The following is a 72,089-nucleotide window of genomic DNA, read 5'->3' as shown; positions in this document are numbered from 1 at the left end:
CACTACACAGAACATCTCTTGTTTCTCTCATCCCAACCACAGTGAGGTCTATATAGTGACCTTCCTTTTGGGATGAGAAGGCTGCTGAGTAATTTACCTGAGACCACACAGAGCACCTGGAATCAGAACCTCTACTCTGGGGCTGGAGAGATGGTTCTATGGCTAAGAACACTTCTCTGCTCTTCCAAGAGGACCTAGGTTCAGTTTTCAGCACCCACATGGAAGCTCACAACCATCTATAACTTCAGTTCCAGGGGATCCTAGTGCCCTCCTCTGGCTGCTTGGGGAACTGCACACACATGGTGCACAAACATACATGCAGGTAAGATACATTCACACTTAAAATAAAAGTGATAAGTCCTTTTAAAAAAGAACTTCTACCTTTCAATTTCTGGGACTGAAGATGTGTCCTCTGCCCACCAGTCCACTGTCTCCATAAGCAGTAAGACAGCAGAGGGAAGGAAGGTACCTCTGTGGGACATGCTTTCTTCAGCACACACACCTTTGCATTTCAGCCTGAGGGCTGAACCACAGCTTACCAGGAAACCTGTGTCTTCCCAAGGAAATAAATCTGGGAGTTTTCTCATTCCACTCAGTGCTCTCTCTCTCTCTGCAGACTCCATCATGGGAACCCTGGTGGGCAAGGGACCAAATGGGGGAGTTCCAGCAGTTAGTCCACATTGTGCCTCCAGTGGCAGGTATCCTTGTGTTTCCATGTTGAAGTAAAGTTCACCACAGCCACAACCTCACTCAGAGTGGAACCGGCCTCAGATTCAAGACTCCACCTGGCATGCTGGATGAAGGACTGAACAAATGCTTGGGGGACATCTTTGTGGCCTGTGAGTCCTGGTATGAGTGTCTCCATAGCTTGCCTTACTGCAAGTTGACAGTAATTACATTGGAATGAACTGAAGGGTGGCACTCAAGGATCCATCTCTGCAGAAGCCCATGGCTTTGATGCACTTCTGGCTTTTGTCCCCAGTGACAAAGTGGAGTGGCCTGGCTGTTCACTGTGAAGTTGGGGCAGGGACCAACAAGAGCAGACAACTTTGAAGCTGAAGTTTTCCCAAGTGTAGAACTGGGCTCTTCCTGAGATAGCCAGGAAGGACCAGCCAAAGCTCTGCTGTGTACGAGCAGGGGCCATAGAGATGTTGTGGAGAGTGTTGTCTTTGTCTAAGTTGTTCTATTACCAATAAAGACACAGGAGTCATACAGTGGGGTGAAAACCTACCAGATCAAAGAAATGGTGGAAGAGTGACCAGCTGACCTCCTCTCCACCCTTCCCAGATGGAAGAGACCACGCAATCTCTAAGTCCCTCCCTACTCCTTCCTCCTATCTGTGTCTTGGGTCCTCCATATACTCTATGACTAATTCTTGTCAACTAGTCCCTGGCTCCAACCCCTGATTCAAGGTTAACTTTATTAACACAGTCTTGGGATGTCACAGTGCAATCAAATTTCCTGCAACATTTCCCTCTTTTGTCTAAATAAAAAGGAAAGGTTTTACCTCTCACACAGTATAGTTATATACAATAAGAACAATTATCAAATAAGAATTATATTCACAGTGTCCAGTCCATTCATATTTAGCAAGTTTAGAGAAAATACTCTATTATCTATCCTATCTTGGAGAGTCCAAAGTTTTATACCTAAACCACTTGCTAACATAACTTGTATTAACAACCTCAAAATATCTTTTTAGACCTTAAAACATTTTATTAGACAAACAACTTAAATTTTTATGTCTCTCAACCTTATAAACTTTCCATCTCTTTTGTAAGTTTCTTTTCTGAATTTGGTAACAAAGAAAACAGTATTAACTATCTAGTCCTCAACCCCCATCAGAGACCCAAGAAGGATAAAAATATTACCTGAGCAAACAGGAAGTGCAGAGAAAGCAACTTCCAAAACTATAGAAATGACAGAAACAGCTGGCTGTCTGGACAGTCACCCAGGGTTGCTCTGCAATGTTGGGGCATCCATCTTTGACCTATAGACCTAGAATATCTGACAAACTTTTCTGTGAAACAAGAATTTTAAAGGAAAGTCTTACTTTGTCTTAGCAAAATTTGGCAATCACCTTCTTTTGTGTCCTGCTTGTCCAATTTGAACAGCGTACTGTCAGCAGTTGAGGCAAGGGAAGTTTCTTGCCCAGTGGCTAACTTCACCACAGTGGAAGAAAACTCCATATGGAGGTTCTTTGATGCCCATGATCTTCTCTGAAGTAGATTGGTGCTGCCAAGAGCAGACATATCTCACTGTCATGAAAAGCCTTATGTTACTATAACATCTTAAATGCCAAATTCTGTATATCTCTGAAGTGTTTGAAGATGACCTATCTATTGAAAATACATCTGTTTAACATTGACTACAAGTTTGATTGTTAAAGATGACTACTAACCTACATTTCTTAATTATCTCAAACAGTTTGTAATAATAGCCTTTAAGGACTACATTGCATTTTAAAATGAGCTGTGTCAGTATAATACTTTAAACAAGAGTAGAAACATATATAGTATATTAAAACAAAAACACACTCGGGAGGCAGAGCCAGGCGGATCTCTGTGAGTTCGAGGCCAGCCTGGACTACCAAGTGAGTCCCAGGAAAAGGCGCAAAGCTACTCAGAGAAACCCTGTCTCGAAAAACCAAAAAAAAAAAAAAAAAAAAAAACAACCTTAAATTTGTATCAATATACAAAAATCCATACCAAGAAAGAGATCCCTGAATCTAACCTACTTTGTTTAGTCTTTTTACCTGACCATGACCAGTAACAACTTGCAACCAACCCCCCTAAATGGTTACAAACATTTATAACCCACTGAACAACCAAAAACAATTCATTCCACCTCTTGGGAATGTGAGTGTTGTGTTCTCTAGACTGCTTCCTGTTGTCTGGGGTTAGTGACATCTTTAGGGAACCTTGAGAAAATTGGGATAATGGTCAAGTCCTGGGAGAACTAGCTGTTGTTCAAACTCAGTGTGATTGGCAAGTGCAAGGCTTATCTGAAGTCCTGGATTGAGAAGTCTGCGAGGCTGGACTATCTCACCTAGCAGCTTTGAATTTGTTCCAGGTACAGAATTTTGAGGAAAGTGCAACAGAGGCATTCTGAGAGGCTGGATCACTTGGGCTACTTATCTTCATTGGTGTCTGGTCCCCCGCTTTTTATTTTCTGAAAACACACAAACTTTTAAAGGTAAGATTATATATATATATGTGTGTGTGTGTGTGTGTGTGTGTGTGTGTGTGTGTGTGTGTGTGTGTGTGTGTGTTTACACATATATGCTTACATATATGTGTGTGTGTATGTACATTAACACAGGTATGGAATGTGTGGTGTGCACAAGTTTGCTAAAGATTTTTGTTTTATGTTTGAGCATGTAAAAGCCATCTGGCAACTTCATAAGTCCATTTGGACTGCATAACCAAACTGTAATATAAATCTCCATCCATGCCATAAGAAAGACTGTCATGTAATAAGAAATCATGATGACTCTAGCCAACAAGATTTATCATGTCTCATCCAGTCTCAGAGCTGTTCCTATGTAGAGGGATCAGCACAAACATCACCTGTCCTGGGTCTTTCCTGGCTTCCTCCCTCATATCTGCAGCCAAGAGCCTCAGGAGGTCTCCCCCAATCAAATCTGATCTTTATTAATTTTGAAGAAATCCATAGCTTTTTGTTTCCTGTGGAAACAAAAGCAAAACCTTTTCCCCAATGTAGCATATTTTCAGACTTCCATTCTGAAGTTAAGACATTCCCAAAATGTACAGGCTGGGTTCAGTTCAGCCTCTCTTTCCACAATGCAGCTGCTGCTTTTTTGCTCATTAGCATTTAAAATGTTTAAAGTTAACAAAGTACTTTATATGATCCATATCTAAATTATTCTATTATTAATAAGAACTCAGGAGTCAGATATTGGGGTTGAACCTGAAAAATCCATGGAGCGACAGAGAAATGATTAGCTGACCCCTGTTCTCCACGCTTCCCAGCTTGAAAAAGCCACACATCTCTCTTTGCCCTTCCCTATTCCTCTCTGTCTCAATATCCTCCTAGTCTGCCAAAAAACTCTGTGGTTCATTCTGGCCAGCTGAGCATGGACTCTGCCCTGTGAATTGAGGTAAAAAAACATTATTGGTTGTCTGAGTGGCGTGTGAACAAATCTCCCACAGCACACAGTGACAGCAGAGCCAGTGCCCTCAGGAACTCTAGGGGACAATCTGTTCCTTTTCCAGCTTTGATGGCTACTGACATTCCAGGGATTGAGGCCACATTGCTCCACACATCTTCATCTTCATACTGCCTCTGTGTGTGTGTGTGTGTGTGTGTGTGTGTGTGTGTGTGTGTGTGTGTGCATATGTGTGTATGTGTGTGAGTGTGTGTATGTGTAAATGTGTGTGTATTTGTATGTATGTTTTCTGTACATATATGTGCACACACATATGTGTGTGTTTGCTCACACATGCACACATGTGATCTCTCTCTACTCTCATAAAGACACTTGAGATTGCATCAGCATAATCCAGGACACCTCCTTGACCCCATATCTTTGAGTCACATCTACAAAGACTCTTTTTAAAATAAATGTTGAGCATTAGCAGGCTCCAGGGACTAGGGTGTGAGCCTTCAGGAGGTCACCATCCAGTCATACAAGGTACTTACTAGAGAGACATGTAGAAGAACCTTGAGCATCTGCTTCGGGGCAAGCCTGTCTCCATGGAGGAAAAGCTGGCACCTGTTTGCACTGGTATGCCTCTTGGCTGATCCCACAACTCTCAGGATGCTTCCAGGGGGTTTGGGGTCTGTGGAAGTCCAGCATACATGTGCTCACCCGTCATCTCAAAGCTCATCACTGTGACACTGTGTGAAGTGCAGTCCCTTGTTACAGAAACCCTCCACCTGGAGGGCAGCATGCATGTGGAGAGTTCAGTCAGGAGCGTGAGTGCAGGCTGCCTACTCCAAAGTATCTTGGAGCTGGGTCTTGGTGGGAGAAGAGGATTCTGGGAAGAAGGGACTGGCCAATGGAAGGCAGGGCCCTGGAGTTGACTCTGGAAAGCCCACAAGTCTTGCACAGGCACAGTGAAAGCTGGCTGGAGGAGAGGCGGAGCTGTAGCAGTGGTCAGAATGTGCCCTGGAAAGGCTCTCCTGTTGGGAAGCTCAGCTCCTGAGCCTTGGAGCCTTGATGTGAATGAGTTCCCTGCTTCTTCAACAGCTGTATTTTCTGCCTTAAGTATGTCTTCCTCAGGGAGGCGGTTTCCCTCTGTTGTCTGAGCCAGTGGCACCCCACATCACATTTGCCAACACTCATCCCGTGTGCACACATGTGAGTGGCAGCCTGGCTCGCAGCATAAGCAGAGACTTTGGATTAAGACCCCGTACTTGCCAAACAGGTGATGTGCTGGGCTGCGCCCTTGCCTGCCTCCACAGCCCTTCACTCCAGTCGGTCCTATCTGCAGCATGTCTGGCCCTGACACTCTTTCTGCCCCTTTGTCTAGGATCCCTGAGCCGTGGGAGGAGGAGGTGTGATGCAGATGTCCCATTCAGGGATGAGCATTCTGCACTCTCCGGTTCTCTATCCCTTGCTCAGTTGTGGAACTGCCAAGAGAAGCTTCTCTGGGGAGGGTTGAGAGAGACATTAATCTATGGATGTATCAACTGTTAAAATTAGATTTTGTGGGACGGAACTCTTTGGTTTGTGAGAAAGGAAACAAGTCAAGGAAGTTAAATGAAAACTGTTTATAGTCACAGCTTTTGAACATCCACGCAGTATCCAGCTCCCCTGACTTTATCCACCGTGATTTTGTCCACAAAGCTCTCATGGAGGAGCCCTTCCCACATGGAAGACAGACGCCCATGTCCCTGTATTTTGAAGCCTCAAAGGGCCTTAGGGGAAATTCATCAGCCTATGCAGCTGTGAGGGGCGAGGCTCTCCGAGCTTATGTTCACACTTGGTCTGAAACCCTGCCTTCACCATTAGTGCCTGACACGTTTACTCTCTCTCTTCCCGTTTCTCATGCCTGGGCTTTCTGTGATGTGCAAGGAGACTGGGTGCTAAGTTCTCCATAACATTCGTCATAGAAGACAGTCACCTGCTCTCTTCACCTCTCAGTTATCAGATCCTAGCAGTAGAGAGAGTCAAAAGGCTGGTGCTTAACAAGTTATGTGATGAATGAGTGAATGAACGAATGAATGAATGAATGAATGAGTAGTAAGTATGTATATATACTTACTGGGGGGGATGGGGCATCCTGGTTTTCACAGATGAGGAAGGCTAAGCCAACCCACTTGAGAGCCATTACATTATTAATGATGGCTTGAAACTGGCAGCGTCAATAGCCCTTGGGTTAGCTCACAGCACTCTATGCCTTCTGAATTGCCCAGACGTGAACAACTCAGAAGTCAGAACTGATGATGATTGTTTTGTTTCCTGGGCTAGGGATGTGGGTCTCTCTGTGTGTGCACCTGCTAAAACCCTCTCTCGACTCTTGTTTCAAATGCCCCGAAGTCCTCCAGCTGCCTCCCTGGACGCCGAAAGACAAATACTACCTAGAGCTTCCTGACAGTTTTGGGAAAGAACTTGGAATCCCATCAACACCTCTGCGCATTGGCTCAGACATGCTCTGCACAGCAGGCATTTTCAGAAGGGTAGTCGCATGCGGAGCATCATGCTGAGAACTCAGAAGCCCTGGTCCAGACTGGAAGAGGTCCACTGCCCTTCAAGGAAGAGAAGATGACTAACGGCCCTGTGGTAGAAGATGTTGATCATGGGGGGTTGTGACATGGTGTCTGCAAACCCGTATAATGGATGTCTGTCCCTGCCTGGGGGACAGGGAAAGATGTGTCCAGATAAGACCCTTAGAAGAACAAATAGATGTTATCTGGAAGCTGCAGATGTGGGAAGGCATTGTGGCCAAAGGGATCAGCATGGCTGAGGAGTAAAGGTTCGAGGATGCCTTTGGGGAGCCACGAGCATTAGGCAAGAGGTGAGGAAGGAAACTGAGCACAAACCAGGCAGGGGTGGCACCTGGGACTTTTCGGTGTCCTAAGAGGGTTGAGGTCTCTATTTTGTGGCTTCCAACTTGTCCTTGAGGTGTTTTAAGTAACGGAATGTTAAGGTCAGAGTTATGGCATAGGAAGAGGGCCCTGCCTGTGCTGTCAAGTGTCAGAGGCACAGGGTACCATGTTCCCAGGACATGAGTCCTCTGTCACCTCTCAGCCCCCTCCCCACTTTCATTTTCCAGTCTTGCATTTCTTCTTAGCAACTCACATTGGTTCTCAACCTCTGCAGTGACCTTTTGTGTTCTCCATACTCCAGGCTCCCCGTTTTCAAGTCAGCGACAGGCAAGGGGAGGGGAGACCCCTAGAAGTCATGTCCGCCTGAGCTCTGAGGACTGTGATCTGGAGGAGTAGAGGATGAGATAACTAAACTGAGGGCCAGGGGCCTTCGTGTGCATGGCGGAATGCTTATCAATCCACTTGAGTCTCTCTTCAATGAACCACCAATGTGGTGCAGAAGGGCTCCTCGGGAGGACTGGCCTGGCTCCATGCATGCAGAAGCCTGCTTCTGGAGGAGACAATTCCTCAAACCAGCACTAGTGAAACAGAATTCCCAAACACAGAAAGAAGAATCACAAATAGGGTGGATTTGGTTTTGTGCTGAACCTACAGTTGAAAGTCTCTCACAGTGGAGAGAGAGACCACTGAGCCTGAGGAGAAATGGCTGGAAAAGAAGAAACTGCAGGGAAGGGCTGGCAGAAATGGAGATTGTATGAGGAACTCAGATGTATTGCCCTGTCACCAACACAAAGACAGCATGCAGCATTCTGGCTGTGAGTAGCTACAGGGACGCACCAGGCAGATGACCCCCGCTGTGCACTCAACAGGACTAGGGACAACATGGGGGGCATGTTCTTGCTAAGATGACATCAGCAGATGACTAGGTGTTCCCCCCATATTCTATTAAACTATACATTAATGTGTGCAGAGCCCCTAAGCTTCAAGGGTCCGAATGGAAGACACCTTCATTTTCTAGATGTTCTATAGCTGACGGTAAACATTATGGGCTATGGGCTGGAGGGCATGTCAAGTTTATTGTGCATCTCCACTTGGAAAAGCCCTAGCTGGAAAGATTTGTCCCCCAACTCAACAACTGTACCAAACATGACCTATCTAGTGGGCTCTGGGAAATTTATACCTGACCCACCCACTTCCTTCCGGCCCTCCAAGCTCACTGAGGCTCCCCCTGGGAGCAAGGAGCCTCACTCAATCTCCGGTGACCAGTCTTGCAGCTCCTCAGAACACAGGGAGGCCAGGATGGTATGTATCCAAGTTCCTCTGGCTGGGTGAGCAATGGCTGTAGATGCCAGAGGGGTGGATGGAACGTGGTCATCCAGAACTGGGCAGATGGTCCTTCTGAACAGGCAATCTGTCCCTCTGAGAGATGCTGCAGAGGCAAGGTACATAAACAAAGAAGAGGTTTCCATCCAAAGCCTAGCCGGGCAACTAGCTGTTTGCTTATGGGCATGTGACTACTCAGACCTGGGCCTGTTTAATGTCTACATAGTAAGGGGTAATGGTGCTGTCTTTGTGTGCTGTGGTGAAAGGTTCTTGAATCCACATGCCAGGACTGTTAAAGTCTTTGAGATCCAGAAGCTGCTCAGTAGTTACCAGTACCGCCTGCTTGTTCGCACATTCCTATCCCTTACGTATCCTTCCCTGAACAAGACTCTTTGCACAAACGCAACCTCCTCTGTATCCTACAGCCCTTTGAGGGTGGGAGGCTCCTTCTTTGTGGGTATTCTCAACTGTCCCAGAGATGACTACTAATCTGTATCTCATACGCAGGTGTTGGGCTCCCCAGGACTTACAAGAGGGCCTCTAATTGGCACATCCTCTCCTCCAGGGCATTTCTGGACAACAGGGTCTCTTCCTACATCCCTGGTCTTCACCAGCCCTGAAAAGTGGAGTCATACACTGGAGCAATTTCCACGCTGTGGCCCAGTTCACCCCTCAGCAGCCCAGTTCATCCCTCAGCTTCATCTTGTCATTCATCTGGTGCTGTTCCCCAGCCCAGTCCATGCTTACACTCCTCCACGCTGTGTTCCCGTTGCTCTGCTCCCTAAATACACACACACACACACACACACACACACACACACACACACACACACACACACACACCCCTCCATCTCAAAGGCTCTGCTGACCTCCGGGATACTCAGCAAACACAATCACTGCAAATCTTTGGAGCCCCACGGCCATGTTCTTTTTGTCCTCTGTCCCTGTAGAACAAAGCTTTTGAAAGACACTGGGGGAAACGTTCATCCCCTCTAGCCAGATGAAATATTCCTTTCCCCTTGCAGTCTCTCATGTAGGGCTGCCGTGACAAAATAACAGGTCCCTGCATTTCCCCACGCTGCTGGAGGCTGGAGGTCCAAGGTCAAAACGTTGGCAGCAGCTCCTAGGGCCAGTCTCCTTGGCTTGCAGCTGGCCACTGTGTGTGTCACTGTGACCTCACATGCTTTGGGTTTCATAAACAGGAGTCCCTGGCATCTGCATTAACTGTCCAAACTTCTTCTTGTTAATAGGATACCAGGGAGAGTGGATTAGGATCCTCCCAATATGGCCTCGTCTTAGCTTAAACACATCTTTATCTCAGCACTCAGGAGGCAGAGGCAGGAGGGTCTCTGTGAGCTCAAGGCCAGACTGGCCTACAGATCGAGTTCTAGGACAGCCAGGGCTAGACAGAGAAACCTCATCTCAAAAAACACAAACAACAAAACTCTAAATACAGTCACTTAAAATGTGGGGAGTCCAGGATACAATTAAGTGCGCAACCTCACCTGTTATGGGTTTTTTGATCCTTAGTGTTGTGTCCGGGGTCACACAATAATGGGGGGCAGACCACCAAAGTCTATTAAACCAGAAGCCGACTTTATTCCAGAAAAAATTAAAAGAAGAAAAAAAAATCACCGAGGAGCACAAAAGTTTATCAGCTAGCTGAGACCACAGTCAGAGTTCAGGATTCTGAGGCTGTGGTGAAGGGGGTGGGTTTCAAGCCCCTTTTTATAGCAAAAGTAAGCATCAGGCCTGAGGTGTATGCTAGGAGTCATGTAGAAACATCTATTAAAAGTTAACTTTGGGCCGGGCGGTGGTGGCGCACGCCTTTAATCCCAGCACTCCGGAGGCAGAGCCAGGCGGATCTCTGTGAGTTCGAGGCCAGCCTGGACTACCAAGTGAGTTCCAGGAAAGGCGCAAAGCTACGCAGAGAAACCCTGTCTCAAAAAACCAAAAAAACAAAACAAAACAAAAAAAAAAGTTAACAGAGGAGCAGACAGCCATTGTTAGAAGTTAACTTTTAGAGCCGATCACTGTCGGCTTTTATTTTTTTTAGGTTTACAAGTTTGTATTTCTATATTCCTAGACCCTTCATTAGAACCTTAATCTCAAGTTCATTGTGCCTTAGACCCCCCTCACCTTCTGTCAGACTGCCCTCCCAGAGCACACACAGCTTACTCTCTTGTCCCTGTAAGTGGTGATATTTGGGGACAGAATTTAGGAAGTATTTGGTGCTAGATGAGGTCCCAAGGACGGGGTCCTGTTCCCACAGGTGCTGTTATTGGAAAAGATACAGAGAAATATTCCTTCTCCATGAGCAGAGGTGAAAGGCCATGTGAGGACAGGGCGAAGCTGAGTGTGAGTCCCACAGAGAGCCCTTCCCAAGGCCTGTCTTGACCAGCACCTTTCAGGCTTCCAGGTCTCTGAGAAAGCAGCTTCTGCTGTTTGATCCATCCCGCCTGTGGTGTGTTGCTTTGGTGACCTGAAATGCCGAAGACCAAGATCCATGCTCTTCTTCTGCTGGTCAAGTACTGAGATACACATCATATGTCCTGTAAGTGCACCATTGTTTTTAGATATTCAGTTACACAAGCATCACTACGATCAACATTACAACATTTCACATTCAGAAAAAAAGCCTCTTGCCCATTAGCAGTCACAGCTTTTCCTATCAAAGCCCATGCAGCCTTACACAAACCACCACACTATTCCATATCTTTGTGTGTTTGCCCCTTTTTTGCATATTTCACATCAGCAGACGTTGTCTGGTATGCCAGGTAGTCTCTGGGGCCTGGAAATGCATTCAATCAGCATTCCTGGAATCCCCCTACTGTGCATGGCTACAGGACTCTGCGTAGGGAGAGCTATCTAGAGGTATCTTGGTGACATTAAATAGGCACCCTTCCCTTGGTGCTGAGAACCACAGGGTATGGGCCTTTCGATGTTGACTCCAGGCTCAGGGTTCAGATCCTCTCTACCCACAGGCCTTTCAATGTTGACTCTGGGCTCCGGGTTTAGATCCTCTCTACCCACACAAGGTCACCAGGCTGGAACTTGTGAGCAGGCTCAGACGTGGGCAAGGGTGCAGCCTCTTGAACCATCTGAAAAACAGTCATCTGGGTCTGTGGCAGGGCCTGTTAAGGCCTTGAGGAGGGAATGGTTTGTCATTTTTGCTTTATGAACCTTCTGAAATGGGTGCACCAGGCCCTTAGGAGGGCAAAGGGTAGGAGGTTGGCCCAATTTTCACCAGTCTCAAGGATGTATTTTAAGTTCTTTTTAGTTACCCTTTTTACCTGCCTTAAGCTTTGTGGCCTCCTGTAGATACAACGCAGTTTCCCACAAACATTTAGGACCTTTGTTAGACTTAGGAAAATTTGGGCCATAAAGGCCAGGCCACTGTCAGATCCCAGGAAGAGGGCCACACCAAATCCTGGGATTAACTCTTGGAAGACTCTTTTGGTGACTATTGAGGCTGTCTCCATTCAGGTGGAATAGGTTTCCACACATCCAGAGAAGGCATCTATGAACACTAACAAATAATTATATCCAAGGACCATGGGTTTGATCTCCGCAAAGTCCACTTTCCTGTCTTCTGGGGATGATTCCTCAGGCACAGATTCCTTTTGGAGCTGTTTTTCCCCCTCCGTTGAGTTTCACTGGCGCATTAGGACACAGTATCCCCGACAAGATTGTCTAGTTGCGGGATGGAATATCTGAGCCTAAACAACTCAGCAGTCTCAGTTGCCCCCAGATGGGTGGCCTGGTGGAGTTTCATGGCTCTTTTAATAGCTGCAGAAGTGGAGGTGTCCTGTATGGCAAGAACCACAACCCATTTGCCTCCTGTTTGGTGTTTTCCCTGTTCTGTCCATTTGGTTTCTTCCTGTGTCTAGGTTGGGTGCTGGAGTAATTCAGGTTCAGGCAGGGTATCTGGAGAGGACCCACTGGTTCTGGGGCTGCCTGTGAGCAGCCAAGCCTTGCCCTGTTCTCTTGGGCCTCTGGGGACTCCCTTCTGGTGCCCTTTGCAGTGGACAATGGCTGCCTTTCTTGGCAGTCATGTGGCCTCCAGAGGTGTCAGGGTTTCTCCTTTGTTTTTCATTTCTGTTGCAGCTGAGGTGAGGAGTCCCCTCCCTCTATAGAGGGCCAATGGACATGGACTGTGGCAGATGCATACAGACTGTGTACACAGCGATGGCTTTGCCCTCCCCTCCCCCCACGAAGTGCTTGAGTAAACGTCAGAAGCTCAGCCCTTTGTGCTGAAGTCCGTCAGCTGAGGGACTGGCCCCACACCGTCCTGCCCAAGGTGACAACGGTGGCCCCAGCATACCCGATTCAATCTTGAACAAAATTGCTTCCATTAGTGCACAGGAACTCTTCCATGTCTCATAGCAGTACATCTTTAGGTCAGGTCTGGTCAGATTGGACCATTAATTCCAGCTAATCATGGAGAGGCTTTGTTGGGTTATTGTCTGGCAGCGGGCTGGCTGGGTTGATGGCTGAAGTTTTACAAAATCTGATATGGGACTGGTCTAGGAGAAATGCTTGATAATGTGTTCCTCGGGCATCTCTGGGATCTCTCTCAGGAGGGCTTCTCCAGAGATGCTCCTGCATCCACCTCCCACGGGCTAGGATTCCAGGCGTGTGCCACTACATTCAGCTAATGTGTATGTTTGTGACAGAGAAGTGGGTTTCACCTCTTATTTCCTGGTCGGGGGGGCAGACAAGCAATAAGGAAAAGAACGCAGATCTTCCCACTTGGGAATCGACCCAGTGTTTGGTGGATCCTTCCTATCGGAACAGAATTAATTGTGTCTGATTGCTTTAGTCCACTTCCATCATTATTCTAACAAAATACCTGACACTGAGTAATTTATGAAGTGCAAAGATTTATCTCTCAGTTCCAGAGGCTGGAAGGCCAAGATCAAGCCATCTGTACCTTTGGTGTCCAGAGAGGGCTCAGTTTCCACTTCAAAGCAGTATCTCAAATGCTGTCCCTCCAGAGGGACCAATGCCATGTCCTCTCCTAGATAGGAGGGTGAATTCATCCCCTCAAGTCCATTAAAGAGGTGCTAACCCCCTCCCTGAGAGCGGAGCCCTCATGCCCTAATGGATTTCTAAAAGGCTAACCCTTTCCATGCTGTTGAATTGGGGATGATGTTTTGACCTAAATCTTGGCAGGAATGCAAACATCGGAACCACATGGCTTGCTTTTTCTCGACGTCTGTAGCGCTGGCGTTATCTGCTTGCTTGTTTGTTCATTAATGTATCAGTTCATCTCCCTCCCCAGGACAGAAGCTCATGGAAGCAGAGTCTTATCTCCTCTGTCACTTGCTCCCAGTACTGAGGACAGAGCCTCCCTTGTAAGAGGCAAGCGAAGTACATGTTGAAAGAAGGGGTGTGTGGTGCATCTGGTACCCGCAGCATCCTTGTTCAGCTGGGAAAGCACAGGATACTGCAAAACCAAAGCCCAGAGTTCCATGTCAGTTCTGCCTCCATCCTTGACTGTGGGACCACAGACTGAGACACACGTTGGTGTGAGCATCGATTATTTTTCCATGTGAACAAGTGGGATGTCAATTTAGATTTCCTCTTCATTCACTTCTATCTTGGATGACATCGGATGAAGCTGAAGACTCCCTGTACTGGAATTTCAGAGTCTGCCACACCCTCCAAATGACCCCACCTCCTCAAGCAGCAGTCTCGACCCCTGTAAGGTGACTCTCTTTTTGAGAACAGCACTTTGGGTGGGCGGCTCGTGCCAAGATGGCAGTAAGCTTGGGAGGAGCTGGGGAAATAGTGATGCCAGCCCCTTAGAGACATGAGGGCCTCACATGCTACCATCCTCCCCTGATGGTTTGAGTCTTGAAGATCATGAAACCTCATGTTTCTATAAATATGACATGGGGAGGCAGTCCCATGTGCTGGGTGACAGGGGTCACTTCTTCAAATATATATTTAACTCTGCAATTGTATTTCCTGTGCCACTTAAGTTATTTGCTATGATATCACCAGGAGGCAGCGTCTGTTCTGAAAATGGAGAAGGGTTTTCAGGACCATGGGGGATCACCTTCAAGAGGAACTGTCGATAAAGGTCCTAGTTTTCCTCATTCCAACTGGGAGTCCTGCCTGTCCCCACATTCTTGGTGGCTTCTTGGGTTTGACTGGAGGTCAGGAGAACCTGTTAGCTGTCTACAGAGAACTTCACAGTTTGCAGTTTGTATTTTCGCCGACTCTCCCTGTGTAAACGTTTAAAATTTGTATTTATTATTATTGTGTGTGAGCATATACATGCAAGTGCAGGCATGTGTGTGCTATGGTGTACTTGGGGGGCGGTGTCAAAGGATGCCTTTCAGAACTCAGCATTCTCCTTCTAAGGAAAAGAGAGCAGGGAGAGAGGAGGGAAGGAAGAGAGAGATGAAGAAAAGGGGGAGAGAAGGGAGGAAGGGAGAGAGGGAGGGAGGGAGAGAGGGAGGGAGGGAGAGAGGGAGGGAGGGAAGGGAGAGAAAGAGTGAGGAAAGGCAGAAAGGGGGTAGGGTGGGAAGGAGGTAGGAGAAGGTGGAGAGGGAGGGGAGGTGGAGAGGGAGGGGAGGTGGAGAGGGAGGGGAGGGGAGAGAGGGTGGAGAGGGGAGGGTGGAGAGGAAGGGAGGGAAGAAAGAAAAGAAGCAAAGGTCCAAGAGTTGTTTCTGTCTTTCAAAGTGTCTCCTGGGAACCTACCTTGGCCACACCCACTAATTAAAACCATACTCTTCTTCGGTGGGGAATAGCGTCACTCCTGTGTTGGCGTCGATTCCCTCCGCCGACACACACACACACACACACACACACACACATATATATATATATATATATATATATATATATATATATATATATATATATATATGAAAATGAGGGAAGGGAGAAGAGGAGGGAGGAAGGGAAGAAGAGAGGGATAAGGAGGGTAAAGAAAGGAGTGTGTATTGCCCTGCACCGCCGATCACAGGATGACCTCTGTGGTTCCCCTGTCAGTTCTAAATTCAATGATTTCAATATCCGTGTCCCTGCCAGAATGCCTTTCATCCACTAGAGCAGCATAGTGGCGTAGACACTGCTGTCTGTTTGCTTCTTAAAACAGCCTCTTTCACAATAAAGCCACCCCCAGGCACACACAGGAAGGCAGGCAGGCCATTTGTTACTGCGCATAAGACAGAAGCAGCTGGGACTGCTTTCTTGGAACAAAACAAGAAGAACGCGTGGCGTGGGTTTTAAAGGGATGTCTTCCTTCAGCCGTTGTTGGCTCTGCTGTGCAGAAACAAAACAGAACAAATCCAGGGGAACACCTTGGATTCAAGGGTCTGTGAATTAAAAGGTAGGATGTGTTAAAAAAAAAAACAAAGCACTTTCTAAGGAAGAGAACTCAGAATCTGAGTGACCCTGCTTCCTTTTGGCCAATTGTTTCTCAGACCTCAGTTTCTCTTCTAGAACGGAAGCCGGCTGGGGTACAGGGGAGCCTGCGAGCCTCATCGCCGCCATCTACTGCTGTGTTGGCATTCCTGATCTTCAGCCCTAGCCTTCACTCATACTGCCCTCCTCTCTGCAGACACCCCACCCCCGGGCTATGGGAATGCACCTCATGGGGAAGTCTGTATCCAATCCCAGAAGGAGGGGACAGCCTTCAGCCAAGAGCAAACCGACAGGCATGTCAGTCCTGTCTTTATCTCAAGGTGGGCCCAGCTCTGGTTTTGAGCTCCCTGTAGGATGAGTACCCGGAGAGGCACGACCCTTGCTTAGCTCCACCCCTGCCCTGTGTTCTTTCCCTCCATGCCTTGACCCCTCAGTACAGTATGTGTCCAGAGTCTCCATCTCTGCTCCAGACTTCAGACACCACTGCTTTCAGCTGCTCCCTGGGCTAAGTTCTTGATGTTCAGGACTTCCCACGGGCCTAGGGCCTTCCTTTCTGACTTAACCAACTCTCTTGGGAAATTCAGAGGAATTCCTAATCCTGTTTCATAAATCGGTGGCAGTGGGGTGGGCTGCTTCCTCATGGTCTCACTATTGGTGAGCTGTGGGACCAGAACCTAAAGATTTCAGTTCTAAGACGGAAGTTCTTTCACTGAGATCCAAGGTACAGTTACGTCTGCCCCGCCCAAGTCGGAGGATGCACAGTTCCTCTCTCTCCCTTGACATCTTTGAAGATGCACAGATACGCAAGAAGCATCACACCCCTTCTTTGGGTCTCTTGGAGAGGCATTTCGGTACCCTGCTTCCTAAGCAAGAGTCCACTAAACTCCTGCCAAACGAACTGGAGTAAATGCTGAGTGTCACAAGCTGTAAACGCGGCTCCTCCGAGACTCTTGTCCCTCACTGGGATGTGAACGGGAACTGCTGTAGGTGTTACTGCCAGCAGATGGGCTGTGTCAGGGCCTGGTCTCAGCAGGAGCTCACTGCTCCTGGGATCCCACGGACTTGTACCCACACTCCTGCCAGTGGCCCTGCACCATGCTCTGTGAGTGAGCCCAGAAAGTCATTGGTTCTCCAAGGTGAAATTTGGTGGAATTGTACTTTCATTGTCAATGGAGCCCTATGAGCAGGGGAAAATCAGAAACAAGAGCACCTGGCACTGGGGTTTCCAGCTTCCAGACTATAAACTAAACAAATGTCTGTTGTGAGTTATCCACCTTTGGACAGGGAACTAAGACACCTGGAATGGGATTCATGAAGGTATAACTTCTCAGTGGCTGCTTTCAGAACACTTTTGGCCAGCACTCCACCAGAAAATGCCCACTGTCACAGTCAATGAGAGACTGCCCTCCTTGGATGACAGATCAGTTGGACAATCCCTCCACATGCTAGATATGAAGCCCTAACCTGAGTCCCCTTAATACATCTTGCAAGCCAGCATGGAGTGGACTTATGTAAATAGACACATGACAGGTCCATCAACCCTATGGTCAATAGATTCCCCAGGCATCTATCACATGGCCCGTATTACACTTGAGGCTGGGGGCGAGAGGCACACAAGTATGAGAAACTGGACACTAATGATAAAGTGGGGGCTAGGAATGAGTTCTGGATGCCCTAAGAACCCAGAGGAAATAAAATTCACTCGGGCTGGGATGGAGAAGGTGCTTTGGTGACCCGAGTAGTCACTGGTGTTGTGCATGGTGAGATGTGGAAATCTGGAGGTCCTCAGGGTCAGCCTGGGGAGTCGGGAGGCTGTATTGAGACGTATATAAAGAGATCAAAGGGACCTGGATGAGCTTTGTGTCACCGGCTTCATGAGGGCCACCAATGGACCAGATTGTGTTTGATGGATTTAGATTAAATTCCACAGTTCTTTGTGAAATGACCTCAGTCCTGGGCTGGGAAGATGGCTCTGCCAGAAAAAGCATTTGCCATGCAAGTGTGAGTATCTGAGTTCATACCCCAGCAGCCCTGTAACTAGCTACTGTGGTGGCGAGCCCTTGTAACAGAGTGCTGGGGAGCCAGAGACAGGATCCCCGGGGCAACCTTACTGGTTGGTCAGCGGAGCCTACCTGGTGAATGCGAGGCCCGTGAGAGACCCTGTCTCCAAAGAGGTGGATGGTGTTCCTGATGATAACACCTAAGATTCTTCTCCAGCTCTCACACACATGGGCATACATGTACGTGTGCACACACACAAACATGTGCACATGTGCAGGCATACACAGGTATCAAAAACTGCCCTTAGTCTTCTTTTCTTAGCCTTCCCAGCTCTGCTCAGACCTCCCTCCTCTGCAAAGACTTCATCAAGTACCGGAGGACTCCTTACCCCTGTCTGGGACCCTTGCTGTACCCACTTGTTCCTCAGTGACAGCAGAGGCCTGAGAAGAGTGAGCTTCACAGGCTCTAACTCCCTCTCTAGAGCCCTGGCCCTGTCTTGGCTCATCCTTCGCTCATGCCAGTGTCCAGTGCCACACCCAGCACACAACAGAATGTTACATTAAGTCAAATCGCGGGGTTTCTGCTGAAGTGGGGCAGGGAGCAGTGGAAATTTCTAGAGCCCTCACCTGAAGCCTCAGAAGAAAACCAGCCAGGCCACAGCTCTTTCCCTCAGATGCACAAATGAAATCAGGCCTGGAGGAAGGAGCCTTGGCACCACGTCCACCTCTCCAAACTGTCTGCCTTCAAGGGCTTTCCGCTGTGAAGGAGGCTGGCCCCTAAGTGGAGGTGACAGGAGGCTGGCTCAGGCTACCCATGGATGCAATCTTGGCCCGATTTCTATGGCAGGCAGAATTTGAAGTCTGAATCTGGGCACGGGGGCAGCCCTGGGACAATCCGGAGCATTGAGGCTTAGCTTCCTGCACTTCAGTCTGGCTCTCTCTGTCTGGCACCGAGTTTCCCCTCCCATCCCCCCACCCACCTCACCCACCACCCGGGCTCAGAGTGCCCATCTGTCACCATCAAGCTGCCTGGTTCCAGGGTAGCCAGTGTAGCTGTCCTTAAGTCTTCACATCGGACTTAATCCCTCTCCTAACATTAACCGACGTGCCACTCAGCAAGCCCTCCTGAAGCATCCTTAAGTCAAACTCTAAGCTTGAGCCAGGCATCCTGCAAGAGTGAGGGCCTCACTACACCCACAGAACACAAAGTCTCCATCCATCCCAGGGTCCAACATGTGGTAGATGTTCAGGGAAGCTTGTTGAATAGATGTTGGGTGCAGGAATAGAACACAACAGCCTCCATCCTGGAACAGACTGGGATCTGGCAGACAGTGGACAGGGCCTGCTGGTGACTTTGGTCCCTGTGTGCCTCAGTTGGCTCACATCTGCCTCACAGGGCTGCTGAAAGGATTAGTAAGATGACAACTGAAAGTTGCAGCACAGGCCAGGCCTGCAGCAGGCCCTCGAGAGACCGAACACGTGAGTGAGGGATCACAGAAAGAGCAGCTATGCTGTAGGACATTATGTGTGCAGGAAGTGGTCTTCACTAGGTGGAGCTGAGGAGCCAAGCCAGCCCTCCAGCCCAGGCAAAGGCAGAGGCAGAAGAGTGTAGGGCAGTGGGAGGGAGACAGTGGCTGAGTCTGGCTGCAGCCAGCAGCAGAAAGGAGACATAGTGTTAAGTGGACGAGACCCCGGCCACATAGGGATGAACAGCAAGTGTGAAATTGTCGAAGGAGATCTGCCTTGGAAGGGGATGATGCCAGAACAGGAAGCTGGTGCAGCCAGAGAGCCACAGACAGAGCCCAATGCCAGCCCTGACTTCTTCACCCTGCCTCCAGGCCCTTGGCAGAAACATCCTCGTGAGGACAGACCAGGGTTGCAGCATTAAAACCCTGCATGGCTTTTCCATCCAAGCCTTGGTGCATGTTACCATATCTAAGGTTGACTGGTTGTAGAGGGTTCAGCAGCCACCTCACCTCCTTCTCCCATTCTGTGAATGAAGAACCTAGAGGCCCAGAGCAGTGACTTGCTTGAATGTAAACACTAGAGGACTTGGGTCCCCTAGGCTCTGATTTCACTTTAACTTGCCAGCAGCACCTGAAGCAAAAGATGTGAACACCCTACCCATGATTCCAACACCCATTGTCCTATCTTTGAAAGGAGAGGGGGTTAATAAAATTCCATTGTGCATATGGACCATAGAGTTGCTGACAATAAACTGCATGGCCTGTCTAGAAGTTTGCTCCAGCCTGCTGACTAAGTCAGGCTGAACCAAGTTCATTCTCACCTCTTTGAAGATCATTTCCTTGTCTGCCATGACACCCACAGGGCTCCCACCCCAGCCAACTTTGTTTCTTGTCTTTTAGATTTATTTTTTTATTCATGTGAATATATGTGTCCCTATGTGACTTTATGTCTGCCATATGCATGCAGATGCCCATGGAGGCCAGAGGGCATTAGATCCCCTTGCACTGGAGTTCCAGGCAGTTGTGAGCCACTCGATTTGAGTGCTGGGAACTGAACCTGGGTCCTCTGCAGGAGCAGTGAGCACATTTAACCTCTGAGCCATCTCCAGCCCTCATTGTCAACTTTCTGTCTGTAACTTTTTTTTTCCAGGTCCAGCTTCCCCTCAGCCTGATGAGAACAGTTGGTCTCGGTTCACATAGATCCATGTAACCTGGAGAAGGGGGTCTGCCAGGGCCAGGGCCTATTGGAAAGGCCAAAGTGATGTGATTTCTTGTCCAGTACCATAATTTCAAGAACTGACTTTACGGGGTGGGGTGAGAGGGGAGTTACCTGTCCAAGGTGCTGATCCCTGAGGCCGCCTGTCATTCAAAGCAGCATGGTGCAAGCCTTTCCTTCATTCATCTCTCTTCTGTTCATTTGTGCATTAAACAAGTGTTTCTGGACACAGCACTGCAGTGGCTGCCAGAACCTGCCTCACTTCCACAAGGTCACAGGACTGGTACGGTATATTAATTCTGACAATCATTTCCACCACCCCTGAGCTTCAGCTTTGTCACGGGTAAAGTAAACACTCCAGGTGCTGCATGTTGCATTAAAACAGATCGTGTGTATAAAGGGCCCTCAGTATCCCATAGGCAGAGGCTGTGGTGTGGGCTCCCAGCCTGGTGTGTACAAGATACCTTGCTCATGTGCATTTTTTATTATCACCCCTCGCAAGCTCCAAGGAAGATCGAGGTTCGGGGGGGGGGGGACTTAATTATTTCCTTCTGATAAATATCACAGGCCATAAAAGCTGACAGCAACAACTGGCATGTCTGGCATTTGAAGACATTGAATCTCCTTGTGGAAGCATGGCTTGATGCTCTGTGAATCAGGAAGTTAGGAGCCTGGCCCCTGCTGCAGGTAGGGAGGCGGGAGCTGTGACAGCAGCCATGATGTGGTGATGGATAAGGTATTGTCACAGCCCATCCGCTGCTGTGCTCAGTTATCGGAACACTTGGTTAAAAATATCAAACAGTTTTCCCCATCCTGAATTCATCAAAGGCAGGGTGGGGGGCAGGGGCAGGGGATAAACAGAGAGGATGTTCAAAACAATGGCAAATATGTTCTTGACGTGATCCAGTGGGCTTCCTGGGTTTCACGGTACTGTCTTTCTTTCACCTAATCTACTGAGGGTATTGGGTAAGAGCCATGGGTAAACCAGATGGCTGCGGGTGGACCACTCAACACACTAGGGCCACAGTCGTCACCCAGAACTAAGAGTCTCTGTCTGACCTTTTCATGAGGGTTCAGTTATGTGAGGAGTTTATGTTTTTATGTTGGGAGAACCTCACAGCTGGAGACTCTTCACCTCTGCTGAGTGTTAGACCCAAGTGGGAATTATTAAAAACTACCAGACCCAGGCAGCACCTCTGGGTACTTCTCTTCACTTGCTCTGGGCATCCTGTTTGTTAAAGGTGATGAAGTCTGAAGCCAGAGAAAAGAACTCTGATGTGGGGCCAGTGAGGTAACCCAGTGGGTAAACACACTGGGCATCGAGCCTGGCAACCCGAGTTCAAGTCTGACCATCCACATAGTGGAAGGAGAGAGCCAGCAAGTTGTCCTCTGACCCCCACACATGTGCTGTCACACACACACACACACACACACACACACACACACACACACAAGTATACAAAATAAAATAAATTAAAATTAAAAAGAACCCTGATGTTGAATTTGCCTACAATTGAAAATTTTGAAGTTGGAGGAGGTATGACAATTAACCTTCAATGTCGATTTGACTAGATTTAGAATTGCCATGGAAACACCTCTGAGTGTGTCTGAGAGTGTTTCCAGAAACATTTTACTGGGAAGGAAGACTTAAACTGAGTATGGGTGGCACCATTCAATGGGCTGGGGTCCCAGACTAAATTAAGAGGAGAAAGTGAGCTGAACACCATTATTCACCTCTCTCTGATTCCTGACTATGGATGCCATGTGACCAGCTGCCTCACACTCCTGCATCGATGCCTTCCCCACCATGATGGACTGTACCCCTCAAATTGTAACTCAAAATAAACCCTTTTCTAACCCTTAAATTATTTTTGTCTGTTTTTTTTTTTTTTTACAGAAATGTGAAAAATACCTAAATCAGGGGCATTACAGTCTTATTGATGCCTTAGAAGGATGACTGTGAGGGGGAAATGTAGAGAATCAGTGGGCTGAGCCAAAGGAGGAAGACCAGCTTCCGGGGACACTGACAGGTGTCTTCCACTGGACATGGGGTCCACAGGGCACCAGTGACAGCCTTCTTGTTGAAAATGTGACATCTTAGGACACACCCAGAGATAAACCTGACTGACAGTGTACACTTGAACCCCTTCCCAGATGACATAAGTACATTCATATCTTGGAGGCCTGAATCAGAGAACCAGATACTGCAAGGATCTAGTACAGAGATGGTGAGGACCGATCTCAAACAGGAGAGTGAGAATTCGGAGTAGAAGATAGTTATGGTGGAACTGACTGCAGAGCGAGAAACGGGAGCTTGGAAACGTTCTAGGGAGACTTACTTGGTGTGTAGCATCCATACAAGCATCCTTGCTCTGGTATAGTTATCAAAGGGAGGGTCTTAATATGAGTTTTCACATTTGGAAACAGGCTGGAGGGAGTTAAGTACCTGCTTCTGGTCCCACACATAGGATGCAGAAGAATGCAGCCTGATTGCCAATCTTCTGGTTTTGAGCCTTGGGCTCCTTCTGAAATCTTCATAGTATAGTTGTGTTGGTCACAGTGATGTCTGTTGTGATTATCCGTGTGCTGCTTAGGTGTCTCTTTAAGTCACCTTCCCTGGTAGAGCTTCTGTCACAGCCATGGGCCATTTAAGGCTCAGACCCTGAAGATAATATGTACGTGTTTAACACAGAATAGCTCCGGTCATTAAAATGTACAGAGCTTTTCCCACACCCACTAATTCTCTCTCCTCATCATTTGTCACCCACCAGACCTGCTCACAGGTCTTAGAAAACATTTCACTTATTATATTTGCCCACTCATTGTAAAGGATTAAGACTCAGGTACCAACAGGTGGAAGAGGCACTCAGAGAGAGGCTGAGGCTAGGGAGGGAGCAGAGAGCACCATGCCTTCTTGGGATGCATACCCCTTCTGCAATACAGGTGTTCTCCAAGCCCTGTAGCCCAGGAGGCTGCATCATGTAACCATGACTACTGTTAGCTCCACCTCCGGCCCCCAATCCTTTTGGGGGAAGACTCTGGAGACACCTAATATCTGCTCTTTCTGGCAATATCCTCATATAGAAGGCCACCAAGAGTTACTTCAGTAAAACAAAAGATGTCTGTATCACCCACGAGGACTCAAGAGACCTGGCATAAAACCATATATTAGAAGCAGACTCACCTAGTCTTCCTACAGGAAAGTAAGACTTGGGCCAAGGAGGCGGCTCAAGGGGTAAAGGCACTTGCTGTTACGACTGGCCCCAGGGACCCACATGGTGGAAGGAGAGAACTGACTCCTTCAAGCTGTATTCTGACTTCCACCATTGCACATGCATTTACACACACACACACACACACACACACACACACACACACACACACTCACATAAGCAAGAAAGTTACAGGACTTCCAAACACCTTGTACTTTCAGGGATGAAGAGGCCACAGTACTCATGTGACAGTTAATCTTCCTTGCCAACCTGACTAAACTTGGGTCACCCAGGGAGCACACCTTTGGTATGTTTGTGAGGACATTTCCAGAGAGGTTTAACTAGGAGGGAAGACCCGCCCTGAATGTGGGGTGGGTGTCCAGCCTGAGTAATAGGGGGAGAAGAAACAGAAAATGTGAAGACCAGCACCCCGACTCCTCTGCTTTCTAACTGTGAGCACAATGTGATCAGACGTGTCAACCTACCATCACCAAGCCTTCCCTGCCATGAGGGGCTGTACTCTTAAAACTGTAGCACAATAAATAAATAAATCTGCCCTTAGGTGAATATTAGTTACTTTCCTATTGCTGTGAATGGACGCCATGACCATAGCAATTTAGAGGGGAAGGAGTGTTTGGACTTGCAGTGAAGTCTGGAGCCCATGATGGCATGCGGCTGAAGAAGCTGAGAGCTCACATCTGGAACGTGAAGCGAGAGAGAGAGAGAGAGAGAGAGAGAGAGAGAGAGAGAGAGAGAGAGAGAGAGAGAGAGAGAGAGAACTCATAACACGGTGGGTTTTTAAGCCCTTACAGTCCACCTCCTGTGGCACACTCTTCCTCCTCACCTCTTAGACCTTCCAGACAGCACCATCAACTGAGACCAAGTGTTCAAATGCCCGACTGTATGGGAACAGCTCATTCTAAGACCAACGTTGCCTCTTGTCAGGTGTTTGGTTATGGCAATGAGAACACTAGCTAATACAGTATATTTCCTATTATGAATAACATCACAGATAATGAACCATATCATCCCTGTTTAGATGAAAGAAACATTACTCATGACAAGACCTGCAATGTTAGAAGGATGCTAATAATGATAGAATTGCATGAAAATATTTTTTAAGAATGAAGCAGGAGTCAAGGGCAGACAAAGGTGGCCATGTGACGATGAAGGAAGGTCCTAACCCTGCCTCTGACACCTGCCGCTCTCTAACTTGGGAGAAGCTTGCTTGTCTCTGGATTTCCACCTCCTCTTTGTGAAATGAAGGCATCTCAGCTCTAAATCACTGGGTTTCTATTAGACATTGGTTGTAAATGGCTTTTTTTCTTTTTTTTTTTTAACACATATTAACCAAGAACATTATATAAAGAACAATTCGTGGGAGGTGAAATATGTACAGTAAATAAATGTCTAGGAAGTGAGCCAAAATACAAGAGTGGGCGCTCTCTGAGAGCCTCATTCATTATGAGATGGTGGAGAAAGATGTGGAGAACGCTCTGGGCTCCAGTGGGCAAATGCAAGGTGGGTGGGGGGAGGGGGAGTGTGCTCACCCGTGCATTGATTGGTGCTGAATATTCCTCGTACAGTGAGGAAACAGAGGAATAAGGTTTCACCTTTTGCCTTCAAGGAGTTCCCAGTCTGTGGCAGGAGGCAGAGCTATGGACACTTGAATGATGTTACAGAAATATGATCAAATACGAGAGGGGAAAGGAGGAGATTGGTCTTTTATGAAGACATGGAAAGAAGCTGCATAAAATGTTGAATTTGGGATGGCATTTCGGGGCTAATTGCCTGAAGAACGGGGGGCAGGATTCTGAGTAGAGAACAACATGGGACGAGGCAGGCAGATAGAAAAGGGAGGCCCAGGAAGAAGTGTGGTGAGGGATTGAGGCATACCTGAACGTGAAGGTCAGGAAGGAATGGGGAGGAGAAGATGGGGGACAGAGGGAATCTTCTATGCCATAGCAGGAGTGGAGTGGCTCTATTAACAGCATGTTTACCAGACCCGTGCCTTTAAAAAGATCACGCTAGACAAAGGACAGGAATACAATGACATCAGGATTAAAAGAAAAAAGCAAACCTGTCTGAGAAAGTGCAGCGGGGTGCGCATGTGCGTGGGGAAGGGGGTGTTCACGGTGGAAATGAAGATAGTCCAAGCAATGTCCCTGGTACTGAAGCAAGAATAGAGGCAATGAACCGCTCAGAACCACAGACAGCTCCCATGTCGCAAGTCCTGTTACCCTACACTGCTAACAACTGTTTTTAAAATGGATTTCATTTGTGGAATGCCATGAGATTTGCATAAATTGTGTCTTATGACATCTCTATATGTCACCACTGGAATGGCATTGAACGTATCTTAGCCCCGCTTCCAGGCTCACCAGGACCTGGGGTCTTAATGGTGGGAACAGGGGCCATCAGAAAGTGAAGACTGAACATCTTGGTGGCTTGGGTTCTTCATGAGTGGGTCTTCTCCAGGAAGTTGAGGAAACATTCCATCCTGCCCCTTCTTTCCTTATCTTAGGCACACTTCCTCTTATTTCCATAAAGTTAAACCTGTAGTTATTTTCTATGGCACTTAAACCTGTCTATGTGTGCAGGATGGCTGTGAGACAAATACCTGCTGGAACTACTGCCTTGCAGACCACGGGCATGTTCTGAGAACTTACTATTCAAACGAGGTCCCTATCACAGTGTGTGTCTTCCAACGCTCTGTCTGTTAGGTCAGAGTGTGGGCCTTTTCTGTTTGGTCTGGGACTCTTACCCGTCTCAAATTTCTCCCCGTTGCCATGTCCCACATTTAATGCCTTCTGAAGGGCAACATTCAATAAAGTTCCTGCTTCAAGGCTCTCACTGGTTTCCCTATTGCCTCCCAATATAGTTTATGGTCCTTAGCTGGGGAGTCAGGGTCTCCACGGGTTAGCTCATCCGGCTCTTCTACCCTGGTATCCTGCTTCTTCTTTCCACACACATGGTCCATCCACGTGAGTGTGGGTATCATTCCAGATGCACAAACTGCTCCATCAGTGTCGTCAGACAGGCCTCCCAACATGGCAATTGCTTCATCAAAATGACCAAGGGAGGGAGTCTGCCAGCCCAACAGGAGTCAGAAGGTATTACAGTTTTATCAAGGAGGTGACATGTCCTCTTCTCCTTAGAAGAGAGTCCCTCCAGAGGAGAGGAGAGCAGGAGGCTGGAAACACGGGGAAGTGGGCATCACAGGCACCACATTAGAAGCCAGCTTTGAAAACCACATCAAATCCTACTTCTCAGCAGCCTCCCCATGCATCCCACACAGAATGGCTGTCTCTCAGTCTGTGACACCTTCATTAGCTGACATTGCTGTCCGAAACTATACCAAAGATGTCTGCTTTCACTGGGGACCCCTGGGGAGGTGACAGGAACTGTCTCTCTCTCTCTCTCTCTCTCTCTCTCTCTCTCTCTCTCTCTCTCTCTCTCTCTCTCTGCATTTCACACAGCTATAATGACACACAAGAGATAGGTAGCAAACTATGTTTGTGGAGCGAACCCTCCATTGCTTGTGCTCCTGTGGAACTAGCCTTTGGCTTTCCATCTCAAATAAAGACAGCTCACCAGGAAGGTGCTGATCCTGGATGGTAAGAGAATGGATGCTGTTTGGGTTTCACAAAATCCAGCATTTGACAAGGTAAGACATAGGAATTTGCCAGACATGGGTGCAGAGAGAAGCAGGTTTCTCTGAGAGCATTCCCACAGACAGCATATAATGCCCGACACACTGTTAAATAACAATCTACGCATGTGCATGGCAAGGCCTCTGTGCTTCACCTGCCTTGTATCCACACCACAGTTCCTGGGTCTTAGCGAGGTCATCATCTCTACTGTGCACATGAAGAATGTCAGATTTAAAGAGGTGGGTTACCTGAGCAAGTTAACAGAGGCTAACTTTAAAGATTGGGTGCTTCCCCACCCACTCCCCTACCTGCCTCCCACAGTGACTCTCCTTTCCCCTCCCCTCCCCCCCATTAGAATAGAAAGGTGACCATCTTATCATAGTGACCTCAGAATCGTATCAGCTCTGCACATATTCCCCACATCAGGAGGGTTGGGTTTTTGTCTGCTATTTCCCAAGCTGGCAGGATCACTTTGAAAGAAGCAGCTTATCTTCTCAGTCTCATTTTTCTCCCTTCTGAAAGATGAATGTTATGTGATCCCTAAGGCTTGACACAATCCTTACAGTACATGAGATTTCGTTATAAACCATCATGGATAATTTAAACTGGCTTGCTAAAACACGCACCAAAATCATTGTTTCATCCCCAAATCCTTCTTTTGCTTCTAAAAGATAAATTTTAAATGGGCAAATGGTTTAAAGGTACATTTCAAAACTTCATCATGGAATAAAGAGAGTAAGTATTAGTTATATCATCTGGGGCATTTTTAGTGAGTCCCCTTTTTCAAAAATATTGTCTGTAGGTCATAACAGACAATGTTCCCTATTATAGACCCAGAGGGTCCGTTCTGCACCATTTAGAAAGAATAAGGAGCCCCCTCTTTTGGGAAGGGGGTGTTCTCAGAGTGTCTGGAACAGTGTTCCTCAATATACGAAAAGAATACAGCATTTGAGCTAGTGAATTTAAAAATCATCACAATAGTGACACACACAGAGATGGTTTAATGCAGGGTTCTCAACTTCTGAGTCACGACCCCTTTGGGGGTCAAACAACCCTTTCCCAGGGGTCACCTAAGACTATCAGAAAGCATGATATTTACATTAGGATTCATAACAGTAGCAAAATTACAGTCATGAAGTAGCAATGAAAATAATCTACGGTTGGGGCTCATACAGCATGAGGAACTGTATTAAAGGGTCACAGCATTAGGAAGGTTGAGAACCACTGCTCTAGAAGATCATATTAAGCATGTGGATTACTCATTTTTGGTTCCTAACAGTGTATTAATGAATCTAGGAAGAGAACCATCATTAGCATCAGAATGTGTTGTGGGATAATGGGCACAGTCCACATTTTCATCCTTCTCCTTCTGCCTGGGAGTAAAAAGAAAAAGATGATGGGGCTGGCTTCCCTCCTAGCACGCTTGTCCTCTATCTGTGTCAGGAAGTTGTGCACCACCCTGGGCATGAGCTGTGGGGGCCAGTGTGTGAGGCCCAAGCCCTGACAGTGCCACTCACCTTGTACAAATCACAACTGGCTATGTCTGGCCCATTTCTTTATTTATCAAAGGAACTTCAGGGACTGGGGAGATGGCCCAGGGGCCCCGTAAAGTGGCTGCCTCACAAGCATGAGGATCTGAAGCTCAAATCTCCAGTACCCTTGATAAAAACTGAGTGTGGTAGCACATGCTTGCAACCCCAGTGCTGGGGTTAGGGGTTGGAAACAGGAGGATCCCTGGAGCTCATTGGCCAGCTAGCCTGAAAGTCGATGAGTTCAGTGAGTGATACTGCCACAAAAGATAAGCCGGAGGGCCATTGCGGAAGACATCAGATGTTGACTCTGGCCCCATTCATGTGCACTCACAATGTACACTCACACACACTCACTCACACACACACACTCTCATGTACACTCACACACACTCACATACACTCACACACTCACAAACACTCAAACACACACTCACACACTCTCACACACTCACACACATATACACACTCATACATGTACATTCACACAAACTCAAACACACACTCACATACATTCACACACACACACACACACACACACCCCTGGACCAATGGATTTAAGGACATGCTGACAGATCTCTGGGAACCTCTCTCTGGCCTGTGGGGATGCTGTGAGGTGCTGATTGGTGAAAAGCTCTCAGCATGGCCCCCATTCTCCTCTCCAGTTACTTAAGTTTGCGGGGTAAGTGGTAGAAAAATGCTGATATCAACTCTTGTCTTAAGTTTTTGGAAGAAATGGTTGTTTCATTTTATGAAATTCTGAAGTGCTTATATGCTTTGGTGGCTGAAGGTAGGTGTGAATGACTACCACACTGTCCAAATGTAAACTTTAGAAGTCTTTGGCGTGAATGCCATTGCAAGATCCCAGAGCTTGGAGGGACCAGAGGGGATTCGGTTGAGAAGAAAACTGAGGCTCAGAGGTCACATGACAAAATGAGGATAGAGCTGTGTTTAGTAGTGCACACCTGTAATCTCAGCACTTGCGAAATGAGGACAGGAGGATCAGGTGTTCAAAGCCACCTTCAGTTACATAGCAAGTTCAAGGCCAGCCTGGGCTACACGAGACCCTGTCTATATAACAATGAAAGCATGGAGCCCAAACCTAGATTTTCCATCCCCGTGTCCATGATGCTCTGCGCTACCCGACTCTTCACCCTTCATTTCACAGCTGTTGTGCATTGCACTAAGATCACTGTGGACATGCCCCACCCCCTTTCCTAAGCTGCAGAATCCCTGGGTGTCAGGCATTACCTGCCATAGCTCCATGCTATGTGTGTTACCCGCCATCTTCTGATGGAGCCGTGGGCATTCATCATCATGAGGAGAAGAAAAGGAAGCCCTAGGAAGATAAATCACAATGTTCTGAAACTGGAGCCAGTCTCCACAAACCACAGAGCAACCTCCCAGTGTGTCATCTCCTGCAAGAAGAACAGCTCTGAATTTTCTAGAAGAGCTATTTAAATCGGGCTGTCCATCCACTGGGCATTGATCAGTTCTTCCCATCCAGAGCCTCACATAAGGGGTTAGAGACAGATCGAGGCATCTTCTCTCAAGGCAGGTTAGTTAGGTTGGTTCACATCAGCTTTGTTGGTAGACAGATACTTACTAAGTGTGTGCTATGTGCCAGGTATCACTAGAGACAGAAACATAAAGACATGGGGAAGCATAGGTCTTCATGCAGCCATTTGGCACTGTTGTGACAATGACTATACATTTAGTGACTCACAATGCCGTGACTATATTTCCTCCCAGGTTCTGTTGGGCAGAAGTCTAACACCTCACTTGAGACCAGGAGTCACAAAGGTCACATTCCTTTACTGGAGCTGGGGGAAGAATTCACTTCTCTACACTATCTGGTTGGCCTAATTTATCTCCTTTGATGTTGCAGGATGCAGGTCTCCATCCCTTGCTGACCACTGGGGATGGTGAACTTCTTTAGGCTTCCACAGACTCCCCTCTACAAGAGCAGTAAATTCAAATGGCTTAATGACCAAGGCAAGACACCAATCTGTCTTGTATGTATAATAGGGCAATGGTGGAGTTTGTGACAAACTAGAGTGTACAAGGCAAGATGTTCAAAGCCAAGTTTTCCAAAATTCAAAAGACAGGCCAAACAAAATGCCTTTGAAGGCAGATATAACCAAGAGGCTTAGAATTCTCAACGAAATGAAAAATGTACTTGGTGCATGCTGCTGAACCACAAAAAAGGGAAGGCTACAAATGATTTCACCAAAAATATGTTGTTTACACTAAGCCTTGGTGGAGGAAAACAATTGCCCAGAGGTGGAGAGGTGCTGTAGTCACAGAGAGAGCAGTGTAAGCAAACAGGTGCGGATCGCAGAGCTACCACACCTGCTGTGCAGTGGGCAGGAGCACAGGGTTCAGGCTGCAGCTAGCAAGTAGAGGATCCACCCCAAGAAGCTCTGAGTCAGGAGGACAGCTGTGCCCACTACGTGCTCCCAGGTCTGGTATCATGCATGGGAAAACACATGCTGGCTGCCTAAGATCAACCAGAGATCCAGTCCATAGTCTATAAAGCAGTTTCCTTGGGAGGGGCTCAGAGGAGTGTGGCCAGAATGACTACGTACAACAGATGGGCTGAGCCACACATCGGGTCCCAGGTTGGAGGAGCTGGTCTCCTGGAGACCCAGACACCTGCTTCCCCCCAGTTCACTGATTCTCATAAGTATTACTCCGTAAAGCTCTACTTCTGTTACTGGAATTCTTGACACTCTGTAGCTGGAAAGCTTCTCTCCAGGTCCCACCAAGTCCCCACAGTCCCACAACCCACATATAAAATAATCACTCAGATGCTATAAACTGTATGGCCATGGCAGGCTTTTTATTATCTACTTCTTCTATCTTAAATTAACCCATTTCTATTAATCTATAAGTTGTCACGTGGCTCGTGGCTTACCGGTACCTTACATCTTGCTTGTCATGGCAGCGGCTGGCCAGTCTCTCTCTCTGCCTTCCTGTTTCCTCAATTCTCCTCTCTGTTAGTCCCGCCTATACTTCCTGTCTGGCTACTGGCCAATCAGTGTTTTATTTATACAGAGCAATATCCACAGCAACACTCAGGCAAGTATCACCCCTTAGAGCTGAATCATAGTAAAGCCTACAACCTGCTCAGTGTCTGCCTAACTGAGGAGCCTGAGGGAAGAAACCGGGCTCAGTCCCTTGTGAGTCCTTGTTGAAACCCAGTTACTAGGTGGGTGCAGTTGTATAACTCACAGGTAAAATTTTAGACATCACATGAATCAGATGAGCCCACGGGACAGTGCCCACGGGAGAAGGGACCACCTGCTAAGCAGGACATGAGGGCTAGTCCCATTGCCTCTCTGATGCAAATTCCTGACATCTGAAGAATAGTGTCCTTGGGCTATTTCTTCCCAGGCCTGTCTTTGCCCGCTAGTTCTAATCTTAAGTATGAGTCTGAACTTCCGGGGATTTTTAGGTAAAAAAGAATTTCTAACCCCAAAGACTTGAGTCTTCTAGAGGCAGCTGGTGCAGGATTAGAAACGGCATAAAAAGGTCCAGATGCCAGAGCAAAGTCAGATGAGCCTCAAACTCAGAGAGAGGCTCAGATGCCAGGCATGGGGAGGCCAAACCCTTAGCTAAGAAAGACAAAGTTCGGACAAATGACTTGCTCATGTGATTCATGTGATTCATGTGATGTCTAAAATTCTACCTATGAGTTATACAACTGAACCTACCTAGTAACTGGGTTTCCACAAGGACCCAGAAGGGACTGAGCCCGGTTTCTTCTCTCAGGCTCCTCAGTTAGGCAGACACTGCCCACTTCTTTGCTGAGCTGTAAGGAGCCTATGGCACAGGCACCAGGAGTGTTACACTAGTGGAAGTCCTGCACAGAAACAAAAGGAATGAGTACAAAAGGTTCCCCCAAGAGCTGATATGGATGGATAACATTTACTGAATGAATAATGTGCTGGCCCCTGGCAGCATTATCTTGATTTCACAAGATGATCTCATGAGGTAGGTGGTGGGAAGTCTAAGATCAAAGGTCACTGTCCTAAGGACCACTTTCCTGGTGAGTAGTTGGCCAAGCTCTCTCTTTAGACCATTCACTGTTAGACTGGCTCCCACTTTCTAGATGAGGGACCAATGGGAGGCCCATGACCTCTCTGAGTCTTGGGCCCCTCATTTGTAGCCTCAGAGCTGAAGGCTTGGGTGAGCACCATGCAGCAGGAAGTGCTGGGTGGGGAGAGTGGGGTTTTTTTTTTTTTTTCAGCAAATGGTGCTGGGAAAGTTGGATATCCACATGTAGAAAATGAAATGATAACAACATCTATCACGCTACACAAAAAACAACTCCAAATGAATCAAAGACCTCAGTGTGAAACACAAAGTGTAGAAGAAACTGCTAGAAGAAAACACAGGCAGTACCCTAAGGGTCTAGATATAGGAAAAGGGACTTTCTGAATAGACCTCCATTCATTCAGGAATTAAGGCCAACAAATAACAAATAGGACTTGTCTTAGAGTTTCTATTGTTGTGAAGAGACACCATGACCACAACAACTCTTATAGAGGAAAACATTTAGTTGGGGTGGCTTATAGTTTCAGAGGTCTAGTCCATTATCATCATGATGGGACATGGCAGCATTCAGGCAGACATGGTGCTGGAGAAGGAGCTGAGAATTCTACTTCTTGAACTGCAGGCAACAGGAAGTGAATTATTTGTCACACTGATTGCAGCTTGAGCAAAGGAGACCTCAAAGCCTGCCCCCACAGTGACATACTTCCTCCAATAAGGCCACATCTACTCCACAAGCCACACCTCCTAATAGTGCCATACCCTATGGGGGCCATTTTCTTTCAAACCACCACAGGACTTTATAAAATGTAAAAGCTTCTATCAGCAGAGGCAGAAATCCACTGAGTGAAAAGGAAGCCTACTCTACATCTTATACAGGATTAATATCCAGAACATATAAAGAACTAAAACAACAACAACAACAGAAAATCAAGAAAATAAATGACCAAACTAAAAAACTGAGATATAGACCCAAACACAGAGTTTTCAAAAGAAGAAATAAAAATGGCTAAGAAATATTATAACATCTCAAAAAGTGCTCAACATCCTTAGCAATTAGAGACATGCACATTGAAACTGCTTTGAGAGTTCCCCTTACCCCTGCCAGAGTGGCTAAAATAAAGAAAACAATTGGCAATAAATGTTGCTGAGGATGTGGAGATACATTCACTACTGATGGGGTGGCAAACTTGGTGTTGCCACTAAGGAAATCAATGTGGAGAAGTCTCTAAAAGCTAAAATGACCCAGCAAATACCACTCCTTGGTGTAAGCCAAAAGGACTCAACATCCCACTCCACGGACACTCTCAGCCATGTTCATTGCTGCCCTATTCATAAGAGCTCAGAAATGGAAACAACCTAAATGTCCAGCTGATGAGCAGAGGGGAAGGATCGGCCAGTGGTTCAGATCCCCCACATTTACATCTGAATCGCACACATCTCCATGCACATGGTTGTTGTTAATCCAGCAACAAAATGCTCTGTCATGGTCATTTGCTTGTTGTTGCTGTTGTGAGTGTTCTGGGGACCCTAAACTTCCCACGCTAGATTCTGGAGGTGATATATGGCTTCAGTAGCCACTTAGGGGATACGAGATGAGGTGGGCAAACTCTATTTTCCTCCTCCTCAACCTCACCCTTCCTTGTCATCCTGGATTTCCATCTAGAAGGGCACCCACCACTCTTGGAACATTTGTTTCCCTACCCATTTTTCAACACGTTAGTGGAAGGCTGTGATTTATTTATTCACCATTCAGCCCACCATGGAACTCACTGATTCCATAAGATGAGCAGATGATAAAATGAATGGACGGCTGGGAAGATGATTGATCTCAACAGAGCCAATCGTCTGGCCCCATGCAATGCCAGGTATGACCAACAGAGGGTGCTCTACCCTGAGATTGATACAAGCATGAGTGCTGGGTGGCTTTTGGTATGCCTTATTTAAGAGTCTGATTCGAAGCTTCCCAGCAGCTAACAATGAGCTCCTAGCATGATGTTTGCCGTAAAGCAGGCTCCCGTTTGGATTGGGGGAAAAATGGTTTCTTCATTTGAAGATGGAAGTGAAGGTCCACTAAGGCAGTAAATGATATAACTCCTTAGCAGATATATCAGAGTCCTTAACCAGGCATTAAGAGAGGGAGTCAAGCCGGGCAGTGGTGGCACACGCCTTTAATCTCAGCACTTGGGAGGCAGAGGCAGGCGGATCTTTGTGAGTTCAAGGCCAGCCCGGTCTACAGAGCAAGATCCAGGAAAGGCGCAAAACTACACAGAGAAACCCTGTCTCGAAAAAACCAAGAGAGAGAGAGAGAGAGAGAGAGAGAGAGAGAGAGAGAGAGAGAGAGAGAGAGAGAGAGAGAGAGAGAGAGAGAGAGAGAGAGAGAGAGAGAGAGACTGACTGGCCTGGAGATCCCAACTCTGAGTTCACTTATGTAACACCCTGGATGAAAGCCTCAACTCCCTATCACATACTCACTCATTCACTTCATTTATTACTCACCTAAGCTGAAAACCAAGTCCTTGTCCTTAGTCATCTTGGGGACTATGGGTCGACACAGGAGCACAGAGGAAGACCATCCACCCCATCCCCCGGCTGGGGTCAGAAACCGTTCCATAGAGAGACAGTTTTAGACTTTACCTATAAGGACAAATGAATGCACAGGTGTGGCAACAGCCCCCAGCTGGAGGATCAGCCACAGAAAACAAGGTTTGGAGCATGTGTCTCACCACAGACTTACAAGGGGCAGGTTCAGTGAAAAGCCTTCATGCAAGGTGTCTTAGGGTTTCTACTGCTGTGACAAAACACTGTGACCAAACGCAAGTTGGGGGAGGAAAGGGTTTATTTGGCTTACACTTGCACATCACTGTTCATCACTGAAGAAGTCAGGACAGGAACTCAAACAGGGCAGGAACCTGGAGACAGGAGCTGATGCAGAGGCCATGGAGGGGAGCTGCTTACTGGCTTGCTCTCTATGGCTTGCTCAACCTGCTTTCTTATAGAACCCAGGATCACCAGCCCAGGGATGGCTTCACCCACAATGGGCTGAGCCTTCCTCAATCAATCACTAATTAAGAAAACACCCTACATTGTAGAGCCTACATGCTTGCCAAGAACCAGATCTTATGGAGGCATTTTCTTGTTGAGGCTCCCTCTTCTCAATTGACTTTAGCTTGTGTCAAGTTGACATTAAACTAGCCACCACACAAGGTCAGACACCACAGAGGTGTGTGCTAAGAGAGGCACCTCTTGGCTACAGGTGATAAAAGATTTTTAAACAGAGGCATGGCAAGGCCAGGTTTGAGGGGGTGGGGTGTTCGTGTGTGTGTGTGTGTGTGTGTGTGTGTGTGTGTGTGTGTGTGTGAGATGCTTGTGTGTGTATGCATGTATGGAAGCCAGAATTTAACATTGGATGTTTCCCTCAATCATTGGCCACTTTATTCTTTGAGACAGAATTTCTTACGAAACCTGGAGCTTACTGTTTTGGCTAGATTGGCTGGTCAGTGAGCCCTGGGGCTACGTCATCTCTGTTCTACATGCTGCCCTACCTGGCTAAGGTATGTGAATGCAAGCACAGATCCTCATACTTGCACAGCAGACACTTTACCCCTCAGCCATCTCAACCCGCATTTGAATTTTGAAAGAGCACTCTGCCCACTTCAGAGAACACGGGTGGAACTGGGGGCAAGGCAGCATCAGATCTCACTGAGCTTCAGTTCCCTTACATAACTGTAGCTTTGGTTTTCAGTTTCCTCTGAATTGAAACATTCTATTAGACTCAGGAAGTATCTGAAACTTACCAGACCCAGGAAGCTCCTGAAACTTACTCAGTTAACAAGGCCCCTCCCCAAGATTGTACAGGCAAGTGGCAGCTGCTTAGGAAAGGATAGCCTCTCACTCAGCTGCCTTCAAGTTCTGCAGGGAGCTCCAGAGATGTGGCTTTCCTGAGTCACCACCTATGCTGGGGTGGGCTTTTCCATGGTACAGCTGCCGCTGAGCTACCCATGCTCCTGGAAGGAACCTCTATCAACTCATTATTTGCTAAGCTAGACTCAGGTGGGACTGTTTCCTCAGTCTGTTCTCAGTATCCTGTGTGGGATGAATAAATGTTGGCTCACATCTCCCCAGGAGAAGTCATGCAAAACCTGGCATGTCTGAAGGAGGGAAAAGTGGCTTCTGGGGTCCCTTTGATGTAAAATCCTATTTTCTGCAACTAGAGATAGACGTTGTCCTTCAGAGTGGCTGGGGGTTATTAGAGTCACATTAGCAGAGAGTGGGGAAAATGGTCCCCAGAAAGGATCTAAAAATACCCACACCTAACTGCAGCCCATCACTGCCCTCTCCGGGATGTCTGACATGGTGTCAGGAAGCTGGTGTCTTTGTCAATCTCCAACTCCAGTTCAGAGATGACTGCAGGAGGTGCTCCTCTGAGTGTCACTCACTCAGCTCGACAGCTGTTCCACTGGGACAACTCTGCACAGCACCCAGTGGCATGTGAGAGATGACTCTGAGACGGACAGCTGGCCCTGGTTTCCTGAGACAGCGTGGCTTGGGCTGGTAAATAGAGCTGGCTGGTAGGGATCCTGCCTTCCCCTAAGAATGCCGAGGAAAAGGATTCAGGAAAAAAAATCTTTCCCACTCTCCATACCTTTCAAGGAGACTCTGATCCCTAAACCGATGCCCAGAGATGACCTTGACAATCTTCCCAACTCAGCCTGCTGATTCAAATGTCAACCTCATCTAGAAACACTGAAGGTGCCCAATGTCTGGGCACCCTGTGGCTTACCCAAATTGACGCACAGAATTATTCATCGCAACACAGGACATCGCATTTTTTGAGCTCAGCTATTTCTTCTCCTTTTTTTGTGTGTGAAGATGAGAATGCTGGTCATTTCAGCAGAGCCACGGGTGTTTTGTCAATAGTCTTTGACTTCATCTATGTTCAAGGACAACAGAAATAGGGCGCCAAGAAATAGAGAGCATTTTAGAAGTGGAAATGCCATATGGTTAGCTCCTGGTATCAGTATCATGCTTCAAGTAGGCTTGAACCAACAATTACTTGGGGGAACCACCATCGGCAAAATCATAAGTCTGGCCTAAGAATCCCAGCTGAAGAACTGCTTGTGGCCCCCAAAACATCCCAGTAATATGTACATGGTCATCTACCAGATAGCACATGGATACTGTGGCTTTGGCCTCTCCCTGGACCTCAAAGTTCTCATTTGAACCATAAGGACCCAAATAAGGTAAGGGAGTACAGGACCCTTGTAAACCTACACCCCCCAAAAACTACAGGTAAGTACCCTAAGTCTCTGAGCCTTGGTTTCCTATTGGGAAACAGAGTTACCAAGCATCGAGGCCAAAGAGTTGTAAATGCTCATGAAACAGTATCAGCAGATGGCCAGTGCCCGAGACAGGTACCTGAAGAACTTTCCAGGTGCTACTTTACTCAAAAACTCATTCACATACTAAGTGTGAATTATCTCAGGTATTCTATGAACAGGGGCTGCGTCGAGGGTTCGAGAAACAGCAGCAATGAAAGAAAAAGTCAAGGTGTCTCCTCCTGAGGTAAACAAGGCAGGGCCAGCCACAATGAGGCTTAAATGGCAGCTAAGACAGGTGTCATGTAGCTCAGAGAAAGAACACCAGCTGCAGTTGTGTGATGAGCATAATTTAAAAATGTCTTTTACATATACCGAAATAGCTTAGTCAGGAACTCCACCACACCCAAGGCTGCACCTGATAACCAGAACCCAGTGACATTACTTCCTCAAAATAACCAGTCACGAGACTGCAGAGGACTCCATGACATCCACTTGACGGTGTAGAAGCAGAGACCAAGAGCAATGAATGCATCGCTCTTCACCTCTCCTGGACTGCTAGGGACATTGGAGAGATGCCACCTGTCTGGAGGGTCTCCCTTGGGATCCTGACCCTCAATTTGGAGACTACTGTGACAGATTGAACCCAACCTTTGGCTAAGATATGTCACACAGGTAAGCAGCCGTGGGGAGACAGGCTTAGGACCATAGTTAGGAACCTGGAACATGAGCCTTGTTTGCGATAACCCTTGGCATAATAAAATATAACTTATGTTATACCAACTATGGGTACCTACCTACTTGCTCATGACAAGCTGGGTAACAGTCAAGGTCTCCCAGAAACAATGGCCATGGATGGGATTATCACTGAGTACAAAGAGGGTTAGGGCCTGGGAGAAGCATGTTGTGTTAGCTGTCTGTCCTTTCTCCTTCCATGGGTGTAGAGGTGGCTATCTCCCTTCCCTCATGCCGACCTCTGACATTCCTAATGACCCCCTAGGGCCCTCTGAGACTCACAAGGATGCCTAAGTATGTTCAGTGTCAAACAGTTCTTATGTAGGTCTTTGCTCACTTGGAGAATGAAGAGCTAAGGGCACAAACGAGCTGCTCCCTCTGACAGCCAGAGAGCATCCTGGATGCATTCAAAGACACAGAGATGTGCGGAAAAAAATCAGTGTTACACTGGAGGGACTAGAATGAATATTTATCAAACATCTGGAGAGAAAAGACTCTCTAGATGTAATAGTAATGGAAATGGGAAAAAAGGCCCAATAGAGAACAGCAGGAGAATTCCAGTGACATGTAAAGCTTCTACACTGGGGTGAAGTAGGGAGCAGCAACTGATTAGGAAAATACTTGCAGTGAGACACTATGGCACACCCCTGCAAATGCAGCCTACAGAAGGCTCTGGCCCCAGAACTGGCTGGAGTCTAGATGTGTCTTAATCACTGTTTTATTGCTATGAAGAGACACCATGACCAAGGCAACTCTTATCAGAGAAAGCATTTAATGGGGGGTGGGGGGCTGGCTTATAATTTCAGAGGTTTAGGGCATTATCATTAAAGCAGGAAGCACGACAGCATGCAGGCAGCTGAAACATGCAAGGTGATGGAGAGGTAGCTGAGAGGTCTACATCCTGATCCACAGGCAGCAGAAGAGAGAGAGAGCTCCTGGGCCTGGCTTGAGCTTTTAAAACCTCAAAGCCCAACCTCAATGACCCACTTCCTCCAATAATGCCACACCTCCTAATCCTTTTAATCTTTTCAAATAGTGCCCCTCCCTGGTGACTAAACATTCACATAGATGAGCCTATGGTGGCCATTCTTACTCAACCCACCACAAGGAGTTCGAGGCTACCCAGGTAACATAGTGAGACCTCATCATAAAAACAAAATCCCTTGAACAAAGAAGTATTATCTTTATTCTATAAATAATTCATCTAGAAGGGTGGAGAGCATGCTCAGTTAGTAAAGTGACTCCCACACAAGAAAGAGGCCCTGAGTTTGATTCCCCTCACCCACAGAAAAGGCTAGCCATGGGGTGTTTGTGATGGCAGTACTGGGAGGTCATGACAAGCAGATCCTTGGGCCTTGGGGGCCAGCCAGTCCAGCTGAATCAGTGACCTCTATGTTCAGGGAGAAACCTCATCTGAAAACACAAGGTGGAGAGCCTCTGAGGAAGGGCACTCAAGGATGGCCTATGGCCCCCACAGGAGGATGCACACAGGCACCACACACACACACACACACACACACACACACACACAGAGAGAGAGAGAAACTCATATAGGATAATAAAAACAAAACCTTTGAACTTTCAGATCCAGATGCACAAAAGACACAATTTCTAAAAGAAAAAGACCTGCCTGGGGAGACCTGTGGGAAAAATGTACCCCCTTTCTAAGCAGTGGGCTAACATAGAGGTACCACTCTGCACTTAGTAGGGCTGTCACATCTGGCCAGTTTCTGGGCTGGCAAATATGGAGCCATGTTGCTTCTCTGCTGGCATGTTGGAAGGGCATTGTATTTATCTAGAGACCCTGGAGCAGCACATTCTATAGGGAGGGCTTTAGATGGCAGCAATTGGCCTAACCAATTGTTCCTCTACAACTCAGAGGGTATATGGTAAAAAGGATCAGGCCCTCTGGAGAAGTGAGACAGTCGATTAGCTTGAACTGTTTGGGAGGCCCCCAGGCAGTGAGACTGGGACCTGTCCTTAGTGCATGAGCTGGCTGTTTGGAACCTGGGGCCTATGCAGGGACACTTTGCTCAGCCTGGGTGAAGGGAGGAGGGGACTGGACCTGCCTCCACTGAATCTACCAGGCTAAGCTGAATCCCCAGGGGAGTCCTTGCCCTGGAGGAGATGGGAATGGGGGTGGGTTGGGGGGAGGGGGGGCAGGAGAAGGGAGGACAGGGGAATCTGTGGCTGATATGTAAAATTAAATTAAATTATAAAATAAAAAATTTTTTTAAAAAAGGAAGCAGGGTCCTGCTGAGGTGGTCCATGAATTCTTTCATACATTCCACAGTCATTTATTGCGCTTCTACAACATGCAAGGTGTGACAGGGGCTCCGTTGGGGCAGGAAAGTGGGCACAATGTCCCTGTCCTACGTTCCTATTCAAATGTTCTGCAGGGAGGTGGCAGGGAGATGGTTCAGCGGGTAAAGCGCTTGCAGACAAGCACGAAGACCTGAGTTGGATCCCCAGAACTCCTGGGAAAGCCTGGCAGGGTGGTGCATGCCTGCGATCCCAGCCCTAAGGAAGAGGGGATGCAGGAGAATTCTAGGATGTTTGCTGGCCAGCCAGTCTAACTGACACCATGAGTTCCGGGTTCAGTGAGAGACTCCGATTCAAAAAATTAAAGGGGCCGGGCGGTGGTGGCGCATGCCTTTAATCCCAGCACTCGGGAGGCAGAGGTAGGCAGATCTCTGTGAGTTCCAGGCCCGCCTGGGCTACCGAGTGAGTTCCAGGAAAGGTGCAAAGCTACTCAGAGAAACCCTGTCTTGAAAAACCAAAAAAAAAAAAAAAAACAAAAACAAAAACAAAAAAACCCCTAAAAAACTAAGGTGGAGATTGGTCAAAGACACACGGTGTCCATCTCTGAGCCTTACATGACCACGCACAGGAGAGCATACATACATACATCACACACAGACACCACATTAAAGGAAAAGAAAGTGTTCTATGAAGAATGTCCAGCTTTGCAGGGGATCCCGGAAGAGGCAGAGGCATTGGTCTTGCAAAGCCAGTGGTAACGGGGGCTGAGTCTCTCTGCACTTTGGGATAAACAGACTCCTTGGGGACGTTCACCTAGTAAGAAGGCATTTACCCTGCAGCCCTGGGAGACCAGTGGCCTGGATTCTTGTCTTGTCTTGTTCTTCCTGGCTGTGGTCTAGCCATCAGGCTGTCCACAGGGACAAGAGGTAGGAGTTCAGGTGCACTGCGTGTGAATGCCACTTGATGGACAGTGGATGAGTGTCTGTCGCTGGGGCTGCCAGGGCTCCTCTCAAAACAGCCCTGTCACCTAACACTCTGGAACCTGCTGGGTCCTTTTGGGCCTCAATTTGGAGGCAAGCGCTGGGCTTCAGTGGCACTCACAGCCCTGTGCTTAGAGGGAGACTGTCCCACGAGGTCACAACTCCACATTTCCTTCAGCAGTTACAGAATTCTAAGGATCTGACGGCTGATTTGTCTGATTCATATATTGCTTAATTTGGATTTTTTTAGCCTAGAACAGATGGCCATCTCCATCCAATCATGATCCACATGCTCCAGCTAGAAGCAGCTGGTTTGGGGAAGTAGACGGCAATTCGTTTTCTGCATGTCAAAATGAGCCACGAGGAAAGGAATTCAGATGGAGGTAATGTGATTTGTTCCACTTAGTTTATAAAGTTAAGGGCTTGTTATGAGCTTTTTTGTTTTTCCTTGGGCACTTAGTAGGACTTCACTGTGGTTCTCGCAGATCTTCAGCAGCTGGGGAGGAGGGAAACGTGGCCGCTCCTGAGGAGCTGATGGAGTGGGCAGGTGTGTACAGCAGGCCAGATGCCCAAGGCTGGGGAGCAGCTGGACAGCTGGACTGTGGGGCTACACTGACTGTGCTGTACTGAGATGCATATTCATTACTCTTAGAAATTGTTCTTGCTTTTTATTTACTATTTGTGGGTATGTGTAGGTGTTTGTGTGTACATTTGTATGTGCAGGTGCATGCATGGCAGGTACATGTGGAGGCCAGAGTTTCACTTGCTCTCTCTCGCTCTCTCGCTCTCTCTGTGGCCAGGGTCTCTCCCTGAACCTAGGCTTCATTAATTCGGCTAGATTTGCTGGTCAGCAATCCCCCACACCTTCTGTCTCCTCCTCCCCAGCAGCAGGGTCACAGGACCGCTCTACTACACACACCTGCCTCTTGCATGGGTCCTGGGGATCTGAACTCAGACTCTTGCTTATACTACAAACACTACCCACTGAGCCATCACTCCAGTCCCTCATCTTTACTTTTCATTATTTTGCGTTGCTTTATGGATGGCAAGGAAGGTCACTTGTCCAAGATCGCCAACTGGTTCTGGTGAGATCTGCCTTACCACCCAAACCCCACATCTCATCTCAGGAACCCATCCGCCAGCCTCTGCATCACTTGGGCACCAGAGGGGCCACGAAGCTCACTTCCAGTTCCCAGCCTGTGGACTCAGGCACTGCTTTCAGCTAAGGCCCTCAGTGACCAGTGCACTCTTGGGTTTAAGGGGCCTATAACTCCACACATCCAGCCAATCTTTGCCTCACCTGCTTCTATCGCCAACACTGTGTCTTTGTTCAGTTCCTTCTTTCAGGACACAAGGTCTGGAAGCCCTGTGGGGGTGTCCTCCGAATGTTCATAGCACCAGGCTTCTTCTTTCCCAGACCTGGAATCAGCGTGCATCCAGGAGCTGGCCAGCGTTCCGTATTCTGAGTGTACTATGTAACTTGTCACTGTTCCGTGACCCTCACCAGCCCTCAGTGATTGTGGGCCATTCCATCTTCACACCACAGTTTCTTTGTGATACAAAATGGGTATGAAAGCAGGGTAACACACATCAAATGATGAAGTTTACAACGTGATAATAAACGACACTGGCCATTACTAGTTTGGGCCAAGCAGCCTTGTTAGCTCTGGGGCCTTCCTACCTGGAGTGCCATGGCAGAAGGTTCTGACAGTGAACAAGAAGCACACACGGCAGCCACTTCACACATCACCATTTGTCAGCCTGCTGAGCACGCTGCACTTGTAGGGGAAAGTCTGAATCACAGCTGCAGGAACATCGAAGGTTCTGCATCTTAAATGGTAAGATGTCCTAAGGAACTTGTGACACCTAGACTCCTCCAGGGCAGAGGGGCTGCACTGTCCTCTAACACACTGTTCCCTGCAGCAGAAATGGTGCTGTGTCCACTCCTGTCATCCTTCCCGGGAAGCACCTGTGCCTGGGATGCAGGGACACATCCCTCTGGAGGACGACCTGGGTGTCTGATAATCCCATCAGGATCTCAGATTCCTTTGCAAGTCTCTCCCAAGGGTTCCTCTCTGGCCTTTCCTGCCTCATTTACTGTTTAATATCCCCAGCCTTGGCATCACCACGGTAATGACTTTGTAAATAGCAACAATAGCCTGTGCTCTAAAAGCTGCTGAAATCCAGCCAACTGCTTCTCTGACATCTTCTCCCCTGTGCTGCATGTCAACTTGGAGGTGGGGAGGGTGGGGGTCATGTCCCTTTGTATAACCTTGGGTACAGCGGTACACTGTGGGTTCTCCACAAGCCCCCACGGAGTGAGTGAATAAGGAGTGAGTGAGGAGTGAGCAGTGAGAAACGAGTGAGTGAGTGAGGAATGAGCAGTGAGTAAGGAGTGAGTGGGAAGTGAGTGAGTGAACAAAAAAAGGCACACTACTGGCCCCAGGGATGGAGTGGGGATGTGGGTGTGGGGGGCTTTCAACCCCCAGCTTCTTCTTCCTCCTAGCGGGGGTCTCTTCCTCCCAGTGGGCTCTCCTTTGCCGAGAGAGGAAGACTTCCAGGACACCGTCACACTACATCTCCATGATAGTTAAACAGCACTGCCGATTTGACTGGATTTAGAATTACCATGGAAACTCACCTTCAGGTGACTCCAGGAGGGTCTTTCCAGAAAGGTCTCAGGCAGAAAGGCCCACCCTGAATGGGGACAGCAGTATCCCGGAGGCTGGGGTCTTGGGCTGAATAAAATGAGAAACAGGTGGTGAGCTGCACAGAAGCACTCATCTACTTCCTGGCTCCGCACGCCACGTGACCTGCTATCCAATGCTCTAGACACCCTGCTTCCCTGCCATGATGGACTGCACCTTCAGCGTGCCAAAATAGACTCTGCCTTTTTACAACTGTTTGTCACAACAGTGAGAAAATTAACTAGTTAACTAGTACACTTCCCCAGCTCCCATCCCATGGAGCCTGTGGTGGTTTGGATAGGAATGGTCCCCATAGGCTCATATATTTGAATGCTTGGCCATTAGAGAGTGGCAGTACTTGATAGGGATTAGTTGTAGTCTTGTCACAGGAAGTGTGTCACTGGGGGTGGGCTTTGGGGCTTCAAATGTTCAAGCCAGGCCCTGTGTCTTTCTCCTCCTGCTGCCCTTGGCTCTGGATACAGAACTCTCAGCTACCATGTCTGCCTGTGTGCCGCCATGCTCTCCTCCGTGAGGATAAAGAACTAAACCTCTGAAACTGTAAGCCAGCCCCCAAATTATTAACAGCTTTCTCTTGTGTAAGAGTTGCCATGGACATGGTGTCTCTTCACAACAACAGAACACTAAGACAGAGCCCTAGAGGTCAATTCTGGGAACAGTCATCTGTCATTGTCATCAATTTACCTTTTACAAACGACATACTTGGAGATCAGAGAAGGTCAAAGGCCTCTTCAAGGGAAACATCACTGGACACCACAGTCAGCATCAGGACCCAAGGTCTCTGATTCTCACGCCATCTCCTCATACGTCCTTAATTTATCCATGGTAACCTGGTTTCACAGGGGCATTTTTCAGAGAGATTTCACAATGCCTCTCCCATCCCATCTCTGCCATGTTCTGCAGGGGGATTACCTTCCTTCTTCTTCTTCCTCTATTACTCTCCTTGGAACTTTCCTTAAACCTCACAGCTAGGCATTAATAAAAGTAAGCAGTGACTTTTTCTTGGGACACACTCTGGGTTTGTATTCTGCGCTGCCTTTTCACACTCCTCCAAGTTCCAGCCGGAGCAGCAGGGATTTGGCTGCGGAAGCCAGAGCTCCGAATGACTGTTGGATCCCCTTCCTGCTTCATCTGCTGTGTGAGTTCAGTGAGTATGGAAACCACAGTATGATGGATAGGCACTGAGCAGGTGCCAGCTGGTGCCAGTGGAGCGGCCCGCCTCATCATCAGGACAGCCCGTTTCTTGGCCGGGAAGTGGTAGCCAGAGTGTTTTTATGACCCAACTCCACAGAAAGTCATTGGAGGGTCTGATCTGCTTCAGGCAAGCAGGAAGAAATTAAATAAGCAAATGAATGTGACAGCATTTCTAAACTGTAAAGTGGCTGTGAAAGCACTTTCTAAACTGTAAAGTGTTATGTAAACGTGGCCGAGAAGGGGAATGGAAGCCAGCAGAAGATGCTCCCAGGGTGTGGTGAGCGCCAAGCACAACTCTGATATGAACAATGTATTCGTGACTTCGGGCTGGCCATTCTGGCCAGTGAATGCCACTTCAGAACTTGGTTGTAGCATGTGCTGCCCTACTGTGTGACTTCTGCTGGAAAGGATATGACAATTGGGAGGGAGATTTCCAGCCCTGCCTTCCTCAAAAGCTGATACTCCATGAAGTAAGGCAAGTGAAGAAAATCCCAGCAGACAGAGCTCCCACCAGGCAGAACAGTTTTATTAAAATGCTTGATGTTTCTCTCCTCAGTAAGTGATGCTGGTGATTTCGTGACTGAATTCATTTGCCAAAACTCACATATACGTGGTGAATTGTACTGTGGGTAATCTATATTTCAATAAAGCTCATTTTTTAATAGAACAGAGATAAATATCTAGGGACACTTTGGTGGTTTTTAAACAATTGCTGTTGGTTAAATTTAACCTAATATTTTCCTAGTATTGTACGGCGGGGGAGGGATATCTTTTCCTTGCTCACTGCTAGATTCATGGCTGAGGTCCTAGTGTACTAGAAACTGTCCTTGCTAAAAAGCATTGACTCTTCACTGGGGCCCACAAGGGAACTCAAAAATCAACATCCTGGCATCGGGCTGGAGAGATGGCTCTAATGATCTTGTACAGAGAGCTGGATCCCAGCATCCATGTGGGATGGCTCACAGCAGCCTGTAACTCCAGGTCCAGGAGATCTGCTGCCCTCCTCAGGACTCTGCAGGCACCTGCACTCACGTGTGTGCCTTTGCACACGCACACACAGGCACACAGCATTACAATTAATCTTTTAAAAAAGCCTGGCATCTGCCTTCATTCTGAATGCCTCTATTTCTTTGGCTCAGACTCTGAACAGGCCAGTCAGACACTCAGGGAGTGTCTCTCTGACCTAGCTCACTCACCTGGAGTACCAAGGCATGAGATAAGCCATTATCCTAAACCTGCCATCACCCTGGATTCCAGGACTAGAACCCCACAGAACTCACACCCCTAGAGGGGACAACTGCCTGTGACAGTGAGGCTACACCCTGGAACACAAGTTACCATCAGGCAAGGGCAGCGGGGATGCCTGTGGACCACCCTGCAGGATGAGACTCGAGATTCGACAGTGACCAACAACACGGTCAGGCCTGGCCAGGACTGCTTAGCTATGCGCACGTCTCTTGCACCAGTTCTTCCTCTCAGCCTAAAGATCAGTACCTCAAAGGTAGACTTAGGGGATCCCTTTACCTCTCTAACTCTGCTCCAACCATTAAGAAAAGAGTACAATTAACACAGCTCCTGAAACCTCCTGTTTCCTTCTATACGGAAGGAATGGTGCTAATGGCCTCTCTCTGCTCCCCTTTACTCAAAGTCTCCAGGGGCTGAAGTGACTTCTTTGTTGACAAATACAAGAAAACCAAGCAGGTAAAATCAGAAATTTCCCGTCTTCATCTTGAGAGTGCACCTGCCCATGGAAGCCCCACTCCACCCATGAATGAAGGCTGACTGGGAAAGCACTCTTGGAAGGCGTTCTTGTCATAGGAAAGATTACAACACTCTTGGAGTTCTTTCACATCACAGACACTGAGCTAGTTGCCAAGGCTGGCTGATACTGGGGTTTAATTTCAGCAAGTCCACTTCCAAGAGGACATGGACACAGAAGGGGTCGCCAGTGTTCCTGGTGTTCCATCCTCCTTTTCTGGACAGGAAAGGGGTTGCCACAGTCCCTGGTGTTCCATCCTCCTCTTTCAGACAGGGAGGGCATTGCCATAGTTCCTGGTGTTCCATCCTCCTCTTCTGGACAGGGAAGGGGGTTGCCACAGTCCCTGGTGTTCCATCCCCTCTTTCAGACAGGGAAGGGGTCGCCACAGTTCCTGGTGTTCCATCCTCCTCTTCTGGACAGGGAAGGGGTCACCATAGTTCCTGGTGTTCCATCCTCCTCTTTCAGACAGGGAGGGGGTTGCCATAGTTCCTGGTGTTCCATCTGCTCTTCTGGACAGGGAGGGGGTTGTCATAGTTCCTGGTGTTCCATCCCCTCTTCTGGACAGGGAAGGGGTTGTCATAGTTCCTGGTGTTCCATCCCCTCTTCTGGACAGGGAAGGGGTCGCCATAGTTCCTGGTGTTCCATCCTCCTCTTTCAGACAAGGAAGGGGTCACCATAGTTCCTGGTGTTCCATCCTTCTCTTTCAGACAAGGAAGGGGTCACCATACTTCCTGGTGTTCCATCCTCCTCTTCTGGACAGGGAAGGGGTCGCCATAGTTCCTGGTGTTCCATCCCCCTCTTTTGGACAGGGAAGGGGTTATCACAGTTGAGCTACACCCACATATCACAACACGATGATATGATAAGGAATTCACCATTCCCTGACTTTTGCGTCCTGCCGCTTAACCAGAGCGACTACTGAGTGAGCTGCTTCTCAGTTTATCAGAGTCTCACTTGCAAATCATGGGGATAGGAACACCAGCATCGAGGGGCAAGACTGAGCATCCAGAGACGTCGCTGATGGGGACAAAGCTTGGACATCTGTGATGGGCCGTGCCTGTGACCTTGTGACAAGGTCTTCATCATACACGGGCAGCACGCACATGCATGCAGAGATGCAAGCTGTTCACAGGGCATCTGTCCACTTGGCGCCTCACAGATCACTGTCTGCTTTAGAGCTTTGGCTCTGGGGTAAGCTGTGAATGAGCCTCCATAGCAGGTGAAGACATGACTTTGCCGGGCACCACGTGAATGTAGTGAGGTGACTCAGCATGGTACCAGCATCCAACAGAATTAACTTCCAGCTCAAACACTCACCTCCGAGGTATCTGAGCAAATTGCTTCGCCTGAATTTGTCTGAAAAGTAAAGATCATAGTCAACAAGGCTGATAATGGAACCTGCCTTGAAGGAGTCTTGCGGATCAAATGAGCCCGATTTACAAATTCAAGCACATCCCAGGCACTCATTACGTATGACTGGGCATGGTGATGTCCACCCATCCCCACCCCAGCACACAGCGTAGTGACCATCCCCAGGCTGGTAGGTTTCCCCCAGGAACTCCCTGTCAAAGCCAAGCCTCCCTCCTAACTTCTGTGGACCACTCATGTCAGCACTACAAATGCATTTCATTCCCGGCACAAAAAAAAAAAAGCCTACATGGGTTCCTATGTTGTGCTTGGATATAAAGTGTCCCCCCAAAGGCTCATGTGTTGAAGGTTTGGTACTCTGATGATGGAGCTATTGAAAGAACACTGGATCATGAGGGCCCTGATTCCAAGGGATAAGATAGAACCTTGTTGGAGGAAATAGGCCATTGGGGTCATGCCTTTGAGGGGTGTTCTCCATCCCCACACCTTTTTCTTATCTCATTGACCCGCTGCTTCCTAGCTACCATGAGGTGAGCAGCTTTCCTCCGATATACCCTTCTGTGAGGCACTGAGAGAAGAGAAACCACCTCATATACCCTACTTGGCCCCAGCTCAGGGGATGGGGGCTCATCCATCCGTCTATTTCATTCACTCATTCACCATCCAGAGCATATTAATCACCTCCTCCAAACCAGGCTCTGAGCTAAGAAGTGGAGGCCACAGGGGCCAATGGAAGGGCACAATGACCCTCACTCCACAGCTGGCTGTGGGGGAACAGCTTCAGACAGGCCGTGCTATGTGGCATGGGGCACAATTCCTTCTTAAGAGATCATGTTCTATTAGAACTCCAAAAGCAGGTACAAGGGAGTACTTCCCAAACACGGGGGAGATGAGCAGCAGACAGGAGAAAGGACTGGAGAGACGGCACAGCCGTTAAGAGCACTTATTGCCTCTCCGAGGGTCTGGGTTCAGTTCCCAGCACCACATGGTGTCTCAGAACCAGGGAATTCAATGACCTCTTCTGGCTTCTGTGGGCACTGCAGGCACATGGTGCATATACATGTGAGCAGGAAAACACTCATACATATACAATCAAAATAAAAACTTTAAAAATCAGACAGAGGGGCTGGAGAGATGGCTCAGAGGTTGAGAGCACCGGCTGCTCTTCCAGAGGCCCTGAGTTCAGTTCCTAGCAACCACATGGTGGCTCACAACCATCGGTAATGAGATCTGGTGCCCTCTTCTTACCTGCAGGCATACATGCAGGCAGAATACTATATATATAATAAATAAATAAATCTTAAAAAAAAAATCAGACAGAGGTAAACCAAGGCATGGAGGTCTAAAACCACAGGAGTGTAGGAGGAAAGAATATACTAACTCAGTATTTTCTTTGGGAGGTTGGAAAGAAATGTCCAAAAAGGACTTCAGAGTCAGAGTTCAGGCTTGACAGCTGAACCCACGGCAGGCTCTGCAATGCCCCAGATTTCATGCGAGCCCCTTCATATGCTAGAAGAGGCCAGTGAAGGTGTCTGAGTCAGGGGGTGTGGAAATGAGGACAGCTCCCAGGACAGTGCTCACAGCAAGGAGGGAGGGTGGACGGCAGTGAGGTGAGGACCAGAAGCCTTCTGAAGGTGACAGGCAGCAGGCTCCAGTCACTTGTCATGCATTCATCCCAGAAAAGGCTTTTGAAGTCCCTGTGTCGAACAGCAGCTATATCTCTGTGAGGGATGCTGGAACCTTCCTGGGACTCCATTTATTCACATAAGAAAGGTTGTCAGGACTCAGGTCAGGCCAAGTCCAGAGCATGGGGTATTCCTGCTGCTTCGCAGCATCTGCTACAGCCTTCAGGAAGCACTTTCTGCCACCTTACTCTGCCCAACCAGCCCTTCTGAGATGAGATTAAAATACGACACTGGCCATTCCCAAGCTCCTCTAGTTATCCACTAAGAACAGAGGCAGACACTTCCATGTCATGTGGACATGCCTAGCAGATGCTTGCCTAGAAACCGAATGTCACAGGAATGTCAACATCCTTTGAAAGGGCATATTCTCTAGACAAGAGCAATCAAACATGAAAATGGGAGTGTTTGTGTATTGAACCTGAATTCATACACAGATTTTGTGGTTAAGGTTTTTAATGGCTTTCAGTTAACCTTCCAAGGATCCTGGGAAATTGGTACTTGAATCTTCACGTTCCCAAAGAACAAGGGTCAGGGGCTGGAGAGATGGCTCAGCAGTTAAGAGCACTGGCTGTTCTTCCAGAGGTCCTGAGTTCAATTCCTAGTAACCACAGGGTGGCTCACAAGCATCTGTAATGAGATCTGGCACCCTCTTCTGGCCTGCAGGCATACATGCAGGCAGAACACTGTATACACAATAAATAAATCTTTAAAAAAAAGAATGAGGGTCAGGGTATCTAAACAAGATATTTCACTGAAGTCCCAGACCAAGGACATGACTGAGCCAGCACCACATGTCGATAAGCTGACTCTTAATACTGAGTTCTTCCTGCCACACCTCACCTTAGAGTCACTGTTATGAATTTGCATGTGTGGGGGATCCCCAGCTGGCCAGGCCAGGGTATCCCACTCATGCAGGGAACCATGCTGACATGCTGGGCAGACACAGCAGCAGGCTGGCGGGTGACCCATGCCATGTGGGCATGGCGGCAGGGCAGAGGCCGTCAGTCATTCACGATCCAGATGCTGCATCCGCGTGGAAATGGTTTATTATAATACAGAGACGAAGAGAAAGATAGGAAAGAGGGAGAGGAGAGAGAGAGAGAGAGAGAGAGAGAGAGAGAGAGAGAGAGAGAGAGAGGTGTCAAGGGGGCACACCTCCTGGGAGGAAAAGCAGAAGAGAGAGAGGAAGGGGGGTTTCCTTAAAATGGGGCTTTTTACATCAGGACGGAGGGCAGTGCCAAGGGACGGGTCAGAATACTAACACAGGTTTCCAAGGGGCAGGTCAGAATACTAACAATCACACTGGTCCTTGCTGCTACCCAGTACCCCTCACCTCTAGGGATTTGAGATGGCCTCTGCATTGCTGAGGGTCCTTGGCATGATGGCTCTCCTCAGCTCAAGGAGTCCAGAGCTACTGTGGCAACATGATTCCGGAAGGAAATACTCTTTAGTGTATCTCATCTATCACCTGCCCCTGAAGAAAAGACAAATTATTAAATGTGCCCTCTGTGACCTTTCAGAGCATGTGGGGAGACAACAATTAAACCTTTTTGTTGCAGGCATTACCCTGGGGACAAATGAAAGGAAATTGAACGTGGAAATGGAGGAGAGCTGGATTTCCAGGCGAGGGTGGGGGGAATTGGGACTCTTCAGTACTGCCCAGAGGAATGGTCATTTTCCAGAAGGCTAAGCCAATAGTCTTTCAATGGAAATGTCCAAAAGCAAGACCAGAAAACTCCTGGAGTGTTTGGTGAAATGGAGCTTTGCTTGATAGGAATCATAACATCAGTCTGTCTCTATGTACACACCAACACTTGCTCATAAAGGTACTTTCTGGTCTGGGGAGATGACAGAATCAGCAAACTGTCTGCTTTGCAGGCATGAGGACCTATGCACCCCCATTACAGCTGGGCACAGTGCTGTGCACCTCTAATTCCAACACTGAGGAGGCAGAAACAGAAAGCTTCCTGGGGTTGGCTGGCCAGCTGGTCTGCCATGATCAGTAAGGACCAGGTTCAGTGAGAGACCCTGTCGGGGGCGGGGTGGGGGTGGGGGGATGCAGCGGAGGGTGATAAAGACACCAGACAGTGATCCCTGGCTTCCTTCCACAAGCTTGTGCACACACATACTCACCTGCACGCAGCACATGTGCACACACAGGCATTCCTGAGGGTTCTATTCTTGTCCTCTTTCCCTTGCCCTGTCATGGACTGCTTCCCTTGGAAATAGTCCTGGGCAACATCCAACTCACCCCATTCCATTTCTTTTCACATACTGGCCACTGTGAATTGGAAGGAAAAGGAATTACTGACTCCATGACTGTCACATGCCAGGCAAGTGCTTGTCCTGTCCACCACCCAACCCCCCACAGCCTCATTTTATTCTCACAGTGACACCCACATTCACTATCACTGTCCTGGACACAGGGTGAGGGGAACTGAAGCTCAGGTGAATTCAAGAGACTGACCCAAGTCACGCAGCTTCCAGATGATGAAGCCTGGACACTCCATTTGTCCCTGACAGACTGACACCAAAGTTTCCAGCACGCCCAGATGGCTCAGAGCGTGACGGGGCTAATGGAGCAGGCACCGGCACCGACCAGAAGCCTAGGCAGAATGTCGCAACGGTAATGGGTTTAAAGAACGCTGAGACCTGAAGGGACTTTCCTGACTAACCAGACAGAATATCAGGCTGATTAAAGGAGTGAGATCAGACTGCCTGCAGTGGTGGAGGTAGAATTTTAAAGGCCATCTTGAGGGGGGTAGAGCAGCAGGCGAAGGAAAGAAAAAAAAAGAGACAGAAACCCCCAGAGCCACAGACAAGGGATACATTCAGTTAGCTGGAATTTGGGGCGTGTGAGTGGAAGACAGGAAGTTAAACTGGAAATGAAGTTAGAAACAGACACTGGAGGGTACCAGAGACCTGCTTCAGCTGGGGTTTCAGGTCCCAAAGAGGATGTGTGGAGTCAGCCGGGGAGGGGAGGGGGGATGGACACCATCTGAGGGTGAATCAGGAGGATGGCCAGCAGTATTTAATTGAAAAGAGACTACACGTCACAGGATTAAACCAGAGACAAGGGGCACGTGAGCTGGGGTGTGACTTGAGATCAGGGGTTGAGGAAGCTAGCATTGACCTTAATAGGCACCAGTCATATGTTAATGAAGGGCCACAAATTCCTCAGGCCAGAGAGAAGAATGACTGCTTTATCAAGCAGGAACTTTCCTCAAGCCCCTAAAAGAATGGAGACCCTTATCCAAATGCCTGACCTTGGGAAAAGAACTAGGAAGCAGACACTATACTACAATTTCTTAGTCTTACTATATGGGCCTGTTCCTCTCATAACCCTCCCAAATGGAAGGTCCTGATGTCTTACTCTTTTCCCATTATACCGGAACGTTCTGATTTCTCCGTATTTATTAACTGAACTCTTACCTTTAATGGCCTCAGGCTCTGGATCTGAATTGTAGGCATTTCATCCTTGGGATCAGGTGTGTCTAGTAAATCTCTAACTTTCCTGTTCTTGGTATAATTAGGAGAGCACATGGGGATTCCTGGTTCCACTATGGCAGTAATTTTTTTTTCCAAAGAATTTTTCTGTTTAGGGAAGCTAAACACCCTTCCACCTGGACACCCCTCCACCTGGACACCTTCCACCTGGACACCCCTCCACCTGGCCCCCCCCACCTGGACACCCCTCCACCTGGACACCCCTCCACCTGGACACCCCTCCACCTGGACACCCCTCCACCTGGACACCCCTCCACCTGCCCCCCCCCCCACCTGGACACCCCTCCACCTGGACACCGCACTGGCTCCCCAAATTTAGCATGTCTTTTCCTTGGCATTACATCTACCTGGTGACACTTGGAAGTCATCCTTAATCCCTCCCCCTTTTATTAATCACACCCAGCGGATCCCCAGACTCTGATTATCTGATATAAATATCTCCAAAGTCATTTCCTTCATCTGTATCCAGTACCTCCTAGAGTTTGAGATGTCCTGAGCACTTTCCCCTGGATTCCTGTAGCCCTTGTCCAGGCACTTTCCGTATTTGGCCTTATAGAATTTATATCCTACAGAATTGCTCTCCCCTTTCACATCTTCCAAGGACTACCCTGCCTGTGCGTGGTATTTGCCAAGGAAGTGTTTAAAGACGGGCTTTTCGTGCAGTTAATTTTCTAAGACATGTTTCAGAACTTGTTAGTCTACAGGACAGGGTCAGAGCTTCAGAGCACAGCATCTAAAGGCCCATGATGCTGCCAGAATCTGAATGTTGTCTGCCAAAGGCTGGTGTGGTAAAGCTTGGTTCCTCAGGTGCTGCTATCGGGAGGTGGTGAGGTCACTGGGAGGTGGGCTGAGATGGAGGTCTTTAGGTCACGGAGGGTGTTCACTTGAGGGAGATCATGCCTCTCCTTACTGTTTCATACCACTTTACTTTTACTCCCTATCTATGAGGTGACTGGTTCTGTTCCTCTGTGAACACCCCACCTTTATGTATCACCTCATCACAAGTACCAAAGTGACAGGAATCAACTAATCCTGGACCAGAACTTTGAAAATTATGAGCCCAAGTCAGCCTTTTGTTCTTTATAATTACCTCAGATATCTGTTGAAGGGACAGAAGGGTGGCTTCCAACAAGCCTGACCCCCAGCATCCTTGCCTTACCCCTAGAGTGAGGGAGCAGCAGCTGTGTGCACAGCCCACCTCACTCCCTCTTCATCCCTTGGTGCTGCTCATGAGGTGTCCTTCATTAGAACTCTTCCCTCAGTGTGTCCTAATCCATCACAGCCAAGCAGGCTCTTCCAGGAAGCCCACAATCTCGAAGTAAACACAAGTTAGGTCTATACAGCAGACACTTACCCAGGCAGACGGAGGACAGTTGGGACCCATTTCCTCTGTCAATCATAAAGAGAGCTGAGAAGGGTCCCGTGAACCATTAAAACTGGCTTGGGCACCATCTAGGTCTGCTTCTCCTCTGAGGGACACGGCAAAGGGAAAACTACCTTTAGAAGGATGGTCTGGGGGCTGGAGAGATGGCTCAGTGATTAAGAGCACTGGCTGCTCTTCTAGAGGATCTGGGTTCAGTTCCCAGCACCCACATCGCAGCTCACACCTGTCTGTAACTCCAGTTCCAGGGATTCTGACACCCTCACACAGACATGTAGGCAAAACACCAGTGAACATAAAATAAAAATAAATTATATATTTTTAAAAGGAAGAAGGATGGATTAATAGAAAGGCCCAGAAAAAAACTTTATAACCAAATTCAATCCCTAACCCAGCCTTCCAGTCCCCCTCAGTCCATCTTATGAGCTACAAGAACAGTGGCTAAAGATGGGCAGGTCAAAGCAGGAGGTGGGGGTGGCTTTCCAGTGTCCCCAAAGTCAGAAGTTCATTTGTGGGTCAAGAGAGAAAGATCACCAAGAGAAAAATGGATTTCCCTTACATGAAATGTATTTCAGATGAACTGTATCAGGGAAATGGACCACTTCAATCCATCAAAAAGGTTATACAGACTCTGTGACCCTGCCCAACTACTGACAACAGCTAATGCCCTCAGATTCTGTTTGTGGACCCAAGGGGAAACAGCAAAGCCTGGTGTGGACCAACATGGCCTCTTCCTGACTTTAAGGGATGTGATTCCAGGAGTCTCTCATGGTGAGTTTTGTCATCATTGAAGTTAGACAAGTCCCTGGTACTCTTCTTTCCCATTTTCCCTGAGAACCTTTTGGCTATGCTAGTTGGAAGGTGCCTGGACCAACACCCAGCCTCCATTTCTCCTTTTCAGCATGATGTGGTGCAGCAATGTCCTCCAACTGAAACATTTCCATCATAAATGGAGGTTCCTTAAGACTCAGAAAGTAAACTCCCAAGTCTCAGTTCTTAAAACTTACAAGATTCACCAGCCTCTCCCCCTCCCTAAGGCTATTAATAAGCAGTGGGGATTACTGGGCAAAGTGGAGATTCTTGCTGGAAGTCCTGGGATGTGACTTTTGTGAGTCAACACCCATGCTGGGATGGTGTGGCTGCCTTTGAGTCATCCGTGCTCCTGTAAGCAACCCCAAGTCAGGCTCTGGTGGAGTTGTTTCTTTAGTCCCCTGTGAGTGCCCTATGTGGGGTGAGCATTTGTTCACATTACTCCAGAAGTCACACAACCATGTGATGACCAGCACTCCACTCAGCCACCTACTTCTTGGGGGCTCCACCTTCTGTTCACTGTTGGGCCCCTTCCTTCCTGGTGCTCATTCCTTTGGCTCCCCCACCTTTCTGATTAGTCTCCATCCTCCTCCTTGCCTTGGACCCTCCACAGCCAGATGCGGAGTGTCCCAAATTTGTGTCTTTGGCCAGTATGTCAACAGTCGGTCTCCCAGCACAAGGCCAACATCTGTCCTCCACCTTAACACTAGCTTCCAGTTACCCACCTCTTCGGGAGCCTATACAAAAGGCAGGCCTTTCGTACTACTCTGCCAGCAAATGTCAGCTTCATTTATGTTTAAGGCCTTTCACTGGAACATCTGGGTCCCTATTTATCCATCTGCTAGATGGGCATGATAACATACCAGGCACGAACTGTGGTAAGTATGTGAAAGGAACTTCTGTACTGCGAAAATCCACATTGGGTTCGGTGAAGGTGTGGAGATGTCAGGCTTTTCAAGAGGTAAATCTTCCTCACTGGCTTATGAGAGGACTAAATGGAAGGCAAAAATTCATACAATGCTCACTGCCCATTGACTGAGGAGAGCTCCAGCCCGGCCCCCATCCTTCTGGTTAACCATACATTCCTTCCATCCCCCTACCTCTGGGGCTATCAGGACACGGGTGACCCTCTCCCTCCCTCTAAGCTGGATCCCCACCCTCTGTACCGTCTCTTTATTTTATCCTCTTGCCAGTTCATGAGGCTATAATTGCTTGTCTTCTTGAAAATGGCTAAACTAATAAATAATAATTCTTCTGAAAAAGAAGGAACCACTCTCCAAGCAGGGAATATTCAAAGGCATCTGAGGCCACATTTGTAGGCAAACAGCTCAGTGGGGGCCATCTCCTCTCTGGAATCACGGAAGTCTTTATAGATTTTAATCACATTTCTCCAAAATGAAAACAAGACTTATTCTCCCATGAGAGACTCAGCCCTAGTTTATGGTGAACAGAGCCAGCTGTGTTGAATAGCAAAGAAACAAAACCTGCAGGGACAATTGGAGCTCACGTGCAGTGGGGCATGAACCGTTGCCAGACACCGTCGTGTAGACATTGTGTTGTCCTCCCCTAAGAGAGACAGAGCTCATGGCAAAGGACCGTGGGGGACCAACAGCACCAACCCCCCGTCTAACTCAGCCTTCATTTTAAATCTCATCTTTCAAGAGTGGAAAGAGCACATAGACTCCGTTGGTCCATGGACCATGACATCCACATCCATAGGAAAGTCACTGAGCCTTGGTCTCAATTGCCTCCCCTGTAAAATGGGAACAATGCTCTCTCCATTCTGATAACCTCCTCCGAGGCTGCTGCATGCAATCCGGAGAGAGAGCAGACGGGACACATAAGCCCTGCACAAGCGTCACTTTCTGAAGTGTGAAAGCTATACTGTGTAATGCTGTCTTCCTACTCAGTGGGAGGGGTGTTCAGAGAATCCTATTGATGCTTCCAATAGCTACGGGGACCAGGCGGGACACTGGCTCTTCTACCTCATGACACTGGTGAGGTCTCTGTGACTGCCTTCTCTCTTGTGGGCCTTCGTCAGAGAGACCTGCACTTGAGACTAGGACACTGCTGTGTCTGCTGCCAGGTGTGACAGGATGAGTCAACCTTGCTGGAACTTGGAGCAACCTGAACAGCTCACCCCGTCCCTCCAAGCTGACCTTCTGCCTGAGGGTGGGGGTGGGGGCCAGTGACAGCTCCAATACAATTCACAGCCATGCTTCCTTTAACCATAACTGAGGCGCAGGCAGACACCTTGTCAGAAATGATAGTGGCCAGTGATCCATGCTTGCGCGGGGGTGGGGGGGGTGGGGGGGTGGGGGGGTGGAGGTGGGGTGGTGAGAGGGAAGGAGGCGGTATTGCCTGCTCCTACACTCTCCATCAGGGGATTTCCAGAATAAAGTTTTCTCACTTCAGGGTAGAGGGAGTGCTCCCCAGAGGCATTTAGCTAGGTCTGGAGAAACTGATTTTCTCCACAGGCTGTGCTCTTGGCATCTAGTTTATAAAAGTCAGGGGTGCAGCTAAGCATCCTACAGAGAACGGGGCAGCTCTCTGCAACAAGGGAAGATCTGGTTCAAAATGTCAATGGTGCTAAGGTGGGGAATCCTGGCTGGATGGTAGTTCAGGGATTCCAGAAATAATTCATAGCTATCACAACCACTAGCCTTTACTTCTCTTTCTGCTAATGGCCCTGGAAGGGAGTTGTTGACCAACCACAGTGGCCACTGTGAGCCTAGTACTGGGGGGTCATCACCAAAGAGAGGGCCTCTAGAATACGGTTGTGAGTGATGCATTTATGAGATTCATGCTGAAATAACATGCAGGCGCATTCAATTCTATTTTGCTATCCAGTGCAGGACATTGCCAAGATTTGCCTCAACTAGATGTTCCTTCACTTCCAAAGTCTCTTTTCTTTTCCATGTTAGAAGTCTTTATGTTCACAAATCAAGCACTACATTTACGAACCATGAGGCCAGCTCAAGAGTATGTTAAGTTTGAGTGAGATCCATCATTTGTATACTCATCAATCTGTCAAGAGAAACATGCTGAGTACCTTTTATATCCGAGACCCGAGGCTGCAGCCTGGAATTCCAAGTGAGCTCCAAGAGGGTACACAGACGGGAGCAGACAGCTGCAGAACAGCAGCTGCATGGTGGGGGATGACTTGGTATGGAAGCCAGTGGCAAAGGCTGACTAGCAGTCCCCAGGGCTGTTCATACACACACACACACACACACACACACACACACACACACACACACACACACACACACACAGAGAGAGAGAGAGAGAGAGAGAGAGAGAGAGAGAGAGAGAGAGAGAGAGAGAAAGAGAGAGAGGTGCTATATTCTGTTTTCAGGCCCTCTGAACATTGGGCTGTGAGCCAGACGGGATGAGCATCATTGGACTTACCCTATAATAGCCTCCCGTGCTTACCCTCTGTCCTTCCCTGATTCCTATCCAGATGCAGGGGATCTGGTATGGGACCCTGAGATCCTATGGGGTTCACAGCTGCATCGTGAGTGAGACAGTGCTTAGATGGCCACTGGATGTATTCCTCAATTTTAACACATACTGTATTGGTCAGGTCTGGGAGAAACAGAATGAGGAAGATGGATGATGAATGGATGGGCAGATGGATGGGCAGATGGGTGGGCAGATGGATGGGCAGATGGATGGGCAGACGGATGGGCAGACGGATGGGTAGATGGATGGGTAGACGGATGGGTAGACGGATGGGTAGATGGATGGGTAGATGGTTCAGAGGCTGAGAAGTCTCATAATCCACTCTCTTCAAGGCAGAGACAAGTAAATCTGAACATGTAATTTGGCCCAAGTCAGGAGGCTCAGACCAGAGGATATGAACAGTACAAGGTGTAGTCTAAAGGCCTGACACCCAGAGTGTGAATCTCCAGGGCCAGAAGATCTGGAGAAAGTGGATTATTTATTTATTTATTTATTTATTTATTTATTTATTTATTTATTTATTTATTTTTTCTCAGTCTACTGAGTCAAATACCAGTCTCTAGAAACACCCTCAGACAATCACAGAAATGGTATTTTACCAAATATCTAGGAATCCCTTAGTCCAACCGAGTTGATACATAACATTTACCTGCCCACATTGGAGTGAGGGATCCGTCTACACTATGTTAAGCTACTGACATGTGGGGCTTTTTCTTTGTTACTGTGACTAGTGTAACACGTACTAGGATGACACTTGTCCCTAGGCCATCATTCCCAGTGAAGCTGTTCTCTGTGGAGTCCTCACTGCACAGGGGAGGTCTGTCACACTCACATGTACATCTTCCTGAATCCTTGTCATGGTTGCCCCAGACCATCTAGATAGGATAGGCTTGAGGATGCCAATCTTCCTGGGAAGGGAGCAAGGGGACTTGTCTCCTTAAACACCCTGCAAAAGTACAGACTCACCCCCCATACACATACAAAAGAGTTCTACAGATGCTTACAACACATGGAATGGGGGGGGGGGGGTTGTCCATCATTCCATTTCAAAGATAGTATAAGGCCTTCCCCTCCCAAGCCACTGTACAGTAACTGGGTGTCTTACTTTTCTACTTCTGTGATAAGACACCATAACCAAGGCAATTTAGAGAAGAGTTCTGGAGGGTTAGAATCCACTGAGCACCATGGCGAGAAGCATGGCAGCAGGTAGGCATGCAGGCAGGCAGGCCAGGGCACTGGAGCAATGGCTGAGAGCTTACATCTTGATCATAAGCACCAGAGCTAACTGAGAATGGAGTAGACTTTTGAAACCCCAGAGCCTGCCCCCAGTGACACACCTCCTCCAACAAGGCCATGCCTCCTAATCCTTCCCAAACAGTTCCACTAGCTGGGGACCATGTATTCAAGCACATGAGCCCATAAGGCATTCTCATTCAAACTACCACACTGGGAAGTTTGATTCTAGGCTTAGTTTAATTCTAGGCTCCGAAATATGTGTGGTGTTAAGCAAATTACTGGTGAGAACAGGAACTGGAAACAGGTTTGAAAATTATAGGTTAAAAAGACCACTCCCAAAAAAGAACAGGTTTTCTTTTTCTTGGCTAAAAGCCAGAAAGGTCCCCAGGCCTGTGGGAAGATTTGTCTTTGCCAGAGCCAGAAAGGCTTGAAGTGTTTAAAGCCAAAACATCCCTGGTTCATCCAGGCCAGAGAGCCTGGGGATGTCAGAAGAGGGGGTCTGTTCTATATTTACCTCTTTTCCCCCAAAGAAGCACCCCCTTTCCTGGAAACCATCCTGAGGACATCAGTGAAACTTCAAGGCAGCTCATCACCTGAAATGGAAGCAGGACCGACCACCCCATCCCCCACCCATCCAAAAGAACCTTCACAACTCAAAAGCCCTCAATGCCACCCCACTCCTAGGGACCTCTCCTTCTGTATAGGATCTCTGCCTCTTTCCTCCTCAGCTCTTTATAGTAAAATACTTCTTTCCGAATCTCACCCTCTGTGGTCTATGAATTCCATTCTTTATATCTGGGAGCCAAGGACCTAAAAGACACTAGCTTGGGTTTTGGTGGTCATTGAGTTTCTGGGGACCCTAGTTCCCTGAGCCAAGTTCTCCAAGACCTAGGAAAGGCTCCATTGCTCTCAAAGATACCCCAATATTCCAGTATCATTACATCATTGTGCCCAACCTGATTCTAACATGAGGGCACCTTCTTCACACATTTTCTACCTGAAGAATGTTGATCCCAAGTCCTGGTGCTTAACGATGACCATCACCATTATCATTTCCAAACACTCAGCATTTAGCATAGTGTCTCAAAGCAGAGAGTTTGTTGATAGAATGAATAATTCATTAAAAATTATCCAAGGCAGAGAAACACAAGGGGAGAGAGATTGCTCACCCAAAGCTGATTCAGCTACCATAATTAATTCTGGAGATACATTCTGTTGGCATCTTTTCAGCGAGGATTCTCCCCTAGACTTAATTAGGAAAGCAAAGTCAACATCTTATCAGAGTGCTTATCCTTTTTCATGCTCTTCTAAAAAAAAAAAAAAAAAAAAAAGGCTGTGATGGGTTTTGTCTAGCACAGCAAAAGTATTACCCTGGGTCTTTGCAAGACGAAGTACCAGCTAGCTGTGCTGTCTGCTTCTAAAAGGGAAGCAGAGGACAGACAACCTGAAAGATCCAAGAAACAATGGGAGGTACCTGTGAAATGATGGGAAGGCTCATGGCCACTAAAATAAGGACCTAGGCTGGTGTGATGGTGCATGCCTTCAATCCTGGATCTCAGGAGTCAGAGAAAGGTATATCTCAGTTGGGTGCCAGGTTGGTCAGGACTATACAGCAACCAAGGGTTCAGAGGTTAAGAGCATTGGTTACACTTCCAAAGGTTTGATTTCCAGCACCACATGGCCACTCACAACCATCTGTAACTCCAGTCAGTCTCAGAGGATCTGATGCCTTCTTCTGGCTTTTACCAGCACTGCATGCACACAGTGCACAGGTATACATGCAGGTAAAACTCCCACACACATAATAACAATAAGAACCACCATAGGAACAATCTCAAGTTTAGGGAAAGTAAGGCCCTGGGCAGATTCAAATCACCCAAGGTTTCCAGCCAGGAGTCAACAGCTACTCCTCTAAAGGCATAGACCCCAAGCACCTCCCTGGGGAACCCGTGACCATGCCCAGGTTTTTCATCAGTACCTCCCTAACCCAGGATCCAATGCAAACACAATAGTTCATCCTGGCACCTCCATGACTGGGCACCAGAGTTCTGTGGTCACATTTTAAAGCCCAGATGTCATATCAGAAGATTAATGAACCAAGGAGCTGGGAAGAATGCATGGCAAATGTTTCCACTCTTCCAGGGCGGGGGGAAAAAAATCTTGAAAGAACAGTCAGATGTGTCTTCTAGTTGCAAAGGGTGAGAAATCAATACTACCCTTTGGGATCAAATCAGTATTATAATGCTCTGGACTTTCACATTGCTGGTGAAATAACTCAGGGCTGGTGTGAAGATAAAGTGATCAGCACAACCAAAATCCTGCTACATGAGCTACAGCTTGGTAATGTAACGAGTCCAGTTCCATCCAGCTCCAACCCACTGTCCTCTCATGGGCAGGGGCCCTGCTACTGAGTCCCAGTACCTGGGCCATGATGCTTGCTTCCTTTTCAAATCCCGTGCTCTCATTGGTCGGAAATCCTAAGTAGGTATGAGGCAGCTCTTCAGACAGTGCTGGGCCCTGGGATGCTGAAGGCTTATGAGTTGAGATGATGGACTTGGAGACTTAGAGCTCTAACGCAAGAACTAGAGACTTGTGTGGCTCCTGGCCTCACAAGCCAAGGGACTTAGAGCTCTAAGTACTCCGGGGGAAGGCTTACTGCTGAGTTCTGACTGTCAGCAGCCTGGCACTAGGCAGCTAGTGAAACATGAGCTGCTCGGCTGAGCATCAGCTGTGACAGCAGCAGTCAACACTGGAAAGTGCTGCACCTCCTCCGTCTTCCAGTGTGTGTGTGTGTGTGTGTGTGTGTGTGTGTGTGTGTGTGTGTGTGTGTGTGTGTGTGTGTGTGTGTGGCGGGGGGCAGGGCTGGCAATATCTCCTTTGCCATCCTTTGCCTTCCGCAGTCTTGACTGGCTCTTCTGCCTTCTCTTTATGCCTTTCCTTCTTGTCCCCTTCTGTCCTGGGACACCCCTGCTGCTTTTCAGCACACGACCAGCACAACCTTCTCTACGTGATTTTGCAAGTGTATAAAGAAATGGAGCACCTTATTTGGCCCTGTGTTGTTTGGCTTACTCAGAAACTGAGCTGTCCGTCCTGGTTGTGTAGCCAGGAAGAGGGTACAGCGTTCAAATGAGGGATTGTATTTACACCAGTCACTGGCCTCTTGCTGTTACTGAGGAAGCATTCCCCTTCCTGTCTTGAGTAAGAAAACCTGCAGGTTTACCTAAGGTTCACAAAGCCTGTCTTGCCCGGGACGCGGCCTTCCAAAGGCTGTCTGCAGCAGCTGTGACTGAGGCACGGCCTTGTGGAGTTAGACGGGGCTTCCGCTGCAGTGGCTCTTGAAGCTGTGATGATGTCGGAGTCATCAGTGTCCCAGACAGCTGGACTTCCACGAGGATCCAGCCAGTTCCAGAAATGGGGCCGCTCAGCTAACTGTGACCCACTCCAGGCTGTTAGGTAAAAGGAAGGGTCTGACCATGGCCACTCAAAGGCCAGAGTGGCCCACCCCTGACAGTTCCCTCACTTCCAGACAACAACAAAATTATAGGATACTTACACCTAACCATCATTCAAACAAAACTAAGAGCATGTAAGCATTATCAGCACCATCTAAGATTAACAATGCTTGTCCCCTGACACAGTACCCTCGGGACAGCTGGGTCCCCCTGCCTCATTCCTGCCTTATCAGTGTGGATGAAACCACCTTGTCAACACCTCCGCACAAAGAGCTCCAACTACATACAAAGGTGTTCCTTGTGTACCTACTTCTTTTGATAATTCTAAATACTTCAGAATGTTTGCAACCTGGGCTGGGCGTGGTAGCTCATGACTTTAATCCCAGCACTTGGGAGGCAGAGGCAGGCGGATCTCTGAGTTCGAGGCCAGCCTGGTCTACAGAGCAAGTTCCAGGACAGCCAGGGCTACACAGAGAAACTCTGTCTCCAAAAAAACCAAGAACATTAATAATAATAATAATAATAATAATAATAATAATAATGAACAACTCTGTGTCTTGTTTGTGCCGCCCAGCAGCTTTCAGCTTTCAAGACTATACCATCCTTTCTTCATCTGTGAATGAAGATAATCTCCTCACAGGATTTTTGTAGGGCTTCAAAGAGTGAATTCATATGAAAACCTGGCACAGAAAAAATACGTTTTCAGCAATTAGCAACGCCAGCACATAGCCTGGGTGAGTAACTGAGGAGTTTGACTCTCTTCCCGATACTGAGCACTCCAACCTCTTTTCAGGCTGAGCATAGTCTTTTTGCTGTGTGCACCGCACCCCATCTTGCTCACTTTCTGAGATGGCGGCATACAGTGTTCTAGGCCTCATCTCCCCAATCCAGTTCAGGTGGCCATTCCTCCAATGTAGTCGTCATTTTCCAATGCTGTGATAAAACCCATGACCAAGGCAACTTAGAGAAGATAGAGTTTGTTTGGACTTACAGTTCCAGAGGGAAAAGGGTCCATCACCATCATGGTGGGGAAGTGTGGCAGTAGGCAGGCGTGGCACCTGGAACTGGAAGCTGAGAGCCAAGAGCTCACGTCTCTGCAAACGGGAAGCCATGATGCACTGGGAACAGAGCTTCTGAAACTTCAAAGCCTGCCCCCAGAGACACACTTCCTCCAGCCAGGATGTAGAGGGTAGCTGTTCCAGCTTTGACCTTGAAACACTGCCCTTAGAGGAACAGCAGGTAACTGCCACAGCTGCCTATGACCTGCCCCTGGGGCCGACCTGTCCCTGGGGCGTGGCTGAGAGGGAGCCCCTTATAACTTGAGGTGCATGCGTGTTTGACCCTTCTGGATACCTCATGGTCCTGGAAGCTGGGTAAGACACCAAGCCAGAGTTCTCACCAAGCCAGAGTTCTCTGCTGGATGGTACCTCACATCTCCTGGATCCTGTAACCAACCCCTATTGGCTGTAAGAAATAAACCTCTCTTGATTACCAGATAAATTATGTGGAATTGCCTCGTTAATTACAATAATACCAGGCCACCTCCTAACCCTCCCCCAAACAGCTTCATTAACTGGAGACCAAGCAGCATCTGAATCTATGGGGGACATTCCCATTCAAACTACCACATCCGAGCTGCCACTGACTTTGTGACTTTGCACAGGTACCATTCAGTCAGGCCATGTGACTCTGGTGCCCTATCCCAGGACTGGTCTCAGTGCTCACAGTCCTAGACATTGAGTCCTGCACAGGCAGAAGCGTGGGGAGTCAGCATCCTAGGAGCAGCTCTTCACTAGTAGATAGGTGAGGACCCTCTCCCATCTTCCCTCTGTGAGAGGACTAACAGATTAATAATGCCTCCTTGCACTGAATTATCTACTCCTTTTGTTCCCATGGGCCCTCATTCTTGGCTTTTGACATTGTATTTATAAAATGAAGAGCCTCCTATGGGTCTTTCTCTAAGGACTTTCTCCATTGCTTGGTAGGGGGTATGGAGAGGTAAGGCAAGCAGTTCTTTCTCCTACATTCTCATTCCAGGAAATGGCACCTTCAGTCACAGTTTCTAGGAAGGACTGCAGGGACAGAGTCTCCACTCTTCCTTTCTGGACCCATCCTCCGCCTATTCAAGCAGATGCTTTTCTTTGTCCTGTTTATTCTCCTTCCTGGGAAGTTCTCTACTTCCCACTGAGTACTTACTTCCTGACTAGATTTTGGAGTAGCTCATTTCTTCCCCTCTCAGCCGGCCCTCCCTGTCCTTGCATGGGCTACCTACCATCTTCCTCTTCTTAGGGGACAGTGGCCACGACCGGTTTCCCTGGTCAGTACTTTCTGATGAGAGATCTTACTCAGTGTTATATAACCCACTCTGCGCTTGTGAATTATCCTAAGGGCAGTGGCCTGCCAGAGTCACAATTTAAAAGGTCTCGCTGTGATGTCAGGGATGATAAAGACAGTAAGAAAATTTAGACAAAACAAACCTAATTTAGACCAATTTTAGGCTACTAAAAGATTGCAAAGACAGAGCTGGCAAAAATCCCAAGCAGCAGTGGACTTGGCAACTTCTCTCTCTCTCTTCTTCCCTGGGATTCCTGCAACTCACCGGTAAGCACCTCCAAGAATCCCATGGGAGGGAGCAAGCTTGCCTTCTGACCAGCCAAGCACTTTCAGCATCAGGGGACGCAGGAGCCCACTGTGAGCTGGCATCCTGTCCTCAAGTGAAAGTGCTGCTTCATCTCCAGACGGAGCACCAAGTAACCAAGGGGAATTAAATTAATAACAACGGACAAAGACCCGCTCGCTCCTTTCTGTGAATCACTCCCCACCGATGCCCTCAGCTTCTGTGCTGATTAACAGCGGCTCTCACCTGGGGACAGGAAGCCTGATGTCTGTTTGTATAATTATCCTTGTCATCCACAGGCATCTGGAGTGGAGGAGGTCCAGGAATGGCTTGTCTACAGCGAAGCCTAAATTATAATACAATGATTATTCATGGAGTATTCAATCGCATCTGGAGCTTTTTTTTTTTAATCTAGCATTTTTATGGCAACCACCTTATTTTGTTTTCACAACTCTCTGAAGATGAAATCATTTTTTCCCCCAATCAACAGATGAAGAAAGTGAGGACCAGAAAATGAAGTGGTTCCCAGATGGTCATGCAATGGCTGCTCCTCTCCATAGCCTGACATCGCATTGATCTCCTTGAAAAAAAAATCACACTGCACAAGTCGGAAATACTTCCCTGGACTGAAAGAAGGGGCCATCATCATTGGCCTGTGCTTTCAAAGGTTATTTCTTGTCTAGACCTCTTCTTGTTCATTCATAGCTTTTCTGGTTGACCAGCATGCTGGTTCGGGGACCTCCCAGGCCACATGATCACTCTCGCCTCCAGTCTTTTAAACCAATGACTATCCTCTTTCTCATAATGGGCAGCATCCCATATGTCTTTAAAAAATGCTCAATAGTCCTTTCACCTTAACAATAAGGTGGCATCTTTGAATTAAATGACAACAGACAAGCAGTAAAGGGCCGTGCTGTGAGCACACCCATGCTGAGTTCCCACAGACAACACTGTTGGCTCGTGTGAACAAAGCTACTGTCAATATCTGTGTACGTATATTTACATACATGTACACCACACAATAGAAATCTCCCCCGAACTCGGCATCAAACTAAAAATCCTAATTTCCTCACCCATACTTTCAGGGCCAGGCTTCGGTTTCTCACCGTGGTGGTTTTGCTCATCTGTAACAGGGGGATTTGCTTCCCACTTAAGTGTGTGGTTTAGGCAGGGCTCCGATTCATCTCTATTTCACTTGCTCTCCCCCTACACATCCACATGAACACCATTCATTCCTTCCACTCTGCTCAAAGAAACAGAACAATGCAAGGGTTTAGGAGAAACTCTTTGGGGCAGCTTTTGCCTCTGACAAGACTGTGAATCTAATTTCAAATGCACGATGTTCTTCATGCAGCAGCACTATCCCTGGCTCTGGCTTTCTCTCAACAGAATTGATTCTGAGCTCTCCCTCACCCACAATACCACGTACATTTGGTTAGCTATGCTGGGTACCAGGCTGCATGAATTGTCACATTTTAGTTATGCATGATTCATGAGACATCTATAGAATTCTGAAGAAGAATCTTGGGTCATAAGAGATAAATGGGGGCTGGAGAGATGGCTCAGTAGTTAAAGGCACTGACTGCTCTTCAAGAGGTCCTGAGTTCAATTCCCAGCAACTACGTGGTAGCTCACAACCATCTGTAATGAGATCTGGTGCCTTCTTCTGGCATGCAGGGATACATGCAGATGGAGCACTTATACCTTAAAAAATACATAAATAAATAAACTTAAAAGAGAGAGAGAGAGAGAGAGAGAGAGAGAGAGAGAGAGAGAGAGATAGCCGGGTGGCGGTCGCGGCGGCAGTGCACGCCTTTAATCCCAGCACTTGGGAGGCAGAGCCAGGCGGATCTCTGTGAATTTGAGGCCAGCATGGTCTACAGAGCAAGTTCCAGGACAGGCTCCAAAGCTACAAAGAGAAAGCATGTCTCAGAAAAAAGAGAGAGAGAGAGAGAGAGAGAGAGAGAGAGAGAGAGAGAGAGAGAGAGAGAGAAATGTTCTAGTAGAACAACATATAGTCTCAGCTATTGGGGAGGCTGAGGCATCAGGATCAAGATTCCAGGTCAGCCTGGGTTACAGAGAGAGTGCTCAAGGCCAGTCTGGGCAACTGCCAAAACCCTATCATAAAAGAAATGGTTTGAACAAAAGGAGCTTGTAAGAAATGGGGATATAGCTCTGTAGTGAAAGTTAAAAGGTCCCAGGCTCAAACCTCAGTATATATAGTAAAAAAAAAAAAAAAAAGCCAGGTAGTGGTAGCCCATCCCTTTAATCCCAGCACTTGGCAGAGGCAGGTGGATCTCTGAGTTTGAGGCCAGCCTGGTCTACAGAACGAGTTCCAGGACAGCTAGAGCTACAAAAAGAAACCCTGTCTTCTGTCTCAAAAAACCAAAGAAAGAGAGAGAAAGAGGGGAGGGGGAGGAAGGGAGGGAGGAAGGGAGGAAGGGAGGAACAAAGAAAGGAAGGAAGGAAGGAAGGAAAGAAGGAAGGAAGGAAGGAAAGAAGGAAAGAGTGGGGCTGAATAGTTAAAAGCACCTGTTCTTACAGAGGACCCAGATGTGGTACCCAGACCTATTCAGTGGCTCATAACCATCCACAACTCCAGCTCCAGGATCCAATGCCATCTTCTGACCTCCATGGGCACTGCATGCACATAGTGTACACACATACATTCAAGCAAAACATCCCATACACATAAACTTAAATTAATTAAAAAAAAAACTTTAAACCTAAGTATAGTTTTCCCATTTGAGTTGAAATCCCTAAAATGCCCCTTCCCCCACATAGCAACACCAACATTACAGGCACCAGCACTGTTGGAGCACACCATGTCCCAACATGGAACACCATCAGACAGCTTAGGCTTTGCTGTGGGATGTCTTTCTGTATGCTGTGAATATGTGTTGCTCTCATTGGTTGATAAATAAAGCTGTTTGGCCAATGGCGAGGCAGAATAAGGTTAGGCGGTACATCCAAACTGAAGACGAAGATGAAGAAGGGTGGAGTCAGGAGAAGCTGAGAGTCACCCCAGGAGAGGCAAGATGTGAGAGAACAGGTAATGCCATGAAGCCACGTGGCAAAATATAGATTAATAGGAATGGATTGAATTAAGTTATAAGAACTAGCTGACAATGAGCCTGAGCCATAGGCCATACAGTTTGTAATTAATATAAGCCTCTGTGTGTTTACTTGGGACTGAGCAGCTGTGGGACCAGGTAGGACACAGGAAAACTTCCAGCTACAAGGCTTTCTTCACCTGACAGGAGGGAGTTGATGCCATGTGGCTCTATCCATTTGTGTATTTTTTTTTTTTTTTACCTCTAATAATGCTGAATTCCTTCACACAGATTTAGTGGGCAAACATATCTCTTTTGTGATTTTCCTGTTCAGTCTTCACCAGTACTCCTCTTTCTTGAACAATTTGCCTAAGTTCATGGTCTGTCCCCTGTGTTCATGTAGAGACAGTATTGCACACATTTTCTAATATATGAATTATTGTAAAGCCTGGCTCATTTTACTTTTTTAAAAAACAGTTTTCAATTTAGCATCTTTCCCATTAGAGCTCATAGATCTTAGGGCTCAGTTTTGAAAAATGTGCTTCTTCTCCATGGCATAGAAATACTTTTACGTCTTTAAACTCCCAATGGGTTTTAAACTGTGTTCTTCACTTCCTCGTCCCCATGAATGAACTGTGGAGATAAAAATATAATTCCTGAAATGAAAACTTTTCTAGGTGTGATAAGTCACGGAGCAACTAGTGATGAAGAGTTAATTACTAATTGAAAAGTCAGTTAAGAAAGTCTCCTGGGATGCATCAGCTAAAAGACAGAGAAGGACAAAAACTAAGATACGGAGGCAAGACTCAGCGGTATCAATGCTCCCTTGATAAGACTTGCAAAAGGGGAAAATAAAGAGATGAAAGAAAGAGAATGCTTGAGGATGTAATAGCTAAGAACTTTCTGGATCTAAATGAAAAACCATCTTGGGTCTCACAGGCTAGAACCAGCATGTGGCTATCCCCCAGCAAGGACTGCCTTACACAGATCAGGTTTATCAGGGGTTTGGGGAGGAGTCACCCTCGTTCTCAGATACATGAAGAAGTTGGACATTCACCATGCCCTCGCAAGAATGAGAGCTCTGTGCCAAGGAAGAAGGGGCAGCGAGTGCTGGGCGGGCAACCTGAAACACCTGTGTCCTGTGACTAGGGATTGATTTAACAGATGGAGAAAAGGCACTGAGAAAACACAACACAAATTAATGGGGGAAAAGGACAGAAAAAAAGGGAGGGTGGGAACCTAGAAATGAGAGTATTCTTTAGTCTAACAATGTGCTGTCTTCTCAAACTTATGTCTAGCATTGTGCTTACTGGTTATGTTTACTTATTTCTTTATTCATTTTGAGACAAGGGCTCACTATGTTTCCCAAGGCTTGACCAGAACTTGCAGTCCTCTTCCCTCACCCTCCCTGGGAGCAAGGACTGCGTGTCTAGGCCATCCTGCCCCAGCAGTATTCTTACTAAAGACAGACGATCCCAGCATGGACCCCTGCTATGTAATGGACCCTAGCAAACAGCAAAGGTCAATGAGACAAAAAGAGGTGGACAGTAAGAGGTGGACACAGGAGGATCGTGAGATTTGCTGGCCAGCTAGCTTAGCCCAAATGGCGAGCTTCCTGTTCAGTGAGCGTGAAAGGGAAAAATCAGTAGCCATCTTGAGAGATGTTCCCCCCACACAAAGGTATTTGCTGGCCAGCAGTTTTAGAAGTGACTA

Source organism: Peromyscus californicus, unplaced genomic scaffold, assembly GCF_007827085.1.
Source record: "Peromyscus californicus insignis strain IS unplaced genomic scaffold, ASM782708v3 Scaffold_15__1_contigs__length_86483966, whole genome shotgun sequence".
NCBI classification, from domain to species: domain Eukaryota; kingdom Metazoa; phylum Chordata; class Mammalia; order Rodentia; family Cricetidae; genus Peromyscus; species Peromyscus californicus.
Note: the sequence above shows the minus strand (reverse complement) of the source record.